General features: G+C 42.6%; 1 protein-coding gene across 1 annotated transcript in view; it reads left to right on the forward strand.

Moving 5' to 3' along the window:
- LOC125510181 (histone-binding protein MSI1-like) overlaps positions 1 to 377 on the forward strand; it is a 6,236-nt gene extending 5,859 nt beyond the window's left edge. The window contains exon 5 of the mRNA XM_048675282.1: positions 1 to 377. This exon is cut by the window's left edge and continues 93 nt beyond it. Within this exon, the coding sequence (XP_048531239.1) occupies positions 1 to 136 (136 nt within the window). The 3' untranslated portion in view covers positions 137 to 377.
- Positions 378 to 72,089: the final 71,712 nt, after the last annotated feature.

Genomic DNA, 72,089 nt, shown 5'->3' on the forward strand with positions numbered 1-72,089 from the left:
GTCGTGGAACCCCAGCGAGAAGTGGGTGGTGGCCAGCGTGGCGGAGGACAACGTGCTGCAGATCTGGGAGGTGGCAGAGAGCATCTACAGCGACGACACCAGCAACAGCAACAACGCCTCGTTCCTGTCCACATAAGAAGACGCCACCAACCCAACTGCTTCCCTGATATGTGGACGATGGGGACATGGATCGTAGTCTTTGCGTGAGTGGATGCGTCGCGTGCCGTTTACTTGTAGTGCCTCGTACGGTTTCGTCGCTTAATTAGCAGCTGCTGCTATCGTTTGGCCCCTAGATCCTCGAGACATGGATGGATCGAGTATCTTGGAGAAGTGACTCTGGAAACATTTGTGCGTCCATGCTGAAGCCTGTTATGTTACCTGGTGCGTGTGTGTGCCTGTTGTGAGGCAGAAGTTTTCAGGCCTTGGTGCTGAATTGTCACTCGGTGTGGTCGCACGGTCCACATCATCCTCTGCTGAAACTCTGCTTATGTGGTCGCACACGCGACGCCTTGTCACTCACTTTCCACGGCGCAATCATTCGCTCGCTGCCTGGTGTGGCGCTCCGACGCGACGTGGGGGAGCGACTTCGAGGCGTGGCCGTCCCATCTCGCCGGACGTGACGCGTCCGCCGCTCGCCGGGTCGCATGCCCACGGCACGCCATGTCATGCCTGCCACTGCCAGTATGCAATGCAAGCTCGTTTCCGATCGCCAATCGTTTTACCAAAAGCAGAGCCCTGCTGCTCTGCTCTGCCGCGCCCACGCCCATGCACGCACGGCATCGACGTGCCCCTGACGACGGCGACGACGTCTTTGACTCATCTGGCAGCCCTGGCTTGCACTTTGCAGCCTCGGTTGGTCAACACCAGACGCGTGCGCAAATTGTTTTTTACGTACAGTATCTTGTGGTTGGTCTCTCTGCGCTGGAGTATGCCTGCCGGGGCAATGAGCCCGGCACGGCGGGCCAACGAGGCCGGGGTCCCCCGCAGGCCGCAGACCACGCCCCGTCCGATGGGCATCCACCTCGCGCGCCGTCCCAGGGAGGAAATAAGGAAAAGAAATGCCACGACACGAGAAAAGAGTCGGCTCCCTCCCTGCCTGTGCCATGTGGACGTACAGGCGCAGGCGTACTTGCTCGCGCCCCGCCCCGGGCGATCCGCCGCAGCGTCTGGTCACGCTCGCCGTTGCCTTTCAGTCCTCGGTCGCCCACTGCACCTAGCAAGCTGCCATTTCTCCCTCTTTTCCAGCGGGTGCCAATGCCAACGCCACGGCCACGCTGTGCTGGGTTCTCTTTCGTTTCGGGAGACGCGGAGGCTACCGGCTGCGTAGCATCGTGGTAGGAGTGTAGGAGGAGTACTGGTGCTGCTACTTCTTTTTTGAGATGACTAGTGCTGTACCTGTGTAGCCGGGGCGAGGTGGAGTGCGATGTGCCGCGCTTTAATTGGTACTTGGGCCAGGAGAGCCACAAAGGAAGAAGGCAGAAATCACATATTTGACCTTAGAGCGAAATCAAATCACAAACTGACTTGTTCTTGAAATTTTTTCACAATGATGACCCTTTCTCGTGGCGCCCGACAGCTAGGCGCCGCACACTACTGTGCAGCGCCTTGGACTGAGGCGTCACACCTCCTACCAGCGTGGCATCCCTGGTCCATTTGCGGCCCCACAGACAGCACTGCAGCTGCTAAGGCTTGGGCGCCACACTGTGTAAAGTGTAGCGCCTATCACTTGGGCGCCGCACATTGACTTAAGCCGCATCGGGCCAGCCCCTCCCAGGCAGTTCTTCCCTCTATGAGGAAGTTGCTCTCTGTACAGAGAGCGGCGGCGGCGCCCCCTTCGGATCCCCCTCCACACACCTCTCAGATCTGAAGTTTTGAGGCCCGGATTTGATCTCCAATCCCTCCTACTAGGTAAACTCCTTCGTTCCCTTTCTTTTCCTCCGTAAATTCGTTGCAATTTTAGGGATTTGCCCAAGATTAGGTGAAACCTTTGACACCCCCCCCCCCACACACACTATATGATTCTTGTTAGTGAAACCTAGATTGTATATTTTTTTAGATATATATAAGATGCCTAGTTTTGTAGATAATTATGAGATGTTGAGTTTTGTAGCTATATGTTGAGTTTATTAAATGTTGAGTTTATTTGAAATATGAGATGTTGATTTACTTGAACACATATGACATACTAGATATATATGAGAATTTACAATCATTTATTCATTGTGTGAGAAGGAGATGTTGAGATTCTTGTAGATGAATACATATGAGATGTTTAGATGAACACATATGAAATGTTGAGTGTTTACCGATATTTGAGATGAACTCATATATGTTTATTGTTTGAAATTTGTAAGGATGGTTTGGCTTCTCGACGATGTCTACGACACGAAACACCGGGCCTACATGATGCGCGAGAAGGATATGGTAATAACGAGTAATCTAAATATTTTGCAAATTTGCCTTAAAATGAAATTTACATGCCCTAAGATTTGTCATTACTTGTTTTTTGCAGAAGCTTGAACTCCGAAGATTCGGTATCACGGGGTCTCTGGTCCTTCCATGCCCTACAACGCCTAAGAGACGGGCGATGTACATTACAAGTGTGGCGCCTAGGCCTTAGGCGCTGCAGTGCTGTCTGTGGGGCCGCAACTGGACCAGGGATGCCACGCTGGCAGGAGGTGCGACGCCTAAGGCCGAGGCGCTGCACAGTAGTGTGCGGCGCCTAACTGTCGGGCGCCACACGAAAGGGTCATCATTGTGAAATTTTTTCGAGAGCAGGTCAGTTTGTGATTTGATTTCGCCCTCAGGTCAAATATGTGATTTCTGCCACAAAGGAACCACCTCCACCTCCACCACCTCCTCCAACAGTTAGAGCAGCTCCAACCGGCCGACCCACTTCGTCCGTGTATGTCCATTTAGGTCGAAGCAGACAAAAACGATGGCCCAATGCACCGACCCAAATCTAAAAAGCGTCCGCTAGATGTCCGTGACGACGTATTTCAGGCCCAAATTTGGGCCTGGTTTGCGTCAGCGTGGACACAAAATAGGCGCGCCACACGTCCCCTTGGCGTCTGCCGCGGCCGCACATGTTGGCTGGCCAACCACCGCCCGCGGTCATATTTATGGCGGCAACCTAGCGCGGGCCCACACATCAGTGAGTGGAAGCTATGGGAGGCCGTCCTTTTTAATCCACGCGTGGGCGAGGGGGGGAGGGTGCTCATCCACTTCCACTTCCGTCCACATCTAGCCTTGCGTGCTCCTTTGCAGCCGACAAGCAAAGCCTAGCGCCATGGACTTCTTCAGCGATAGCTGCAAGAGCAAGGGGAAGCTCACCCCTGGCGCCAGCTCGTCCCGCGCCTCCTCCGTCGCCACCGCCGGCGCCTGCATGCCCCGTGAGGGAGTAGCTAAATATACTGGCGCACCAGGCACAGTGGCACTGGCAGTACTGGCAGCAGCTGCCGTACCCATATGTGAACCTCCCACATGGTTGGCATTTGGATCCATAGCGCATCCCAGTGCCGACGGAGCATGTGGACCAATGGGAGTGGGCTGCGTGAGTGGGTTAGCGCCCCCTCCCCGGTCTGGCTCGACACCACGCTTGCGTAGAGCGCGGCGTACCTTGAGCAGTGGAAGGCCCGCGCATTCTCGGCAGAGCAGGCAGAAGGTGAGCGCCTGATGCAGATTGAGCATGAGGTGGAGTGATGTCGCTTGAAACTGCGTCGGTATTTCCCCAAAAAGGAAGGGATGATGCAGCACTACTACGGTAGGTATTTCCCTCAGTTATGAAAACAAGGTATCAATCCAGTAGGAGGACCAAGCAAGCCTATGTAAACGATACTTGCACACAAAGAACAAATAATTACAACCCGACGCGTAAGAGGGGTTGGCAATCCCTCCTCAGTAAAAAAGATAAATTGTTTTGTGGTAGATTGGATAAATAGATCTCGATAGAACGTGAAATAAAATAAATAAGAAAAAATGCAGCAAGGTATTTTCTTTGGTTTTTAGAAATATAGATCTAAAAATAAAAGTGGCAAATAATAGATCGAAAAGCAAATATGATAAGGAATAGACCCGTGGGCCGTAGATTTCACAAGTGGATTGTCTCGAGAAATAGCACACGGTGGGTAAACAAATTACTGTTGGGCAATTGATACAAGATCAAATAATTATGACGATATCCGAGGCAATGATAAATATATAGGCATCACGTCCAAGATTAGTAGACCGACTCCTGCTTGCATTTACTACTATTACTCCACACATCAACCGTTATCCAGCATGCATCGAGTGTATTAAGTTCATGGAGAAACAGAGTAATGCAATAAGAACGATGACATGATGTAGACAAGATCTATTCATGTAGGAATAGACCCCATCTCGTTATCCTTAATAGCAACGATACATGTGTGTCTTGCTGCCCCCTTTGTCACTGGAAAAGAACACCGCAAGATCAAACCCATCAAAAAGCACCTCTTCCCATGGCAAGAAAAATCGATCTAGTTGGCCTAACTAAACCAAAGATTCAAAGAAGAAATATGATGGTATAAATAATCATGCATATAAGAGATGAAAGAAGACTCAAATAATATTCATGGATAAAAGATCTGATCATAAACTCAAACTTCATCGGATCCCAACAAACACACCGCAAAAAGTCATTACATCAAATAGATCTCCAAGAGATCATTGTATTGAGAATCAAAAGAGAGAGAGAGAGAGTGGAAGCCATCTAGCTACTGCCTATGTACCCGTAGGTCTATGGTGGAGTACTCACACATCATCGGAGAAGCATCAATGAGGAAGATGAACCCCTCTGTGATGGTGTTAGATTGGATCTCATGGTTCTGGAACTTGCGGAGGCTGGAATTGTGCTTCGTCGACTCCCCTAGGGTTTCTGCAATATTTTGGAATTTATAGGGTGAAGAGGTGGTGCAAGAGGCCTTCGTGGGCCCACAACCCCCTGGGCGCGCCCTGGTGGGTTGTGCTCCCCACGGGCCTCCCGCCAGGTGCTTTCTTGATCCCACAAGGTGTCTTCTGGTACAAAAAAAATATCCAAGTTTCGCTGCGTTTGGACTCCATTTGGTACTGATATTATGCGAAGTAAAAATAAGCAAAAAACAGCAACTAACACTGGGCACTATGTCAATAGGTTAGTCCCACAAGATTATATAAAGTTGCTATAAAATGATTGTACAACATCCAAGATTGATAATATAACATCACGGAACAATACAAAATTATAGATACGTTGGAGACGTATCAACATTCCCAAGCTTAATTCCTACTCATCCTTGAGTACATAAATGATAAAAACGGAATTTTTGAAGTGGAATGCTGCCTAACATGTTCATCATATATTGTTTTCTTTTGGTAGCATGGACATTTGGACTTTTATATGGTTCAAAGAAATAGTCTAGTTTTGACGTGAAGATTTCAATACTCAAGCATATCAACAAGAAACCATGTCTTTCAAAATATCAACACTAAATAAAGTTATCCCTAGCCCATCATGCTCAATCATTGATCCATTCACGAAACACACTCGCATATTAGCTACATCCAATGCTCAAGTACGATCATAGTGCTCCCTAGTTGGTGCTTTATAAGAGAAGATGGAGACTCAAATAAAAAATAAAATTGCATAAAGTAAATATATAGGCCCTTCGCAGAGGGAAGCAAAGATTTATAGAGGTGCCAGAGGTCAAAGCTTAAATTGAGAGATAATTTTTTTGAGAGGCATACTTTTCCCGTCAACGAAAATGGCCGAGTAATTCCCAACACTTTCCATGCTAGATATATAAAAGGCGGTTCTCAAACATAAAATAAAGTTTATTCCTTTTTCCACCATACGTTAGCCGGCGGTTGACCGACTTTAATGTTTAATTTTGCTAAATTTGAACGTGTTTGTTGTGTTCATTTAGTCTGCGCGCAAAAAATGCGTCGAACTAGCGTTGGGTGCATGCACCAACCCAAATTAAAAAACAGACACTAACGTCCGCGTCGCTGACCCGAAAGGACAAAGAGCGGACAAAATGTGTGTTCGTTTGGGTCAGTGTGTTGGAGTTGCTCTTAGAGCATCTACAACCGGGGGCTCCATATGTTGGGTTTCGTAGTAATTTCAAAAATTTTCCTACGCACACGCAAGATCATGTGATGCACAGCAACGAGAGGGGAGAGTATTGTCTATGTACCAACGCAGACCGACTGCGGAAGCGTTGACGCAACATAGAGGAAGTAGTCGTACGTCTTCACGATCCAACCGATCAAGCACCGAAACTACGGCACCTCCGAGTTCGAGCACACGTTCAGCTCGATGACGATCCCCGGACTTCGATCCAGCAAAGTGTCGGGGAAGAGTTCCGTCAGCACGACGGCGTGGTGACGATCTTGATGTACTACAGCAGCAGGGCTTCGCCTAAACTCCGCTACAGTATTATCGAGGACTATGGTGGCTGGGGGCACCGCACACGGCTAAGGAATAGATCACGTGGATCAACTTGTGTGTTTCTGGGGTGCCTCTGCCTCAGTATATAAAGGAGCCAAGGGGGAGGGGGGCGCCGGCCAGGAGGAGGGCACAGGAGGAGTCCTACTCCTTCCGGGAGTAGGACTCTCCCCCCAATCCTAGTTGGACTAGGATTCCCCGAGGGGGAAAGAGGGAGAGGGGGGCCGACCACCTTCTCCTAGTCCTAATAGGACTAGGGGAGGGGGGAGGTGCGCAGCCACCTTGGGCTGCCCCTTTCTCCTTTCCACTAAAGCCCATTAAGGCCCATATGGCTCCCGGGGGGTTCCGGTAACCTCCCGGTACTCCGGTAAAATCCCGATTTCACCCGGAACACTTCCAATATCCAAACATAGGCTTCCAATATATCAATCTTTACGTCTCGACCATTTCGAGACTCCTCGTCATGTCCGTGATCACATCCGGGACTCCGAACAACCTTCGGTACATCAAAATGCATAAACTCATAATATAACTGTCATCGTAACCTTAAGCGTGCGGACCCTACGGGTTCGAGAACAATGTAGACATGACCGAGACACGTCTCCGGTCAATAACCAATAGCGGGACCTGGATGCCCATATTGGCTCCTACATATTCTACGAAGATCTTTATCGGTCAGACCGCATAACAACATACATTGTTCCCTTTGTCATCGGTATGTTACTTGCCCGAGATTCGATCGTCGGTATCCAATACCTAGTTCAATCTCGTTACTGGCAAGTCTCTTTACTCGTTCTGTAATACATCATCTCACAACTAACATATTAGTTGTCATGCTTGCAGGGCTTATGTCATGTGCATTACCGAGAGGGCCCAGAGATACCTCTCCGACAATCGGAGTGACAAATCCTAATCTCGAAATACGCCAACCCAACATGTACCTTTGGAGACACCTGTAGTACTCCTTTATAATCACCCAGTTACGTTGTGACATTTGGTAGTACCCAAAGTGTTCCTCCGGTAAACGGGAGTTGCATAATCTCATAGTCATAGGAACATGTATAAGTCATGAAGAAAGCAATAGCAACATACTAAACGATGGGTGCTAAGCTAATGGAATGGGTCATGTCAATCAGATCATTCAACTAATGATGTGACCTCGTTAATCAAATAACAACTCATTGTTCATGGTTAGGAAACATAACCATCTTTGATTAACGAGCTAGTCAAGTAGAGGCATACTAGTGACACTTTGTTTGTCTATGTATTCACACATGTATTATGTTTCCGGTTAATACAATTCTAGCATGAATAATAAACATTTATCATGATTATAAGGAAATAAATAATAACTTTATTATTGCCTCTAGGGCATATTTCCTTCAGTCTCCCACTTGCACTAGAGTCAATAATCTAGATTACACTGTAATGATTCTAACACCCATGGAGCCTTGGTGCTGATCATGTTTTGCTCGTGGAAGAGGCTTAGTCAACGGGTCTGCAACATTCAGATCCGTATGTATCTTGCAAATCTCTATGTCTCCCACCTGGACTAGATCCCGGATGGAGTTGAAGCGTCTCTTGATGTGCTTGGTCCTTTTGTGAAATCTGGATTCCTTTGCCAAGGCAATTGCACCAGTATTGTCACAAAAGATTTTCATTGGATCCGATGCACTAGGTATGACATCTAGATCGGATATGAACTCCTTCATCTAGACTCCTTCGTTCGCTGCTTCTGAAGCAGCTATGTACTCCGCTTCACATGTAGATCCTGCTACGACGCTTTGTTTAGAACTGCACCAACTGACAGCTCCACCGTTTAATGTAAACACATATCCGGTTTGCGATTTAGAATCATCCGGATCAGTGTCAAAGCTTGCATCAACGTAACCTTTTACGGTGAGCTCTTTGTCACCTCCATATACGAGAAACATATCCTTAGTCCTTTTCAGGTATTTCAGGATGTTCTTGACCGCTGTCCAGTGATCCACTCCTGGATTACTTTGGTACCTCCCTGCTAAACTTATAGCAAGGCACACATCAGGTCTAGTACACAGCATTGCATACATGATAGAGCCTATGGCTGAAGCATAGGGAACATCTTTCATTTTCTCTCTATCTTCTGCAGTGGTCGGGCATTGAGTCTTACTCAACTTCACACCTTGTAACACAGGCAAGAACCCTTTCTTTGCTTGATCCATTTTGAACTTTTTCAAAAATTTGTCATGGTATGTGCTTTGTGAAAGTCCAATTAAGCATCTTGATCTATCTCTATAGATCTTAATGCCTAATATGTAAGCAGCTTCACCGAGGTCTTTCATTGAAAAACTCTTATTCAAGTATCCCTTTATGCTATCCAGAAATTCTATATCATTTCCAATTAGCAATATGTCATCCACATATAATATCAGAAATGCTACAGAGCTCCCACTCACTTTCTTGTAAATACAAGCTTCTCCGAAAGTCTGTATAAAACCAAATGCTTTGATCACACTATCAAAGCGTTTATTCCAACTCCGAGAGGCTTGCACCAGTCCATAAATGGATCGCTGGAGCTTGCACACTTTGTTAGCTCCCTTTGGATCGACAAAACCTTCCGGTTGCATCATATACAACTCTTCTTCCAGAAATCCATTCAGGAATGCAGTTTTGACATCCATCTGCCAAATTTCATAATCATAAAATGCGGCAATTGCTAACATGATTCGGACAGACTTAAGCATCGCTACGGGTGAGAAGGTCTCATCGTAATCAACCCCTTGAACTTGTCGAAAACCTTTCGCGACAAGTCGAGCTTTGTAGACAGTAACATTACCATCAGCGTCAGTCTTCTTCTTGAAGATCCATTTATTCTCAATTGCTTGCCGATCATCGGGCAAGTCAACCAAAGTCCATACTTTGTTCTCATACATGGATCCCATCTCAGATTTCATGGCTTCAAGCCACTTTGCGGAATCTGGGCTCACCATCGCTTCTTCATAGTTCGTAGGTTCATCATGATCTAGTAGCATGACTTCCAGAACAGGATTACCGTACCACTCTGGCGCGGATCTTACTCTGGTTGATCTACGAGGTTCAGCAGTATCTTGATCTGAAGTTTCATGATCATTATCATTAGCTTCCTCACTAATTGGTGTAGGTGTCACAGAAACAGTTTTCTGTGATGTACTACTTTCCAGTAAGGGAGCAGGTACAGTTACCTCGTCAAGTTCTACTTTCCTCCCACTCACTTCTTTCGAGAGAAACTCCTTCTCTAGAAAGGATCCATTCTTAGCAACGAATGTCTTGCCTTCGGATCTGTGATAGAAGGTGTACCCAACAGTCTCCTTTGGGTATCCTATGAAGACACATTTCTCCGATTTGGGTTCGAGCTTATCAGGTTGAAGCTTTTTCACATAAGCATCGCAGCCCCAAACTTTAAGAAACGACAACTTTGGTTTCTTGCCAAACCATAGTTCATAAGGCGTCGTCTCAACGGATTTTGATGGTGCCCTATTTAACGTGAATGCGGCCGTCTCTAAAGCATAACCCCAAAACGATAGCAGTAAATCTGTAAGAGACATGATAGATCGCACCATATCTAGTAAAGTACGATTACGACATTCGGACACACCATTACGCTGTGGTGTTCCGGGTGGCGTGAGTTGCGAAACTATTCCACAGTTTTTTCAAATGTACACCAAACTCGTAACTCAAATATTCTCCTCCACGATCAGATCGTAGAAACTTTATTTTCTTGTTACGATGATTTTCAACTTCACTCTGAAATTCTTTGAACTTTTCAAATGTTTCAGACTTATGTTTCATTAAGTAGATATACCCATATCTGCTTAAATCATCTGTGAAGGTGAGAAAATAACGATATCCGCCACGAGCCTCAATATTCATTGGACCACATACATCGGTATGTATGATTTCCAACAAATCTATTGCTCTCTCCATAGTACCGGAGAACGGTGTTTTAGTCATCTTGCCCATGAGGCACGGTTCGCAAGTACCAAGTGATTCATAATCAAGTGGTTCCAAAAGTCCATCAGTATGGAGTTTCTTCATGCGCTTTACACCGATATGACCTAAACGACAGTGCCACAAATAAGTTGCACTTTCATTATCAACTCTGCATCTTTTGGCTTCAACATTATGAATATGTGTATCACTACTATCGAGATTCAATAAAAATAGACCACTCTTCAAGGGTGCATGACCATAAAAGATATTACTCATATAAATAGAACAACCATTATTCTCTGATTTAAATGAATAACCGTCTCGCATTAAACAAGATCCAGATATAATGTTCATGCTCAACGCTGGCACCAAATAACAATTATTTAGGTCTAATATTAATCCCGAAGGTAGATGTAGAGGTAGCGTGCCGACCGCGATCACATCGACTTTGGAACCGTTTCCCACGCGCATCGTCACCTCGTCCTTTGCCAGTGCCCGCTTATTCCGTAGTCCCTGTTTCGAGTTGCAGATATTAGCAACAGAACCAGTATCAAATACCCAGGTGCTACTGCGAGCTCTAGTAAGGTACACATCAATAACATGTATATCACATATACCTTTGTTCACCTTGCCATCCTTCTTATCCGCCAAATACTTGGGGCAGTTCCGCTTCCAGTGACCAGTCTGCTTGCAGTAGAAGCACTCAGTTTCAGGCTTAGGTCCAGACTTGGGTTTCTTCTCTGAGCAGCAACTTGCTTGCCGTTCTTCTTGAAGTTCCCCTTCTTCTTCCCTTTGCCCTTTTTCTTGAAACTAGTGGTCTTGTTAACCATCAACACTTGATGCTCCTTCTTGATTTCTACCTCCGCAGCTTTCAGCATTCGCGAAGAGCTCGGGAATAGTCTTGTTCATCCCTTGCATATTATAGTTCATCACGAAGCTCTTGTAGCTTGGTGGCAGTGATTGGAGAATTCTGTCAATGACGCAATCATCTGGAAGATTAACTCCCATCTGAATCAAGTGATTATTATACCCAGACATTTTGAGTATATGCTCACTGACAGAACTGTTCTCCTCCATCTTGCAGCTATAGAACTTATTGGAGACTTCATATCTCTCAATCCGGGCATTTGCTTGAAATATTAACTTCAACTCCTGGAACATCTCATATGCTCCATGACGTTCAAAACGTTGAAGTCCCGATTCTAAGCCGTAAAGCATGGCACACTGAACTATCGAGTAGTCATCAGCTTTGCTCTGCCAGACGTTCATAACATCTGGTGTTGCTCCAGCAGCAGGCCTGGCACCCAGCGGTGCTTTCAGGACGTAATTCTTCTGTGCAGCAATGAGGATAATCCTCAAGTTACGGACCCAGTCCGTGTAATTGCTACCATCATCTTTCAACTTTGCTTTCTCAAGGAACGCATTAAAATTCAACGGAACAACAGCACGAGCCATCTATCTACAATCAACATAAACAAGCAAGATACTATCAGGTACTAAGTTCATGATAAGTTTAAGTTCAATTAATCAAATTACTTAAGAACTCCCACTTAGATAGACATCCCTCTAATCCTCTAAGTGATCACGTGATCCAAATCAACTAAACCATAACCGATCATCACGTGAGATGGAGTAGTTTTCAATGGTGAACATCGTTATGTTGATCATATCTACTATATGATTCACGCTCGACCTTTCGGTCTCCGTGTTCCGAGGCCATATCTACATATGCTAGGCTCGTCAAGTTTAACCTGAGTATTCTGCGTGTGCAAAACTGGCTTGCACCCGTTGTAGATGGACGTAGAGCTTATCACACCCGATCATCACGTGGTGTCTGGGCACGACGAACTTTGGCAACGGTGCATACTCAGGGAGAACACATCTTGAATAATTTAGTGAGAGATCATCTTATAATGCTACCGTCAATCAAAGCAAGATAAGATGCATAAAAGATAAACATCACATGCAATCAATATAAGTGATATGATATGGCCATCATCATCTTGTGCTTGTGATCTCCATCTCCGAAGCACCGTCATGATCACCATCGTCACCGGCGCGACACCTTGATCTCCATCGTAGCATCGTTGTCGTCTCGCCAATCTTATGCTTCCACGACTATCGCTACCGCTTAGTGATAAAGTAAAGCATTACATCGCGATATTGCATTGCATACAATAAAGCGACAACCATATGGCTCCTGCCAGTTGCCGATAACTCGGTTACAAAACATGATCATCTCATACAATAAAATTAGCATCATGTCTTGACCATATCACATCACAACATGCCCTGCAAAAACAAGTTAGACGTCCTCTACTTTGTTGTTGCAAGTTTTACGTGGCTGCTACGGGCTAGTAAGAACCAATCTCACCTACGCATCAAAACCACAACGATAGTTTGTCAAATAGACTCGTTTTAACCTTCGCAAGGACCGGGCGTAGCCACTCGGTTCAACTAAAGTTGGAGAGACAGTCGCCCGCAAGCCACCTGTGTGCAAAGCACGTCGGGGAACCGGTCTCGCGTAAGCGTACGCGTAATGTTGGTCCGGGTCGTCTCGTCCAACAATACCGCCGAACCAAAGTATGACATGCTGGTAGGCAGTATGACTTATATCGCCCACAACTCACTTGTGTTCTACTCGTGCATATAACATCAACATAAATAACCTAGGCTCGGATGCCACTGTTGGGTTTCATAGTAATTTCAAAAATTCCTACGCACACGCAAGATCATGTGATGCACAAGAGGGGAGAGTGTTGTCTACGTACCCACGCAGACCGACTGCGGAAGCGTTGCAACGTAGAGGAAGTAGTCGTACGTCTTCACGATCCAACCGATCAAGCACCGAAACTACGGCACCTCCGAGTTCGAGCACATGTTCAGCTCGATGACGATCCCCGGACTCCGATCCAGCAAAGTGTCGGGGAAGAGTTCCGTCAGCACGACGGCGTGGTGACGATCTTGATGTACTACAGCAGCAGGGCTTCGCCTAAACTCCGCTACAGTATTATCGAGGACTATGGTGGCTGGGGGCACCGCACACGGCTAAGGAATAGATCACGTGGATCAACTTGTGTGTTTCTGGGGTGCCTTGCCTCAGTATATAAAGGAGCCAAGGGGGAGGGGGGCGCCGGCCAGGAGGAGGGCGCAGGAGGAGTCCTCCTTCGGGAGTAGGACTCCCCCCCAATCCTAGTTGGACTAGGATTCCCCGAGGGGGAAAGAGGGAGAGGGGGGCCGGCCACCTCTCTAGTCCTAATAGGACTAGGGGAGGGGGGAGGCACCTTGGGCTGCCCCTTTCTCCTTTCCACTAAAGCCCATTAAGGCCCATATGGCTCCCGGGGGGTTCCGGTAACCCGTACTCCGGTAAAATCACTTTCCCGGAACACTTCGATATCCAAAATAGGCTTCCAATATATCAATCTTCATGTCTCGACCATTTCGAGACTCCTCGTCATGTCCGTGATCACATCCGGGACTCCGAACAACCTTCGGTACATCAAAATGCATAAACTCATAAAACTGTCATCGTAACGTTAAGCGTGCGGACCCTACGGTTCGAGAACAATGTAGACATGACCGAGACACGTCTCCGGTCAATAACCAATAGCGGGACCTGGATGCCCATATTGGCTCCTACATATTCTACGAAGATCTTTATCGGTCAGACCGCATAACAACATACGTTTTTCCCTTTGTCATCGGTATGTTACTTGCCCGAGATTCGATCGTCGGTATCTCAATACCTAGTTCAATCTCGTTACCGCAAGTCTCTTTACTCGTTCCGTAATACATCATCCCGCAACTAACTCATTAGTTGCAATGCTTGCAAGGCTTAAGTGATGTGCATTACCGAGAGGGCCCAGAGATACCTCTCCGACAATCGGAGTGACAAACCTAATCTCGAAATACGCCAACCCAACATGTACCTTTGGAGACACCTGTAGTACTCCTTTATAATCACCCAGTTACGTTGTGACGTTTGGTAGTACCCAAAGTGTTCCTCCGTAAACGGGAGTTGCATAATCTCATAGTTTAGGAACATGTATAAGTCATGAAGAAAGCAATAGCAACATACTAAACGATCGGGTGCTAAGCTAATGGAATGGGTCATGTCAATCAGATCATTCATACTAATGATGTGATCCCTTTAATCAAATAACAACTCTTTGTTCATGGTTAGGAAACATAACCATCTTTGATTAATGAGCTAGTCAAGTAGAGGCATACTAGTGACACTCTGTTTGTCTATGTATTCACACATGTATTATGTTTCCGGTTAATACAATTCTAGCATGAATACTAAACATTTATCATGATATAAGGAAATAAATAATAACTTTATTATTGCCTCTAGGGCATATTTCCTTCACCATACCCCCCAATGCCCGGACGAACAGTTCAGTCATTGATCGGTCAAAAAATTCTGTACCTCAAGCGGGCCTCAAACACCCGGACTAGCCGGCACCCCTCATATCCAACCCAAATATGGGGCGGATATGGCGAGGCCCGGGTGCGACCAGGCATGTTGATATCTTCTTTTTATTGATCAGGTATTGGAACTAAAAAGAGTATCCCGCACCTATTTCCCGAGAGGTGACTCTGGGTTATCGAACCCACTAGAGGAAGATTCCCTTGAAGCGATGGTCTCTAGCAAGCTTTTGCCAAATTGTCTAATCCAGATTTTGGCCGGATCAGCAAGCAAAAAGCAATTCAAGCACTTACAATAAAAAGAGGTATGAGAATGTTATCTTATGCTTACATCCTTGTATTTGCGATGGGATCAAATATAATATTAGTCTCTACACTGAAAGTTACCCGTTGAGATGTTCTTGTTACATATCGAAGTGGGGCATGTGTCCAAATAACATATTGACCGACAGGAGTCCTGCATCAAGAATCAATTATCGTACCACAGGCCCTATCCGTCGCGCGGGGTTACCTTGATAATTAAGATAATGAAATCAATAAGAGTTTTGGACCTACTAAACCTTACTGTCACCAATGTTCGGTATAACACTTCACGGTCTCCTTGCTCCTAGCCTCAGCGGTGCCCGATCTCCGTGATCCTGGGTACCTGCAGGGATGAAATCGTGGACAAGACTAGATAACATCTCCCCATAACAATTTTATTTACACATACGGGACGTTATATCAAAGTCTTTCATTGATCCCCTCAAAAAATACCATGGGATGCAAGGATTATGGCTCAACCCATACCTTACCGAACTACTCACACATGGAGATCGGATCGCGGGAAGAAAACATTGAAAACATCTTGAGATTGATAGATTGCAATATGTTTTACATTGGATGCCTTGTGCGATGCACGATTACAAGTATGAATGGGATGGATAAGCACTATGGTGGTGGTGGAGATGGCTACGGAGATGGCGGTGACTAGAGTTTGTGGATGATGATGTTGATTGATGTCTACTACACAACCTTCGTCTTGTAGACGTTGTTGGGCCTCCAAGTGCAGAGGTTTGTAGGACAGTAGCAAATTTCCCTCAAGTGGATGACCTAAGGTTTATCAATCCGTAGGAGGCGTAGGATGAAGATGGTCTCTCTCAAGCAACCCTGCAACCAAATAACAAAAGGTCTCTTGTGTCCCCAACACACCCAATACAATGGTAAATTGTATAGGTGCACTAGTTCGGCGAAGAGATGGTGATACAAGTGGTATATGGATGGTAGATATAGGTTTTTGTAATCTGAAAATATAAAAACAGCAAGGTAACTAATGATAAAAGTGAGCACAAACGGTATTGCAATGCGTTGAAACAAGGCCTAGGGTTCATACTTTCACTAGTGCAAGTTCTCTCAACAATAATAAGATAATTGGATCATATAACTATCCCTAAACATGCAACAAAGAGTCACTCCAAAGTCACTAATAGCGGAGAACAAACGAAGAGATTATGGTAGGGTATGAAACCACCTCAAAGTTATCCTTTATGATCGATCTATTCAAGAGTCCGTAGTAAAATAACATGAAGCTATTCTTTCCATTCAATCTATCATAGAGTTTGTACTAGAATAACACCTTAAGACACAAATCAACCAAAACACTAATGTCACCTAGATACTCCAATGTCACCTCAAGTATCCGTGGGTATGATTATACGATATGCATCACACAATCTCAGATTCATCTATTCAACCAACACAAAGTACTTCAAAGAGTGCCCCAAAGTTTCTACCGGAGAGTCAAGACGAAAACGTATGCCAACCCCTATGCATAGGTTCAGGGCGGAACCCGCAAGTTGATCACCAAAACATACATCAAGTGAATCAATAGAATAACCCATTGTCACCACGGTTATCGCACGCAAGACATACATCAAGTGTTCTCAAATCCTTAAAGACTCAATCTGATAAGATAACTTCAAAGGGAAAACTCAATCCATTACAAGAGAGTAGAGGGGAGAAACATCATAAGATCCAACTATAATAGCAAAGCTCTCGATACATCAAGATCGTATCACCTCAAGAACACGAGAGAGAGAGAGAGATCAAACACATAGCTACTGGTACATACCCTCAGCCCCGAGGGTGAACTACTCCCTCCTCGTCATGGAGAGCGCCGGGATGATGAAGATGGCCACCGGTGAGGGATTCCCCGTCCGGCAGGGTGCTGGAACAGGGTCCCGATTGGTTTTCGGTGGCTACAGAGGCTTGCGGCGGCGGAACTCCCGATCTATTATGCTCCCCAAAGTTTTTAGGGTATATGGGTATATATGGGAGGAAGAAGTACGTCGGTGGACCTCCGGGCTGTCCACGAGGCAGGGGGCACGCCCGGGGGGGTGGGCGCGCCCCCACCCTCGTGGGTAGCCCGGGACTCTCCTGGTCTAACTCTGATACTCCGTGGGCTTCTTCTGGTCCAAAAATAAGTTCCGTGAAGTTTCAGGTCAATCGGACTCCGTTTGATTTTCCTTTTCTGGGATACTCTAAAACAAGGAAAAAACAGAAACTGGCACTGGGCTCTAGGTTAATAGGTTAGTCCCAAAAATCATATAAAATAGCATATAAATGCATATAAAACATCCAAGGTTGATAATATAATAGCATGGAACAATAAAAAAATTATAAATACGTTGGAGACGTATCATTGATGAAGAGGTTCTGCCTTATGTGCTCCATGTTCGTCTCTCTGTTCACATTTCGATGGGTTCCCTTTAATGAAGTTGTTGGGCTGGATGTCCTGCCTCGGAATCCATGCCATATGGGCGCTCACACGGATGCTTGCGCCCGTATGGAACACCGTCTTTTGTCTTGTTTCTTCGTAGATGTCTCTAGATGATTCCCTCTCCTCCATTTTTCCTCCATTCCATTTCCACACGTGATTTCTTCCCTTTTTAGCCCATTTCCTGTGGAAATACATCAAAGAGATGATTTGTGGAATCATTTGCATTCATTAGTCATTACTACCAATATCGGAGCGAATATCTCTTTTTAATTGAAATTTCACAACTTAAACAAAGGTGAAATGAGTGTAAAAATATCACTCATCACGTGTCTGCCATGTCGGACTGACGATGGGGTCCCACTGGAAAACATCCGAAAACTCGACGGGCATCTCATTTGGTGGGGTGTGAACGTCGCATGGCGCCGCTTCGGCTCGTCGCCCAAGGGCGAAAGTCCGGCCACTTTAGCCGGATGACGTTACCCATCCCTAGTCACTACCACTTCCTTCCTCTCTGCGCCGCCAGCTCGAGCCCATCCACCTCTCTCCCGCTCCGCCTCACTCTTCCCACATTGTCCAATTTCTTCATGGACCAGAAAAAGAAAACGACATATGCTATGCTCACATCACATCGCCCGTTCCAGATTGAGGAGGAGATTCGGACGAGGCACGCCACCCACATCATAGCCGACCTGCCTCCGGACTCATCAAAGCTAGAGGAGGAGGAGCAACCGATTCCTATGGAGGAGTATGAGACGGGGCAGTCGGTGAAGGAGCTGGTGTCGGGCTTCATCATGGAATATGCCATGGTAGAGTTCGCGGTTGCACAATCGGTGAAGATGGCGGAGCAGCAGGCCATCCTGGAGCCCTAAGACGTCTCCAACGTATCTATAATTTTTTATTGTTTCATGCTATTATAGTATCAATCTTGGATGTTTTATATACAACTATATATCATTTTTTGGGACTAACCTATTAACCTAGTGCCCAGTGCGAGTTGCTATTTTTGCTTGTTTTCAGCTTTTCAGGAAATCAATATCAAACATAGTCCAAACGGAGAAAAAACTTTGGATTAATTTTTCCTGGACCAAAAGAGACCCTAGAAGGTTTGGGAGAAGACCTAACGATCCATAAGGGAGCGGCAATCTCAGGAGGCGCGCCCCCAGGCTTGTGGGCCCCTCGTGGCACCTCTTGACGTAATTCCGCCTCTATAAATTCTCAAATATTCCCCTGACATCAGAGAGCCACACGAAATACTTTTTCGCCACCGCAAGTTTGTGTCCCATGAGATCCCATCCGGAGGCCTTCTCCGGTACTCCGCCGGAGGGGGAATCGATTACGGAGGGGCTCTACATCAACCTCGCCACCCTTCCGATGATGTGTGAGTAGTTCACCAAAGACCAACGGGTCCATAGCTATTAGCTAGATGGCTTCTTCTCTCTCTTTGATCTTTAATACAATGTTCTCCTCGATGTTCTTGGATATCTATTCGGTGTAATGACTTTTTGCGGTGTGTTTGTTGGAATCTGATGAATTGTGAGTTTATGATCAGATTATCCATGAATATTATTTTAGCTGTCTTTGAACTCTTTTATGCATGATTGTTACAACATTGTATTTCTCTCTGATATATTGATTTGGTTTGGCCAACTAGATTGATTTTTCTTGCAATGGGAGAGGTGCTTTGTGATGGGCTCAATCTTGCGGTGCTCAATACCAGTGGAAGAAAGGGACATGACACATATTTGTATCGTTGCCATTAAGGATAAAAAGATGGGTGATACGTCTCCAACATATCTATAATTTTTTATTGTTCCATGCTCTTATATTATCTGTTTTGGATGTTTTATATGCATTAATATGCTATTTTATATTATTTTTGGGACTAACCTATTAACCTAGAGCCCAGTGCTACTTTCTGTTTTTCCTTGTTTTTGAGTTTCACGGAAAAGGTATACCAAACGGAATAAAACCTTCGCGATCATTTCTCTTGAACCAGAAGACAACTATTGGACTTGGACTCCAAGTCACAAGAGCTTGGAGTAGACGACAAGCCACATGGGCGCGCCATAAGGGGGGCCTGCCTTGTGGCCTACTCCAACACCCCCTGACCTAATTCTTCGTCCTATATATTCACATATATTCGCAAACCTCTAGAGGCATCCATGAAAACACTTTTCCACCACCGGAACCTTCTTTACCCATGATATCCCATCCAGGGACCTTTTCTGGCACCCTGGAATTCGATCACGAAGGGCTTCTAAATCAACTCTATCGCCCTTCTGATGAAGCATGAGTAGTTTACCTCAGATCTACGGGTCCATAGCTAGTAGCTAGATGGCTTCTTCTCTCTTTGATTATCAATACCATGTTCTCCTTGATGTTCTTGGAGATCTATCCGATGTAATATTCTTTTGAGGTATGTTTGTCGAGATCTGATGAATTGTGGATTTATGATCAGCTTATCTATGAATATTATTTGAATCTTCTCTGAATTCTTATATGCATGATTTGATATCTTTGTAATTCTCTTCGAACTATCTGTTTAGTTTGGCTAACTAGATTGGTTTTTCTTGCAATGGGAGAAGTGCTTAGCTTTGGGTTCAATCTTGCAGTCTCCTTTCCTAGTGATAGTAGGGGCAGCAAGGCACGTATTTTATTGTTTCCATTGAAGATAACAAGATGGGGTTTTCATCATATTGCTTGAATTAACTCCTCTACATCATGTCATCAATGCGTTACTCTGTTCTTCATGAACTTAATACTCTAGATGCAGGCAGGAGTCGGTTGATGTGTGGAGTAATAGTAGTAGATGCAGAATTGTTTCGGTCTACTTGACACGGACGTGATGCCTATATTTCATAATCATTGCCTTAGAAATCATCATAACTTTGCACTTTTCTACCAATTGCTCGCCAATAATTTGTTCACCCACAGTATTATTTGCTATCATGAGAGAAGCCTCTAGTGAAACCTATGGCCCCTGGGTCTATTTTCCATCATATAAGTTTCTGATCTACAATATTAGTTTCCAATCTACTATTTTTCAATCTTTTACTTTCCGATCTATAAACCAAAAATACCAAAAATATTTACTTTACCGTTTATCTATCTCTATCAGATCTCACTTTTTCAAGTGACCGTGAAGGGATTGAAAACCCCTTTATCGCGTTGGGTGTAAGTTTGTTTGATTGTTTGTGCAGGTATTAGGTGATTTGTGCGTTGTGTCCTACTGGATTGATACCTTGGTTCTTAAACTGAGGAAATACTTATCTCTACTTTGCTGCATCACCCTTTCCTCTTCAAGAGAAAAACCAACGCAAGCTCAAGAAGTAGCAGGAAGAATTTCTGTCACCGTTGCCGGGGAGATCTATGCCAAGTCAAGACACACCAAGTACCTATCATAAACTATCATATCTTGAATTACATTGTTCTCCATTTGCCTCTCGTTTTCCTCTCCTTCACTTCTAAAACGGTTTTCGAAAAGATTTGCCTTTTCTTCGCCCATCTTCTGTTCGTCTTATTCCTTTGCTTTGTGTGTGCTTGTGTGTCAGCCTGCCTTCATGGATCAGCCAAATAACATTGATCCTCACTTTAGGAGGTTGGAAGAAATTGAAAATAATGTTAGGAGCTTCATGTCTTTACAATTTGAGCATAATAGTTTCTTTAGAAACGGGCTTAAGGAGCAGAAAAGTTTGATGGAGTACATGAATAAAGAGCTCGATGATATGTCTAAGGAATTTTATGATTTGAAATCTTAGTTTGCTCATCTTGAAAATTTAGTAGGCCAAATTTCTGATAAACAAGCTACCTTAGTAAATAAGATGGCTGCTAAACCGAAGTCTTTAAATAATGATGAATATCTTAAAGTGATTGATGTGACTGATAACCCACAAGTATAGGGGATCACAATAGTTTTCGATAAGTAAGAGTGTCGAACCCAACGAGGAGCTAAAGGTAGAAAATATTCCCTCAAGTTCTATCGACCACCGATACAACTCTACGCACGCTTGACGTTCGCTTTACCTAGAACAAGTATGAAACTAGAAGTACTTTGTAGGTGTTATTGGATAGGTTTGCAAGATAATAAAGAGTGCGTAAATAAAAAGTAGGGGCTGTTTAGATAAAGAAACAATAAATTAAATAGAGCAAGTGTGGAAAAGTGGTGGTAGGAGTTGCGAAATTTCCCCTAAGCAATTGACTACTTTACTAGACCAATAGCAAGTATTATGTGGGAGAGGCCACTGCTAGCATGTCATCCCTGACTCGGAATTCTATGCACTTATGATTGGAACTATTAGCAAGCGTCCGCAACTACTAACGCTCATTAAGGTAAAACCCAACCATAGCATTAAGATGTATTGGTCCCCCTTCAATCCCGTATGCATCAATTTCTATGCTAGGTTGAAGCTTCTATCACTCTTGCCCTCCAATACACAGTCCTATCAACATACAACTAACCCTAGGGTGTGATCCACGCGCGCAATCATATGATGGACACCAAAGGACAGCAACATAACCACAAGCAAATTAAATCAATCATAGCAATTCATCAACCACCGATAGGACAACGAAAATCTACTCAGACATCATAGGATGGCAACACATCATTGGATAATAATATGAAGCATAAAGCACCATGTTCAAGTAGAGGGTACAGCGGGTTGCGGGAGAGTGGACCGCTGTAGATAGAGGGGGAAGGTGATGGAGATGTTGGTGAAGACGGCGGAGGTGTTGGTGTAGATCACGGTGATGATGATGATGGCCACGGCAGCGTTCCGGCACCACCGGAAGAGAAGGGGAGAGGGGGCCCCTTTGTCTTCTTCTTCCTTGACCTCCTCCCTAGATGGGAGAAGGGTTTCCCCTCTGGTCCTTGGCATCCATGGCATGGGAGGGGCGAGAGCCCCTCCGAGATTGGATCTGTCTCTCTGTCTCTCTCTGTTTCTGCGTTCTCAGATTCTACCCTTTCACCGTTTCTTATATTCCCGGAGATCCGTAACTCTGATTGGGCTGAAATTTTTACATGATATCTATCCGGAAATTAGCTTTCTTGCGGCGAAAGAAGGGCACCAACCGCCTTACGGGTGGCCCACGAGGGTCAGGGGCGCGCCCAAGGGGGCAGGCGTGCCCCCTGCCTCGTGGCCACCTCGGGCACCGTCTCGCGTGGATTTTTCTTCCCAAAAATCATATATATTCCAAAAAAAATCTCCGTCAGTTTTTATCCAGTTTGGACTCCGTTTGATATGGATATTTTGTGAAACAAAAAACATGCAACAAACAGGAACTGCACTGGGCACTGGATCAATATGTTAGTCCCAAAAATAGTATAAAAAGTTGCCAAAAGTATATGAAAGTTGAATAATATCGGCATGGAACAATAAAAAAATTATAGATACAATGGAGACATATCGGCATCCCCAAGCTTAATTCCTACTCGTCCTCGAGTAGGTAAATGATAAAAAAGATAATTTTTGATGTGGAATGCTACCTAGCATAATCTTGATCATATGTCTAATCATGGCATGAATATTAAGACACGAGTGATTCAAAGCAATAGTCTATCATTTGACATAAAAACAATAATACTTCAAGCCTACTAATAAAGCAATCATGTCTTTTCAAAATAACAAGGCCAAAGAAAGTTATCCCTAGAAAATCATATAGTCTGGCTATGCTCCATCTTCACCACACAAAATACTCACATCATGCACAACCCCGATGACAAGCCAAACAATTGTTTCATACTTTTGACGTTCTCAAACCTTTTCAACTTTCACGCAATACATGAGCGTGAGCCATGGACATAGCACTATATGTGGAATAGAATGGTGGTTGTGGAGAAGACAAAAAGGAGAAGATAGTCTCACATCAACTAGGCATATCAACGGGCTATGGAGATGCCCATCAATAGATATCAATGTGAGTGAGTAGGGATTGCCATGCAACGGATGCACTAGAGCTATAAGTATATGAAAGCTCAAACTAAAACTAAGTGGTTGTGCATCCAACTTGCTTGCTCATGAAGACCTAGGGCATTTGAGGAAGCCCATCGTTAGAATATACAAGCCAAGTTCTATAATGAAAATTCCCACTAGTATATGAAAGTGATAACTCAAGAGACTCTCTATATGAAGAACATGGTGCTACTTTGAAGCACAAGTGTGGTAAAAGGATAGTAACATTGCCCCTTCTCTCTTTTTCTCTCATTTTTTTCATTTTTTTATTTTTTTTGTAGGCTTCTTTGGCCTTTCTCTCTCTTTTATTTTTTGGGGCTTCTTTGGCCACTTTTATTTTGATAACCTCACATGGGACAATGTTCTAATAATGATGATCATCACACTTTTATTTACTCACAACTCAATATTACAACTCGATATCTAGAACAAAAATATGACTCTATATGAATGCCTCCGGCGGTGTACCGGGATGTGCAATGATCTAGCGTAGCAATGACATAAAAAAACGGACAAGCCATGAAAACATCATGCTAGCTATCTTACGATCATGCAAAGCAATATGACAATGAATGCTCAAGTCATGTATATGATGATGATGAAAGTTGCATGGCAATATATCTCGGAATGGCTATGGAAATGCCATGATAGGTAGGTATGGTGGATGTTTTGAGGAAGGTATATGGTGGGTTTATGGTACCGGCGAAAGTTGCGCGGTACTAGAGAGGCTAGCAATGATGGAAGGGTGAGAGTGCGTATAATCCATGGATTCAACATTAGTCATAAAGAACTCACATACTTATTGCAGAAATCTATTAGTCATCGAAACAAAGTACTACACGCATGCTCCTAGGGGGATAGATTGGTCGGAAAAGACCATCGCTCGTCCCCGACCGCCACTCATAAGGAAGCCAATCAATAAATACCTCATGCTCCAACTTCGTTACATAGCGGTTCACCATACGTGCATGCTACGGGAATCACAAACCTCAACACAAGTATTTCTACAATCCACAACCACCCACTAGCATGGCTCTAATATCACCATATTTATATCACAAAACTATTGCAAGGAATCAAACATATCATATTCAGTGATCTACAAGTTTTATGTAGGATTTTATGACTAACCATGTGAATGACCAATTCCTGTCATCTCTCTAAATAGATATAAGTGAAGCAAGAGAGTTTAATTCTTTCTACAAAAGATATGCCCATGCTCTAACAAATATAAGTGAAGGAAAAGAGCATTCTACAAATGGCGGTTGTCTATGTAAAGAAAAATAGGCAATCCAAACTTCAAATGATATAAGTGAAGCACATGAAGCATTCTATAAAGCCATACTCAAAAGATATAAGTGAAGTGCAAAGAGAATTCTATAAATAAACCAAGGATTATCTCATACCAGCATGGTGCATAAAAAAATGAAAGCTAAATGCAAAAGACGCTCCAAGATTGCACATATCGTATGAACGAAACGAATCCGAAAACATACCGATACTTGTTGAAGAAAGAGGGGATGCCTTCCGGGGCATCCCCAAGCTTAGACGCTTGAGTCTCCTTGAATATTTACTTGGGGTGCCTCGGGCATCCCCAAGCTTGAGCTCTTGCCTCTCTTGCTTCTTCTCACATCAAGACCTTCTCGATCATCGAACACTTCATCAACACAAAACTTCAACAAAAAACTCGGTAAGATCCGTTAGTATAATAAAGCAAATCACTACTCTAAGTACTGTTGCAAACCAATTCATATTTTGTTTTTGCATTGTGTCTACTGTAATTTAACTTTTTCATGGCTTAATCCACTGATATAAATCGATAGTTTCATCAAAACAAGCAAACTATGCATCAAAAACAGATTCTGTCTAAAACAGAACAGTCTGTAATAATCTGAACATTCACCATACTTCTGATACTTGAAAAATTCTACGAAAATTAGTAAAAATAAACAATTTGTATAGGAAGACAGTGCAAAAAGAATCAGAACCATTTGATGTCCAGCTAAAAATGTAAAATTGCGCACTACAGCCAAAGTTTCTGTCCTGCACCGTACAAACCATCAAGCAAATGTAAACATCCTAAAGGCAAACCTTGGCACATTATTTTTATTTCGAAACTTTATAAAAGCACACAACAGAAATTATTGACTCTCTAAAACTTCCAGGTTGTCTCCCTGGCAGCGCTTTCTTTAAAGCCATTAAGCTAGGCATATAGTGCTCAAGTAATAGATCCACCCGGATCCCAATGTATATCAAAGCCAATTTTAATTAACAATGATTTGTAATTTAGTGGTGAGCACAAAGTAACATATATCATATAACAATGAAGTCTAACTCTCTTCCTATGCATCGGCATGTCATAAAAGAACAATTCATGCACACAAAGTAAAGGCCAATGCATAGTATAAACAGTTTCTTGCAATTCTATCATATTGGAAACATAGAGAGGTGGAGATATAGTTCCTCTCTCATAATAATTGCAAGTAGGAGCAGCAAGCACATGCATATTATATTCATCAAAATCATCATGTGCAATGGTAAAAGGCAACCCATCAATATATTCCTTAATAAGAGCAAACTTCTCCGATATAGTGTAGTTTGGAGAATTCAAAAAGATAATAGGACTATCATGTGTGGGTGCAATAGCAACAATTTCATGTTTAACATAAGGAACTATAGCAAGTTCATCTCCATAAGCATAATTCATATTGGCATCTTGGCCACAAGCATAGAAAGCATCATCAAAAAGGGATATTTCAAAAGAATCAACGGGATCATAACAATCATCATAGCAATCATCCTTCGGTAAGCACGAAGGGAAATTAAACAATGTATGAGTTGAAGAGTTACTCTCATTAGAAGGTGGGCATGAGTAGCTAATCCGCTCTTCCTCCTTTTGTTCTTCTCTCTCCTCATCATCTTTTTCATCCAATGAGCTCACAGTTTCATCAATTTCTTCTTCCATAGGCTCCTGCAAAATATTAATCTCTTCTTGGACAGTGGAGTAGTCCTCAATATATAGTTCAACATAGGCATTAGAAGCATAATTATCATAGAAATATTTAAATATGGCAAAATTTTCAGATTTGTAAAGAGTAGCATCATACTTTTCAATCAAAGAAGCAATTTCGTAAGCACCCTTAAAAGCAACAAATCCTTCAATTTGTTGAACATCATAGTAACTATAAACTCCCTTAGCATAAGAGGATACGATTCCATTATAACTAAACAAACATTGGTAGGGAAGGTGTTTCTTAGGGTCTTCAGAACAACAAGTATAATCATATATTTCACATAAATTCCAAGCATAGCATTGCAAACGATGAATTTGATCCAGTAAAGTTTTCCCTTTTTCAGATATTCGGTGTCGCACATAACAAGCATGCTCATCTAAATATTTGCCCTCAACTAAGCTAGTTGGGGTTTCAGCACGAGCACATAGGGATCGAAGATGATCCAAGTAATAAGCTTCAGCAGTGTGATAGATTTTGAGTGGTTCTTCAACCATTGGTTCAGTAGGTACAACTAATTTCTTTGGTATTTTACATTTCCTACCCATAGATAAAGATAGAAAACAACTAAGAACAGCAAATAAAAATTACTTAGTGCTAAAGAAAACAAGCACACACGAGAATATTCACCCCACGCTATTGCTCCCCGGCAACGGCGCCAGAAAAAGGTCTTCATAACCCACAAGTATAGGGGATCGCAACCGTTTTCGATAAGTAAGAGTGTCGAACCCAACGAGGAGCTAAAGGTAGAACAAATATTCCCTCAAGTTCTATCGACCACCGATACAACTCTACACATGCTTGACGTTCGCTTTACCTAGAACAAGTATGAAACTAGAAGTACTTTGTAGGTGTTATTGGATAGGTTTGCAAGATAATAAAGAGTGCGTAAATAAAAAGTAGGGGCTGTTTAGATAAAGAAACAATAAAGTAAATATAGCGAGTGTGGAAAAGTGGTGGTAGGAGTTGCGAAATTGCCCCTAAGCAATTGACTACTTTACTAGACCGATAACAAGTATTATGTGGGAGAGGCCACTGCTAGCATGTCATCCCTGACTTGGAATTCTATGCACTTATGATTGGAACTATTAGCAAGCGTCCGCAACTACTAACTTTCATTAAGGTAAAACCCAGCCATAGCATTAAGATGTATTGGTCGCCCTTCAATCCCGTATGCATCAATTTCTATGCTAGGTTGAAGCTTCTGTCACTCTTGCCCTCCAATACATAGTCCTATCAACATACAACTAACCCTAGGGTGTGATCCACGCGCGCAATCATATGATGGGCACCAAAGGACAGCAACATAACCACAAGCAAATTAAATCAATCATAGCAATTCATCAACCACCGATAGGACAACGAAAATCTACTCAGACATCATAGGATGGCAAGACATCATTGGATAATAATATGAAGCATAAAGCACCATGTTCAAGTAGAGGGTAAAGAGGGTTGCGGGAGAGTGGACCGCTGTAGATAGAGGGGGGAAGGTGATGGAGATGTTGGTGAAGACGGCGGAGGTGTTGGTGTAGATCGCGATGATGATGATGATGGCCACGGCAGCGTTCCGTCGCCACCGAAAGAGAAGGGGAGAGGGGGCCCCTTCGTCTTCTTCTTCCTTGACCTCCTCCCTAGATGGGAGAAGGGTTTCCCCTCTGGTCCTTGGCCTCCATGGCATGGAAGGGGCGAGAGCCCCTCCGAGATTGGATCTGTCTCTCTGTCTCTCTCTGTTTCTGCGTTCTCAGATTCTACCCTTTCACCATTTCTTATATTCCTGGAGATCCGTAACTCCGATTGATCCGGAAATTAGCTTTCTTGCGGCGAAAGAAGGGCACCAACCGCCTTATGGGTGGACCACGAGGGTCAGGGGCGCGCCCAGGGGGGGGGCAGGCATGCCCCCTGCCTCGTGGCCACCTCGGGCACCGTCTCGCGTGGATTTTTCTTCCCCAAAATCATATATATTCCAAAAAAATCTCCGTCAGTTTTTATCCCATTTGGACTCTGTTTGATATGGATATTCTACGAAACAAAAAACATGCAACAAACAGGAACTGGCACTGGGCACTGGATCAATATGTTAGTCCCAAAAATAGTATAAAAAGTTGCCAAAAGTATATGAAAGTTGAATAATATTGGCATGGAACAATAAAAAATTATAGATACGAAGGAGACGTATCAGTGACTCCATTGAATCTTCGTTTTCCAATATAAATCTTGATAAATATGGGAGTGGAGATGAGTCAACTTTAGTTAAAAGGCGTCCCAATGATTCGGAGTTTTTATATCTTGATGCAAAAATTAATAAAAGTGGGATTGGAGAGGTCAAAACTTTAAGTAGCAATGAACCCACTCTTTGGATTTCAAGGAATTTAATTATGATAATTGTTCTTTAATAGATTGTATTTCCTTGTTGCAATCCATGTTGAATTCTCCTCATGCTTATAATCAAAACAAAGCTTTTACTAAACATATCATTGATGCTATGATGCAATCTTTTGAAGAAAAGCTTGAATTGGAAGTTTCTATCCCTAGAAAACTTTATGATGAGTGGGAACCTACTATTAATATTAAGATTAAAGATTATGAGTGTCATGCTTGGTTTGATTTGTGTGCTAGCGTTTCCACGATTTCGAAACCTTTATGTGATGTGCCAGGTTTCCGTGAATTTGATGATTGTTCTTTAAATTTGCGTCTTGCAGATTCCACTATTAAGAAACCTATGAGAAGAATTAATGATGTTCTTATTGTTGCAAATAGGAATTATGTGCCCATAGATTTCATTGTTCTTGATATAGATTGCAATCCTACATGTCCTATTATTCTTGGTAGACCTTTCCTTAGAACGATTGGTGTAATTATTGATATGAAAGAAGGAAACATTAGATTTCAATTTCCATTAAGGAAGGGAATGGAAACTAGAAAGAAATTTAAATTTCCATATGATTATATTATGAGAGCTACTTATGGATTGCATACCAAATATGACAATACCTAGATATGTTTGTGTTTTTATGCCTAGCTATGGGCGTTAAACAATAGAGCTTGTTGGGAGGCAACCCAATTTTATTTTTGTTCTTTGCTTTTTTGCTTCTGTTTTTCAATAAATAATTCATCTAGCCTCTGGTTAGATGTGGTTTCGTGTTTTAATTAGTTTTTGTGCCAAGTAAAACCTTTAGGATAGCTTACGGTAATAGTTGATTTGATCTTGCTGCAAAAACTTTTGCGCTCAGGAAAACAATTCTCATTTTTTTACATAAGAGTGACAAAATACTGATTCTTTTTGCAGAAGATTAATAAAAAAATTTCCAAGGTTGTCCTAAGTTTTTAGAATTTTGGAGTTACAGAAGTATTCGAGAGTTACAAATTACTATAGACTGTTCTGTTTTTGACAGATTCTGTTTTCTATGTGTTGTTTGCTTATTTTGATGAATCTATGGCTAGTATCGGGGGGGGGGGGTATGAACCATGGAAAAGTTGGAATACAGTAGATATTACACAATATAAATAAAATATGAGTTCACAACAGTACCAAAAGTGGTGATTTATTTTCTTATACTAATGGAGCTTATGAGATTTTCTGTTGAGTTTTGTGTTGTGAAGTTTTCAAGTTTTGGGTAAGGATTTGATTGATTATGGAATAAGGAGTGGCAAGAGCCTAATCTTGGGGATGCCCAAGGCACCCCAAGGTAATATTCATGGACAACCAAGAGCCTAAGATTGGGGATGCCCCGGAAGGCATCCCCTCTTTCGTCTTCGTCTATTGGTAACTTTACTTGAGGCTTTATTTTTATTCACCACATGATATGTGTTTTGCTTGGAGCGTCTTATATGATATGAGTGTTTGCTTTTTATTTTTCCACAATCATCCTTGATGTACACACCTTTTGAGAGGGACACGCATGAATCGTGATTTATTAGAATACTCTATGTGCTTCACTTATATCTTTTGAGCTAGGCAATTTTTGCTCTAGTGCTTCACTTATATCTTTTTAGAGCACGGTGGTGGAAATTATTGAAACTCTCATGCTTCACTTATATTATTTTGAGAGTATTTAGACAACATGGTAATTTTCTTTGGTTATAAATTTAGTCCTAATATGATAGGCATCCAAGAGGGATATAATAAAACTTTCATATAAAGTGCATTGAATACTATGAGAAGTTTGATTCCTTATGGTTGTTTTGAGATATAGCGATGGTGATATTAGAGTCATGCTAGTGAGTAATTGTGAATTTGAGAAACACTTGTGTTAAGGTTTGTGAGTCTCGTAGCATGCACGTATGGTGAACCATTATGTAATGAAGTTGGAGCATGAGATATTTTTTGATTGTCTTCCTTATGAGTGGCGGTCGGGGACGAGCGATGGTATTTTCCTACCAATCTACCCCCCTAGGAGCATGCGGGTAGTACTTTGTTTCGATGACTAATAGATTTTTGCAATAAGTATGCGATTTCTTTAAGACTAATGTTGAGTTCATGGATTATACGCACTCTCACCCTTCCACCATTTCTAGCCTCTCTAGTATCGCGCAACTTTCACTGGTACCATACACCCACCATATACCTTCCTCAAAACAGCCACTATACCTACCTATTATGGCATTTCCATAGCCATTCCGAGATATATTGCCATGCAACTTTCCACTATTCTGTTTATTATGACATGATCCATCATTGTCATTTGCTTTGCATGATCATGTAGTTGACATCATATTTGTGGCAAAGCCACATTTCATCGTTTTTTATACATGTCGCTCTTGAGTCATTGCACATCCCGGTACACCGCCGGAGGCATTCATATAGAGTCATATTTTGTTCTAGTATCGAGTTGTAAGTAAATAAAAGTGTGATGATCTTAATTTTTAGAGCATTGTCCCATCTGGGGAAAAAAATAAGAAGTGGCCAAAGAAGCCAACAAAAAAAAGAGGCCAAAGAAGCCTAACAAAAAAAATGAGAGAAAAATAGAGAAGGGGCAATGTTACTATTCTTTTTCCACACTTGTGCTTCAAAGTAGCACCATGATCTTCGTGATAGAGAGTCTTCTATGTTGTCACTTTCATATACTAGTGGGAATTTTTCATTATAAAACTTGGCTTGTAAATTCCAATGATGGTCTTCCTCAAATTGCCCTAGGTCTTCATGAGCAAGCAAGTTGGATGCCAACCCACTTAGTTTTCTTTTTGATCTTTCATACACTTATATCTCTAGTGCATCTGTTGCATGGCAATCCCTACTCACTCACATTGATATCTATTGATGGGCATCTCCATAGCCCGTTGATACGCCTGGTTGATGTGAGACTATCTCCTTCTTTTTGCCTTCTCCACAACCACCATATTCTATTCCACCACAGTGCTATGTCCATGGCTCACGCTCATGTATTGCGTGAAAGTTGAAAAAGTTTGAGAACACCAAAATTATGAAACAATTTCCTGGCTTGTCATCAGGGTTGTGCATGATTTGAATATTTTGTGTGATGAAGATGGAGCATAGCCAAACTATATGATTTTGTAGGGATAAGCTTCCTTTGGCCATGTTATTTTTTGAAGACATAATTGCCTTGTCAGTATGCTTGAAGTATTATTGTTTTTATGTCAGTATTTTTTTCAATCTTCTGGATCTTAACATTCATGCCACAATAAAGAAACTTACATGGATAAATATGTTAGGTAGCATTCCACATCAAAAATTTTGTTTTTATCATTTACCTACTTGAGGATGAGCATGAATTAAGCTTGGGGATGCTTGATATGTCTCCAACGTATCTGTAATTTTTGATTGTTCCATGCTATTATATTATCTTTTTTGGATGTTTTATATGCATTAATATGCAATTTTATATTATTTTTGGGACTAACCTATTAACCTAGAGCCTAGTGCCAGTTTCTATTTTCTCCTTGTTTTCGAGCTTCGCAGAAAAGGAATACCAAACGGAGTCCAAACAGAATAAAACCTTCGCGATGATTTTTCTTGGACCGGAAGACACCTATTGGACTTGGACTCCAAGTCAAAAGAGCTTGGAGTAGACGACAAGCCACATGGGGCGCTCCCTGCCTTGTGGCCTACTCCAACACCCCCTGACCTAATTCTACTTCCTATATATTCATATATATTCCCAAACATCCAAAGGCATCCGCAAAAATAATTTTCCACCGCAGCAACCTTCTGAACTCGTGAGATCCCATCTAGGGACCTTTTCTGGCACCCTACCGGAGGGGGATTCGATCATGGAGGGCTTCTACATCAACTCTATTGCCCTTCCGATGAAGCGTGAGTTGTTTACCTCAGACCTACGGGTCCATAGCTAGTATCTAGATGGATTCTTCTTCTTCTTCTTCTTCTTCTTCTCTCTCTCTCTGATTCTCAATACCATGTTCTCCTCGATGTTCTTGGAGATCTATCCGATGTAATATTCTTTTGTGGTGTGTTTGTCGAGATCCGATGAATTGTGGATTTATGATCAACTTATCTATGAATATTATTTGAATCTTCTCTGAATTCTTATATGCATGATTTGATATCTTTGTAATTCTCTTAGAACTATTGGTTTAGTTTGGCCAACTATATTATTTTTTCTTGCAATGGGAGAAGTGCTTAGCTTTGGGTTCGATCTTGTGGTGTCCTTTCCCAGTGACAGTAGGGGCAGCAAGGCAAATATTGTATTGTTGCTATCGAGGATAACAAGATAGGGTTTACATCCTATTGCTTGAGTTAATTCCTCTACATCATGTCATCTTACTTAATGCATTACTCTGTTCTTCTTGAACTTAATACTCTAGATGCAGGCAGGAGTCGATCGATGTGTGGAGTAATAGTAGTAGATGCAGAATTGTTTTGGTCTACCTGACACTGACGTGATGCCTATATTTCATAATCACCGCCTTAGATATTTTCATAACTCTGCGCTTTTCTATCAATTGCTATACAGTAATTTGTTCACCCACCGTATTATTTGCTATCATGAGAGAAGCCTCTAGTGAAACCTATGCCCCCAGGTCTATTTTCCATCATATAAGTTTCCGATCTACAATATTAGTTTCTGATCTACTATTTTGCAATCTTTTACTTTCCAATCTATAAACCAAAAATACCAAAAATATTTACTTTACCGTTTATCTATCTCTATCAGATCTCACTTTTGCAAGTTTTTTTTGACATAAAGATTGTATGGGAACCCCCTACAGTATAATTGGTGCAACAAACCCAAATTGCAAGTACCATGCCTTGGACTTGGGTGGGTGGGAAGGCATCAACCCCTTCCCACCACTAGGCTATGCTGACCGTGAATGGATTGACAACCCCTTTATCGCGTTGGGTGCAAGTTTGTTTGATTGTTTGTGCAAGTATTAGGTGATTTGTGCGTTGTCTCCTACTGGATTAATACCTTGGTTCTCAAATTGAGGGAAATACTTATCTCTACTTTGCTGCATGACCCTTTCCTCTTCAAGGGAAAAACCAACACAAGCTCAAGAAGTAGCAATGGTGTTTATTCATGCGCGAGTTCAATTTGTCTACATCATCTCATCTTGCTTAAGGCGTTACTCCATTTTTTATGAACTTAATACTCTAGATGCATGCTGGATAGCGGTCGATGTGTGGAGTAATAGTAGTAGATGCAGGCAGGAATCAGTCTACTTGTCTCGGACGTGATGCCTATATACATGATCATTGCCTTGGATATCGTCATGATTATTTGCTTTTCTATCAATTGCCCAACAGTAATTGGTTTACCCACCGTAAGCTATTTTCAACAAAGAATCTTTAGTGAAAACTATGGCCCCCGGGTCTACTTTTTATCATATATTAAAATCAAAATTATCTTGCTGCAATTTTTTTGTATTTCAATTATCTATCTATCACCACGAGATTTGATCCTTGCAATTAACCGCTACGGGATTGATAACCCCTTGTCCGCGTTGGGTGCAAGTATTTGTTATTTTGTGTGTAGGTACTGCTAACAAGGTGTTGCGTGGTTCTCCTACTGAATTGATAACCTTGGTTCTTAACTAAGCGAAATACTTATCTCTACTGTAATGCATCATCCTCTCTTCTTCGAGGAAATCCCAATGCAGCTCACAAGTAGCAAGCCCATCTAGGATGAGGCCTATGTCGAGGCCAGCTGGAGTTCATCCGGCAGGAACAGGCGGAGATAGACGCGCTTTTCATAGAAATTGACGCGGAGATGGAGGCGAAGGGCAACGCAAAGCAGCCGCAGGAGCCAGAGTTACGGATGCCACCCATGTACCCAGAGCCGGGCATAGAGATACTGGACATCTCCGATGAGGATTAGGGTAGTATATGTCATTTGATCTACGTAGTACATGGATTTCCTCGTTTGCATGCTTTGTATGGATTCAAGGTTTCAAGTATGAGGTATCCGGATGCAGAGGAGCAAATTTGAGGTGTGACTGGTCACTACCCACGGACATGCCCGGGTGTGTCCTCAGGAGTTTGAGGGCCCGGATTTTCTGTCCACGACAGTAGATGCTCTTAGGGAAAATACACACCGATACATCAAATCTGGTTCATCAAACGTCCGCAGACAGTGATCGCTCATATCTCAGATTTTTGTTTTCACAACCGGATGCCTCAATTATGAATCCTCAAGTCCATATAATTACATGCAACATAAAACCTAATTTAAATATTTGGCGGCCCTTGTTTGGCACCATGGTCGTGTCCATGTCAGACGTCTGGCTAAGCCCCTCGAAGTGAAGGTGCGGTTGCCAGCGAGGTAGAGTGGGACATAAGAAACAGACTGGCTCATGGGACTCGAGGCGCCGCCGTCTCCCATGCCCTACTCTTCCTCGTCGGAGCCCATGGCCTGCTCTTCATCGATGGATGTGAGGTCCATGATAGATCTATAGTGGTTAGAGCCTGACACGTCCACTGCGATGCGATTGCGCTAGTTGTTGCCGGTCACACACAGCGGCGTGTGACTCCGCCTTGCCGGCATCTCTTGCGAGGGCTGTTGCACCCTCTCCCTCGCACGGTGGGCATGCCGCTATTGGAAATATGCCCTAGAGGCAATAATAAAATGGTTATTATCATATTTCCTGTTCATGATAAATGTTTATTATTCATGCTAGAATTGTATTGACCGGAAACTTTAAATACATGTGTGGATACATAAACAACACTGTGTTCCTAGTGAGCCTGTACTAGACTAGCTCGTTGATCAAAGATGGTTATGGTTTCCTGACTATAGACATGAGTTGCCATTTGATAACGGGATCACATCATTAGGAGAATGATTTGATGGACAAACCTAACCGTAAGCTTAGAATCAGATCATTTAGTTATTTGCTACAACTTTGTTCATGTCAAGTATTTGTTCCTTCGACCATGAGATCATGCTACTCCTGGATACCGGAGCAATGTCTTGTGTGCTATCAAACGTCACTTCGTAACTGGGTGAGCATAAGGGTGCTCTACAGGTATCTCTGAAGGAGGTGTCTGTTGGGTTGCATGGATCGAGACTGAGATTTGTCACTCTGTGTGACGGAGAGATATCTCTGGGCCCTCTCGTAATACAACATCATAAGAAGCTTCATGTGCCTAATGAGTTTAGTCATGGGATCTTGTATTATGGAACGAGTAAAGAGACTTGTGTGTAATGAGATTTAACTAGGTATGGAGATACCGACGATCGAATCCCACGCAAGTAACATATCGCTGGACAAAGGGAATTGCATACGGGATTGACTGAATCCTTGACATCGTGGTTCAGCCGATAAAGATCTTCGTTGAATATGTAGTAATCAATATGGGCATCCAGGTCCCGCTATTGGTTATTGACCGAAGAGGACTCTCGGTCATGTCTGCATGATTCTCGAACCCGTAGGGTCGCACGCTTAACGTTCGGTAGCGCTAGGGTAGTATTGGGATATTAATAGTGGAAAGTATGAAGATTGTTCAGAGGCCCGGATGGGATCCGGGACATCATGAGGAGTTTCGGAATGGTCCGGAGATAAAGATTTATATATGGAAAGTTGTTGTCGGGGTTCCGAGAAAAAGTCTGATTTTTTTGATATTGTACCGGGAAGCCACTGGAAGGTTCCAGAGGCTTCCGGAGGGGTTCGGAAGTCCTTGGAGGGTCCCACCACGTCACATACAGTAGCATGGGCTGTAGGGGGCGCCCTGGCCTTAATGGGCCAGGGGCACTAATGACCCACAAGTATAGGAGGTCAACCGTAGTCCTTTTGGTAAGTAAGAGTGTGGAACCCAACAAGGATCAGAAGGAAATGCCAAGTGGTTTTTAGCAAGGTAATTTATGCAAGCACTAAAGTTGTCGGTAACAGGTAGTTTGATAGTAAGATAATTTGTAATGAGCAAGTAACGGTAACGGTAAATAAAGTGCAGCAATGTAGTCCAATCCTTTTGTGGCAAAGGACATGCCAAAACAGTCTCTTATAATAAGCAAACCGTTCTTGAGTGTACACGGGAATTTCATCTAGCCACTTTTATCATGTTGGTTTGATTTATGTTCACTACTTTGATAATTTCATATGTGGGTGGACAGGTGCTTGTGTTCTGTTCTTACTTGAACAAACCTCCCACTTATTATTAACCCCGTCACAAGCATCCTCAACTATGAGAAAAGTATTAAGATAAAATCTAACCATAGCATTAAACATTTGGATCCAAATAGGTTCCTTACAAAGTAGCGCATAAACTAGGGTTTAAGCTTCTGTCACTCTAGCAACCCATCATCTAATAACTACTCCATAATGCATTCCCTTAGGCCCAAATATGGTGAAGTGTCGTGTAGTCGACGTTCACATGTTACCACTAAGGGAATCACAACATACATATCATTCGAATCTCGAACACATATCAAGTTCACATGATTACTTGCAACAAGATTTCTCCCGTAACCTCAAGAACAAAAGTAACTACTCACAAATGATAATCGCTCAAGATCAGAGGGGTATTGAATAGCATAATGGATCTAAACATATAATATTCCACCAAATAAACCATATAGTAATCAACTACAAGATGTAATCAACACTACTAGTCACCCACAGGTACCAATCTGAGGTTCCAGTATAAGGATTGAACATAAGAGATGAACTAGGGTTTGAGAGGAGATGGTGCTATTGAAGATGTTGATGGAGATTGGCCTCCCAAAGATGAGAGGGTTGTTGGTGATGACGATGGCTTTGATTTCCCACTCTGGGAGGGAAGTTCCCCCGGCGGAATCGCTCTACCAGAGGGAAAAAGTGCTCATGCCCAAGTTCCAGCTCGAGACGATGGCGCTCTGTCCCGAAAGTCCTCTCCTGATTTTTTTCTAGCTCAAAATGACCTATATACCAGAAAGTGGGCACCAGAGGTGGGCTGGGCTGAGCACAACCCACCAGGGCACACCCTGGTGTCTTGTGCTCACCAGGTGGCCCCCTCCGGTAGTTATTTTCTCCAGTATTTTTTATATATTCCAAAAGAATTCTCCATAAAGTTTTAGCTCATTTGGATATGTGCAGAATAGGTAAGTCTGACGTAGCTATTCCAGGTCCAGAATTCCAGCTGTCGACATTCTCCCCCTTTGTGTAACCTTGCGTATTATGAGAGAAAAGGCATTAGAATTACTCCATAAAGTATTATTATGCATAAAAACACTATAAATAATAGTAGGATAACATGATGCAAAATGGACGTATCAACTCCCGCAAGCTTAGACCTCGCTTGTCCTCAAGCGAAAAACCGAAATTGAAAATCATGCCCACATGCTTAGAGAGAGAGAGAGGTGTCGATAGAAACAAAATACATACGTAGAAGCATCATGCTAATTACTATAACAACAACAAACTCTATCATAGAACTTTATCATATAACTTCTCATGAACAAGTAACAATTCATCACAATATCGAAGTAAAAGCGTAAACTCTACTGAAAACCAACAAACTGTGTTCTCAATCAACTTTGCAACTAAAATTCTTCATATTTTTAGGAAGGGTTTCGTATCAGAGCCTTTTGGCAAGTCCACACACTCAACCATCATATAATCTTCTATGATTGCTAACACTCACCGCATACACATGAGCAAAAAGTTTCAACCTGACACATAGAAAGATAGGGGCTCATAGTTTCGCTTCCCAACGTATCCACCTCAAGGCTGATGTCAACAATAGTAACTCGTGCCCACTCATATCCAACTGAGTATATGTGCCTAGATCTTTCCTCACCACATGATGCTTGCAAAAAAGAAAATAAAAAGGAATGGGGAAGAATACTTTCACTCTTGCATAAAAGTAAATACATAAAATTAAAAGACAGGCCCTTCGCAGAGGGAAGCACATGTTGTCATGTGCTTCTTGGTTTGTATTCTCAATCTTTTAGTGCAAAAGAATGTCATGTTATATTGCCCCTTATGATAGCAACCTTTATTATGTAGTCTGTCGCCTTTATTACTTTGCCATCACAGGTTCGTACAACGCTCAATTTTTTCTTACACTAAATGATCCAACACATTTCGAAACAATTTTTATTGCCTTATTGCACCGACAACAACTTACTTGAAGGATCTTACTCAATCCATAGGTAGGTATGGTGGACTCTCAAAATAAGATTTTGGGTTGAAGGGTTTTTGGATGCACAAGTAGTATCTCTACTTAGTGCGAATTTTTGGCTAGCAAAGATATTGAGCAAGCACCACATGTTAAAGGATCTATGACAATATATCTTCTATGTGAATACGAACAAAGTCTTCCTTGTCCAACGTCAACGATTTTGGCATATAATATTTTGATGGGGGCTCACAGTCATAAATGATGTGCAAGATAGTGTATTTGCATGTGAATCCTTCCTTCCCTTATAAATTCTTTCATGAATTGCATCATTGACCAATGCTATTTTTGTCAACTTCCAACAAATTTTACCACTTGTACTTTTGTTTATGTGATGTCATTACTTAACATAAGATTAGCATATGATCTTTTTCATTATTTTCTTTTATTTTGATTGAAACATAAGAGTAAAGAAAGCAAAACTCAAACTACTCTTTATTATATATCTCGTAGACGATTACATAGATAGAAAGATCACTAAGCAAACACTCGAAAGAGATTGAACTAAACTTTTATTGAACTAATTCTTAGAATAACTGAAGATTGAACTAAGATAAATAAAGGAAAAGAAGGTGGTGGTGATACGATACCGGTGCACCTCCCAAGCTTGGCACAAGCCAAGGGGAGTGCCCATACCATGTACTCAAGTCTCATTTGGTGGTGAAGAAGGTGATGGTGGTGGTGATGAGGTAGTGTCCTTTTTCCTCAACTTACGCTTGAGGGTAGAATTTTCCTCCCTCAGGTCATCGATCTCTTGCTCGAGCCTTAATAGCTTTTTGCATAATTCTTTCTTGTTTTCCTGTAGAAGACCAACATGGATAAACTTGATTTTAGGTTTCTTTACTTTATTAGGGAGACTGGACGTCTTGAATTCCACGTGCAAGTCCCCATGTTGAGGTAAAGGGATTTCATCTTCATTTGAGCTTGTCTCTTCTTTTCCCTTCGAATCATAATCTTCTTCTTCCTCCGTGGTCCAACTGTAATGCTCCACATCCCCATAAACTTTTGGGTTTGTGATATAGTCTGCAACATAGCTCTCTCCACCCGAATCTTCAGATGACATATTTTCAGATCTGTCAGGAAAACAACACGAAACAAGAACAGAGGATTTCTCCGTGATACGGTGGTCAACACGTTTGGGGGGTATATAAAGATTTTTTATCTTGGGAAACAAGCAAAATGGAAGGAAAACGATGTCGGGAAGGTTCCCGAGGTGGGCACAACCCACCTGGGCGTGCCAGGCAAGGCAGGCACGCCCTGGTGTCTTGCACCCTCCTGGTTATTTCTTAATTTCCTAATTTTTCCTAATATTCCAAAACTGACAGAAAATATTTTTCTGGATTTTTGGGAGTCCCTTTACTTACGGTATCACGTACCTCCTCTTTTTCAGGGTTCTGGAGTGTTCCGGAAGGTTTCTTTTAGGTGTTCCTCTAGTGTCATGGTTTGAATAATGTTGCTTTCAACATTAATAGGCGTACCTGAAATATAGTGTTTAATTCTTTGCCCATTGACCACCTTCGGGTTAGTTCCTTCGACATTATTAATTATGATATCTCCAGAGCAATAAACCTCTTCGATAATATATGGTCCTTCCCATTTGTAAAGAAGTTTTCCTACAAAGAATCTAAAATGGGAGTTGTACAAAAGAACATATTCCCCAACTTTGAATTCTCGCTTTTGGATTCTTTTATCGTGCCATCTTTTAACCTTTTCTTTGAATAGTTTGGCATTTTCATAAGCTAGGGTTCTCCATTCATCTAGTGAGCTAATATCAAATAACCTCTTTTCACGGCAAGTTTGAACTCATAGTTAAGTTCTTTAATTCCCACTATGCTTTATGTTCTAAATCAAGAGGCAAATGACAAGCTTTTCCATATACCCTTTTATAAGGAGACATATCCATAGGATTTTTATATGATGTTCTGTAGGCCCAAAGTGCATCATCCAATTTCTTAGACCAATTCTTTCGGGGCCTATTGCTAGCCTTTTGTAATATTAGTTTTTCTCTCTATTGCTAAGTTCAACTTGACCACTAGTTTGCGGATGATAGGGTGATGCAATTCTATGGTTAACATCATATTTAGCTAGCATTTTACGGAAATCACCATGAATAAAGTGTGGACCACCATCAGTCATTAAATATCTAGGGACTCCAAACCTTGGGAAAATAACTTCTTTAAGCATTCTAATGGAAGTGTTATGATCAACACTACTAGTTGGAATAGCTTCTACCCACTTAGTAACATAATCAACAACAACCAAAATATGAGTATACCCATTAGAGGAAGGAAAAGGTCCCATATAATCAAAACCCCAAACATCAAATGGTTCAACAACAAGTGAATAATTTGTAGACATTTCGTGACGCTTACCGACATTACCAGTTCTTTGATATTCATCACAAGATAAAACAAACTTACGGGCATCCTTGAAGAGAGTAGGCCAATAAAAACCAGATTGCAATACCTTATGAGCAGTTCTATCTCCCGCATGATGTCCTCCATAAGCTTCGGAATGGCACTTCTGTAGGATTTATTCCCTTTCACGCTTAGGTACACAACGTCTAATAATACCATCTACTCCTTCTTTATAAAGATGTGGGTCATCCCAGAAGTAATGTCTTAAACATAGAAGAGTTTTTTCTTTTGTTGGTATGTCAAACTAGGTGGTATATATTCAGCAACAATGTAATTAGCATAGTCAGCATGCCAAGGAGTGTTATGAGAAACATTTATTGCAGCTAGTTGTTCATCAGGAAAACAATCATCAATAGGTAGTGGGTCATCAAGAATATTTTCTAACCTAGACAAGTTATCAGCTACAAGGTTCTCAGCTCCTTTCCTATTAGTGATATGTAAATAAAATTCTTGTAGCAAGAGAACCCACCTAATGAGTCTAGGTTTAGCATCTTTCTTTTCCATAAGATATTTTATAGGAGCATGATTAGTGTGAACAATTAGTTTGGAATCAACAATGTAAGATCTAAATTTGTCACAAGCAAACTTAACTGCAAAATATTCTTTCTTAGTAGTAGCATAATTTCGTTGAGCACTGTCTAGAGTTTTACTAGCATAATGAATGACATTTAATTTCTTATAAACTCTCTGTCCCAGAATAGCCCCAACATCATAATCACTAGCATCACACATAATTTCAAAAGGCAAGTTCCAATCAGGTGGTTGAACAATAGGTGCAGAAGTTAAGGCTTTATTAATTATTTCAAAGGCTTCTACACAATCATCATAAAAAACAAATGGAATATCCTTTTGTAAAAGATTTGTAAGAGTCCTAGAAATTTTAGAGAAGTCTTTAATAAACCTCCTATAGAAACCAACATGACCGAGGAAACTACGAATACCTTTATCATCTTTAGGACATAGCATTTTCTCAATTGCATCAACTTTAGCTTTATCCACCTCAATACCTCGTTCAGAAATTTTATGCCCCAAGACAATACCTTCAATTAACCATAAAGTGGCAGTTCTCCCAATATAGGACGAGATTAGTTTTCTCACATCTCTGCAAAACTCGATCAAAGTTGCTTAAGCAATCATCAAAAGAAGTTCTGTAAATGGAGAAATCATCCATGAAAACCTCAACAATCTTTTCACAAAAATCAGGGAATAAGCAGTCATACATCTTTGAAAGGTAGCAGGTGCATTGCATAAACCAAAAGGCATATGTCTATAAGTATAATTCCAAAAGGACAAGTAAAGGTAGTTTTCTCTTGATCAGGTTGTGAATAGGTATTTGAGAAAACCAGAATATCCATCAAGAAAACAGAAGTGTGTGTGCTTAGATATTCTTTCTAGCATTTGATCAATAAAAGGCAGAGGGTAATGCTCTTTTCTAGTTGCTTTATTTAATTTTTTGAAATCAATTACCATTCTATAGCCAGTAACAATTCTTTGTGGAATAAGTTCATTTTTATCATTAGGAACAACAGTAATACCTCCCTTCTTAGGGACACAATGAATGGGACTTACCCATCTACTATCAGCTATAAGATAGATTATACCTGCTTCCAAAAGCTTTAGTATTTCTATTCTTACCACTTCTTTCATCTTAGGATTCAAACGTCGTTGGTGATCAACAACGGGTTTAGCATTAGGTTCCATATTAATCTTGTGTTGACAGAGAGTGAGACTAATGCCCTTAAGATCATCAAGAGTATATCCAATAGCAGCTCGGTGCTTGCTCAGAATTTTCAATAATCTTTCTTCTTCATGTTCTGAAAGGTTTGCACTAATAATAACATGATATATCTTGTTCTCATCAAGATAAGCATATTTCAAAGTGTCATGCAGTTGTTTTAATTCAAACACATGTCGCCTTTAGGTGGAGGAGGACCTCCTAGAGTTTCAATAGGCAAATTGTGTTTAAGCAGAGGTAGTTGTTCAAAGAATATTTTATCTATTTCATTTCTTTCACGCAAGTGCATACCATTTTCATGGTCGAGCAAATATTGTTCTAGTGGATCAGCATGTGGCATGGCATTAGAAGCAAGACCAATTATTTCATTCTTACTAGGTAATTCTTTAGCACGAGGTTGTCTACTAAACTTAGAGAAATTAAATTCATGGGACTCATCACCAAAGCCAACACTGGCAGTTTGTTTATGACAATCTATAGTAGCATTGACATTGTTCAAGAAGGGTCTACCAAATATAATGGGACAAAAGTCATCTTGTGGGGAACCAAGAACTAGAAAAGCAGTAGGATATTTTATTTTCCCACATAGGACTTCAACATCTCTAACAATCCCAAGTGGTGTGGTGGTGTCTCTATTAGCAAGTTTAATAGTAACATCTATATCTTTTATTTCAGCGGGTTCCATATCATTCATAATTTCTTGGTATAAGGTAAAAGGAATAGCACTCACGCTAGCACCTAAATCACATAGGCCATGATAACAATGATCTCCTATTTTAACTGAGACAATAGGCATGCCAACAACAGGTCTGCATTTATCTTTTTCATTGGGTTTGGCAATCCTAGCAGCCTTGTCGCAAAAAATAAATAACATGCCCATCAATATTTTCTACCAAGAGATCTTTAGCCATAGCAACACCAGGTTCTACTTCGATTTGTTCTGAGGGTCTAGGTGCTTTAATATTACTTTTTGCGAATCACAGTTGAAACCTTAGCATGTTCCTTTATCCTAACATCGGAAGGTGATCTTCAATATAAACAGTAGGCACCACTGGATCAACATTGTAAATGATAGTTTCATATTTAGCTATTACTAGTTCTTTAATTTCTTCTTTAATAGGGGTGATAAATGTAACGCCCTCGATGCGGCTATAGCTCCCACGTGTCGAGGCACGACTTAGAGGCATAACCGCATTGAAAGCAATGTCGCAAGTTAGGCAATCATTACAACATCCCATGTAATACATAATAAAAGGGGGAGGTAACATAGTTGGCTTACACTCGCCACGTCACATCAGAGTACATAAATAGCATCCATCAAACAAACACTCATGGCCCGTCTACGGCGCCAAAATAGAAAAGAACCCAACATGCGACAAGGCCCTGAATCAAACCCCAACTAGGCACCACTACTGATCATCGGGAAAGGAAACATAATAACGCTGAGAGTCCTCGTCGAACTCCCACTTGAGCTCGTACTCGTCACCTGGAGCGGAATCACCTGGACCTGCATCTGGAATTATAGTATCTGTGAGCCACAGGGACTCAGCAATCTCGCACCCTCGCGATCAAAACTATTTAAGCTTATAGGAAGGATAAGGCAAGTATATGTGGAGCTGCAGCAAGCGACTAGCATATGTGGTGGCTAACTTATCCGCAAAAGAGAGCGAGAAGAGGAGGCAAGGCGCGAGCGAGAATCTAGAGGAATAACCTGCGCAAGCATAACTCCAACACCGTGTCCACTCCCCGAACTCCGCCGAGAAGAGGCCATCACGGCAACACACGCAGTTGATTCGTTTTAATTAATTAAGGTTTAAGTTATCTACAACCGGACATTAACAAATTCCCATCTGCCCATAACCGCGGGCACGGCTTTCGAAAGTTCAATCCCTGCAGGGGAGTCCCAACTTAGCCCATGACAAGCTCTCACGGTCAACGAAGGAATAGACCTCCACGCGAGACACACCGATCAGACTCGGTAACCCGGCACAACAAGACAATTCGACAGGTTAAAACAAGACCAGCAACACCGCCCGAATGTGCCGACAAATCCCGATAGGAGCTGCACATATCTCTTTCTCAGGGCACACTCAGATGAGCGCTCCATACAACTAAAACCAAACCTCGAGTTTCCCCGAGGGGGCGCTGCACAGGACTCTAGTTTGGACCAACACTCAGAGGAGCACTGGCCCGGGGGGGTTAAAATAAGATGACCCTTGAGTCTGCAGAACCCAAGGGAAAGGAAAAGGCTAGGTGGAAAACGGTAAGACCAATGTTGGGCATTGCTGGAAAAGCTTTCAACAAGGCGAACTATCAAGGGGTTCCCATTATAACCCAACCGCGTAAGGAACGCAAATCCGGGAACATAACACCGATATGACGGAAACTAGGGCGGCAAGAGTGGAACAAAACACTAGGCGAGAGGCCGAGCCTTCCACCCTTTACCAAGTATATAGATGCATTAAGATAACATGGCAATATAATGATATCCTAACAAGTAAATAAATGTTCCAACAAGGAACGGCTCCAATCTTCACCTGCAACTAACAACGCTATAAGAAGGGCTGAGCAAAGCGGTAACATAGCCAATCAACGGTTTGCTAGGACAATGGTAGGTTAGAGGTTCAATAATGCAATTGGGAGGCTAACAAGCAAGTGGTAGGCATCGTAGCAGTGGCAAAGCAAAAGAGCGAGCAAACTAGCATAGCAAAGATAGTAGTGATTTCGAGGGTATGATCATCTTGCCTGCACAGTTGTCAAAGTTGACTGGATCCTCACAAGCAAACTCAACGGGCTCCTCGGTAGCGAACTCGTCTACCGGCTCTACCCAACAAGACAAACCAGCAACAAGGATACAATCAACCACGTGCAAGACCAAGCAATATGATGAAATGATGACATGCTATGCGGGATGCGATGCGGGATGCAAAATGCAAGATATGACAGGAAATGCATGAACCTGGCCTCAACTTGGAATTCCAAGGGTGCCACTGGATAGAGGGGATGAAATCTCTTGAAAACGATATAAAGATCATTGGAATCGGAGTTACGGTTTGGAAATGGCAAGCGTTTTAAGATATGACACCGGTCTGCGATTTACAGCAAGTAGGCATCTAAACGCAACGAAATGAACATGCTACAGCCACCAAACATGACAACAAAATACATGGCAGGGATTCCCACAAGATGCTTAACAAAAGACTAGCACTGAGCCACGGCCAATTCGTCCATTAAGAGGTTCAAACAAGCATGGCAAAAACGCAAATGCAAAACAGATTCCAGACTTAGTGAAATTAACACTAGTCTGTAATTTCAGATCACGATGCTCTCTTCGGAGCAGCAAAACAACATGGTACATGACCTGAACATGACAAGTAAGAACATGGCATGGAGCTACTAAACAAGCTTAACAAAATTCCCAAAGTGACCTGGGGCCAAAAAGGATCACAAAATATATTAACGGGCACGCGAACATAGCTAAAACACAATCAGTTTTCAGACTTAGTGAAAACTGAGACATGCTGAAATATAACTCACGGAGGCATGTAAACGAGCTCGATGCACTCACCATGGTGCAAGTCACAGCAAGGAAAGCATACATCCATTAAGAAGGCACAAAATATAATCTAGACATGGCAAGAAAAATGGCATAGCATGCACGGATCAACTACAACAACGCCGGCAAAATCGCAAACGAGTTGACGATCTGCCCAGATTCACCACGAAGCAAAAGTAGAGCTCGATTGACTCAAGCTATGGTGCTCCATAATTGCAATAAAAGACATGGATGGATAGAGCATAACATGAATAACAAAAGTCCTTACTGATCATCCTCAAAAGAGGCACGGATCATTAGGAAACAAGCTGAACATATGGCATCATGAACTCAAATATCCCAGACTTAGCGAAAACAAGTAAGTCCCTGAAATCAGCAATCTCAGGTACCTCTCTTCGCAAGCATGCACAAGACAACACAAACATCCTAAAAATGCATGGGTGGCACCTCTGGAAATAAGACAAAATGCTTAACAATTCATCCCAAAGGGGCACAGGCATATCATGCACGGATTAAACATGGCAAAAATGACAAAAGTGCATGATGAACTAACGGATCTGCAATTTAACTCACGAAGCCTCCTTCTAACAGCATTTTGGGCAACAAGATGACCTCAAATGCAAATGATGCAATGGAATTAAATTATGTACATGTCGAGAAGAAGATTTTGATATATTATATGTCCAAATCGGAGTTACGGATGCGGAGATACGAGCAGTCAAAGATAGCACAAAAATCAGGGGGGAGAGGGAAGAAAGTCAACCGGATCTAGGGTTTGTCCGGTTACTGTAGCTCCGGATCGGGCACTGTAGCAGCCCGAGCTCGGGATCACCGGGAATGGCGCGCCGGCGACCGTCCGGGAAGAGGAGGGCGGCGAGGAGAGGACCGGGCGACGGGGCGGCGGCGCCGGCTCGTGGGGACGGCGGCGGTGCCGACCGAAGCGAGGCGGCGGCCGGGCGTGGAGGCGAGGTCCCGCTCGGGCGGCGGCGTGGCCCGCGGCGGCGCGGCGGCGTCCCGCGGCGGCGCCGGCCACCGGCGACGGAGAGGGCGGCGGCGGACGAGACGAAAGGCGGCGGAGGCGCGCGGGCTCTCGGGGGCCGGCTGCGGGCCTCGGGCCCGGCGGCGGGGTAGGAGGCGGCGGTGACACGTGGCAAGGCGTGAGTGGCTGGCGGGGCGCGGCGGACGTGTCCGTCTAGGGTCCGGACATGTCCGTCGGCGGCGGATCTGACGGGGGATGTTTTTTTAAAACTAGGGTTTCGAGGTGGAAGACGAGATCCGAAATGGAGGGGGGTATAAATAGACATAAGTGGAGCTAGGAGAGTCCAAATGAGGTGCGGTTTTCGCCCACGCGATCGTGATCGAACGCTCTAGGACATGGAGCAGAGTTTGGTGGGTTTTGGGCCAAATTGGAGGGGTGTTGGGCTGCAACACACACGAGGCCTTTTCGGTCCCTCGGTTAACCGTTGGAGTATCAAACGAAGTCCAAATGATACGAAACTTGACAGGCGGTCTACCGGTAGTAAACCAAGGCCGCATGGCAAGTTTCGGTCCAATCCGGAAATGTTTGAACCCCACACACGAAAGAAAGCTAGAAATGGACACCGGAGGAGAGCGAAGCGCCGGAATGCAAAACGGACAACGGGGAAAATGCTCGGATGCATGAGACGAACATGTATGCAAATGCAATGCGCGAGATGACATGATAAGAGATGCACGAAAAAGAAAAACAACACACGGAGACAAAGACCCGAACCCGAGAAATAAATATAACTTAGCGCCGGAGACGGCAAGAGTTGGATACAAATATGGAAAGTATATCTGGGGCGTTACATAAATAAACCACTTCTCTTTAGGGAGATCAACATGAGTAGCAAATGATTCACAAAAGAGGCTACGATCTCAGAGTCAAGTCCATATTTAGTGCTAAACTTGTGAAAAGCATCGGTATTCATAAAAGATTTAACACAATCAAACTCAAGCTTAATACCCGACTCTTTACCTTCGTCGAGTTCCCAATCTTTAGAGTTGTTTTTAATTCTTTCTAAAAGATCCCACCTGAATTCAATAGTCTTCTTCATAAAAGAGCCAATACAAGAAGTATCGAGCATGGATTGATCATCACGAGAAAGCCGAGCATAAAAATTCTAAATATAAACCCCTCGTAAGCATCCGCAACTACGAGAAAAGCATTAAGATAAAATATAAGCATAGAATTAAACATTTGGATCCAAATCAGTCCCTTACGAAGTAGCGTATAAACTAGGGTTTAAGCTTCTGTCACTCTAGCAACCCATCATCTAATAACTACTCCACAATGCATTCCCTTAGGCCCAAATATGGTGAAGTGCCATGTAGTTGACGTTCACATGACGCCACTAAGGGAATCACAACATACATATCATCATAATATCGAACACATATAAAGTTCACATGATTACTTGCAACAACATTTCTCTCGTGACCTCAAGAACAAAAGTAACTAATTACAAATGATAATCATGCTCAAGATCAGAGGGGTATTGAATAGCATAATGGGTCTGATCATATCATATTACACCAAATAAACCATATAGTAATCAACTACAAGATGTAATCAACACTACTAGTCACCCACAGGTACCAATCTAAGGTTCCAGTACAAAGATTGAACACAAGAGATGAACTAGGGTTTGAGAGGAGATGGTTCTGTTGAAGATGTTGATGGAGACTGGCCTCCCAAAGATGAGAGGGTTGTTGGTCATGACGATGGCTTCGATTTCCCCCTCCGGGACGGAAGTTCCCCCGGCGGAATCGCTCCGCGGAGGGCAAAACTGCTCCTGCCCAAGTTCCGCCTCGAGACGGCGGTGCTTCATCCCGAAAGTCCTCGCCTGATTTTTTTATAGGTCAAAATGACCTATATTCCAGACAATGGGCACTGGAGGTGGGCTGGGCTGAGCACAACCCCCCAGGGCGCGCTTGGGGGCCTGGCGCGCCCTGGTGTCATGTGCTCACTTGGTGGCCCGACCCCTCCGGTAGTTATTTTCTCTAGTATTTTTTTATATATCCAAAACCATTAATCGTAAATTTTCAGCTCATTTGGAGATATGCGGAATAGGTAACTCTGACGTAGCTTTTTCAGGTCCAGAATTCTAGCTGCTGGCATTCTCCCTCTTTGTGTAAATCTTGCATATTATGAGAGAAAAGGCATTAGAATTACTCCATAAAGTATTATTATGCATAAAACACTATAAATAACAGTAGGATAACATGATGCAAAATGGATGTATCAAGCACTAGCCCCTACAAGGCCCATGCGCATGGGGAAGGGGAAACCCTAAGGGGGAGGGCCTCCACTTGGCTTGCAGGGCACTGCTCCCCCTTGGCTGCTGCCCCTGCCTTGGGACGGGGACTAGGGCTGCCAAGCCCTCCCTCACCCCTATATATAGTGGGGAGGCGCAGGGGGCAGCCAACCTTTCCGTGCTTGCCTCGCATCTCTCCCATTACTCCTCCTCCGCGTTTGGTCAACGCTTCGTGAAGCCCTATCGGAGTTCCACTGCCACCACCACCACACCATCGTGTTGGTTCATATCTCATCTACCTCCTCTCCCTCACTTGCTGGATCAAGAAGGAGAGGACGCCACCGAGCCATACATGTGCTAAACTCGGAGGTACCGCACTTGCAGTACTTGGATCGGATTGGATCGCGACGTGAGTACGATTACGCCAACCATGATCTCTAGATCATTAATGCTTTTGGTCTACAAGGGTATGTAGACACCAATCCCATCTCGTTGCTATACATCTCCTAGATTAGATCTTGGGTGTTCGTAGGAATTTTTTTGATTTTCATGCATCGTTCCACATCAGTGGCATCATGAGCTAGGTCTATGCGTAGATGTATTTGCACGAGTAGAACACAAAGAAGTTGTGGGCGTTGATATTCAAATTGCTTACTTCCTTTGTATTATTTGGATTCGGTGGTATTGTGGGATGAAGCGGATCGGACCAACCTTAATTGTCCACACACAAGAGACCGGATCCACTGACTGACATGAAACTTGTATTGCATAAAAGTGGCTCTGCGGGTGTGTGTCTCTCCCACCTTAGTTGAATCTGATTTGACAACGATAGTCCTTATAGAAGGTTAAAAGGCAACTTGTATATCAATGTTGTGGCTTTGTGTAGATAAGAATGGTTCTTATAGTTTTCCCTAGCAGCCTCATAAAAATTGCAAGAATAGAGTAGAGGGCATCTAACTTGTTTTTGCAGGGCATGTTGTGATGTGATATGGCCAAAATATGATGTGATATATGTTGATGTATGAGATGATCATGTTTTGTAATAGGTTCACGACTTGCATGTCGATGAGTATGATACGTATCCAACGTATCTATAATTTTTTTATTGTTCCATGTTGTTATATTATCATTCTTGGATGTTTTACAATCATTTTATAGCAACTTTATATCATTTTTGGGACTAAACTATTGACACGGTGCCCAGTGCCAGTTGCTATTTTTTGCTTCTTTTTTACATCATAGAAAATCAAGACCAAACGGAGTCCAAACGCAGCGAAACTTTTCGGAGAATTTATCTGGACCAGAAGACACCTGATGGGCCAAAGAAGTACCAGAGGGGGGCTCCGACGGGAGCACAACCCACAAGGGCACACCCAAGTCGGTTGTGCCCACCTCGGTCGCCTCCCGCACCGCCTCTTTGCCTTATAAATCCCCAAATATTCGAGAAACCCTAGGGGAGTCGAAAAATCACAATTCCAGCCGCCGCAAGTTCCAGCACCATGAGATCCAATCTAAACACCATCACGGAGGGGTTCATCATCCTCATTGGTGCCTCTCCGATGATGCGTGAGTAGTTTATCATAGACCTACGGGTCCGTAGGCAGTATCTAGATGGCTTCCTCCCTCTCTCTCTTGATTCTCAATACAATGGTCTCTTGGAGATCTATTTGATGTAACTCTTTTTGTGGTGTGTTCTTGGGATCCAATGTACTTTGAGTTTATGATCAGATCTACATCCATGAATATCATTTGAGTCTTCTTTTGATCTCTTACATGCATGATTATTTATAGACTCGTATTTCTTCTTTGAATCTTTGGTTTAGTTAGGCCAACTAGATCGATTTTTCTTGCCATGGGAAGAGGTTCTTTGTGATGGGTTCGATCATGCGGTGTTCTGTCGCAGTGACATAAGGGGCAGCAAGACACACATGTATTATTGCTATTAAGGATAGCAAGATGGGGGCTATTCCTACATGAATAGATCTCATCTACATCATGTCATCGTTCTTATTGCATTGTTGTGTTTCTCCATGAACTTAATACACTAGATGCATGTTGGATAACAGACGATGTGTGGAGTAATAGTAGTAGAGGCATGCAGGAGTCGGTCTACTAATCTTGGACATGATGCCTATATATTGATCATCGCTTGGATATCATCATAACTATTTGATTTTCTATCAATTGCCTAACATTAATTTGTTTACCCACCATATGCTATTTCTTGAGAGAAGCCAGTAGTGAAATCTACGGCCCCCGGGTCTATTCTTCATCATATTTGCATTCCGATCTATTATTTGCCTCTGAGATCTATTTTTATTTGCATTTTCAGATCTATTATTCTAAAAATCCAAAGAATACTTTCCTACACTTTTTATTTGCATCTTTTATTTTGCGCTTATTTGAGATCTATTTATCCAATCTATCCCAAATTTTATCCCGTCAACTTGACAATTTCTGGCGCCATTACGCGAAAGAGGGATTGACAACCCCTCATACGCGTCGGGTTGCAAGTATTTGTTCTTTGTGTGCAGGTATTGTTTACATAGTGTTGCCGGGTTCTCCTACTGGATTGATACCTTGGTTTCATAACTAAGGGAAATACCTACCACAGATGTGCCGCATCATCCCTTCCACTTTAGGTAAATACCGACGTAGTTCAAGCGACATCAAAAGGAATTTCCGGCGCCGTTGCCGGGGAGACATCATCAACATATATCAGGTTCCTAATCACAAATCCCATCTCCTTGAAATTTACATTATTTGCCATTTCCTCTCATTTTCATCTCCCCCACTTCACAAAAGTTTGTCGTTTTGTTCACCCCGTTTTTCGTTCGCCGTTTTCTCGTAAGATCTCTTATTTGCTTGAACTTGTCATCATGAGTGATTTTGGTATGGAAGAAATAGATGATGGCCTAACTCCAAAAATTCGATGATCTGGCAATCTGGATGCTAAAACTTTTGTTTTGGGGCAAGGGGATGTTGTGGGAAAAGAACATATCCAAGAATTTTCAATTGTGTTGGAAATTTAACTCATGATGATGCTCCTATACTTAAAAGAACTAAATCTTATGCGAAAGCTATTTTAGCACTAGTTCTGAAACTTGAAAATAGATTTATCAGTACCCATCCTACTTTGCAAAGATTGTTTTATGAGCAACCCGTTCTTTAGGATCCTAAAGCTAAAAAGTTAGTTACCCTTGTTCTTATGAATGAATTTGATTACATAATACGGGAAGCTAGGGATTTTTTTTATTTTTATGGTATGAGCCATGAAAAATGGTGATAAATGAGATCCTTTATAATAGTGATTATATGCTTAGACATTTTCTTGGAAATAATCAAATTTTTTATGAGAACCTTAAAAAAGAAATCCCCATTTTAGATATAATCCAACAAGTTTTTAATGATGTTAATCAACAATATTCTTGGATTGTGGCTGGAAATCAAAGGGGATACATAGATGGGCAAGTTGATAATGCTAATTTTCTATGGATAATGAGTTTCAAGTTATTTCTGCAAAACCTCCTCATAAGAACACATCTATGGAAAATAAGAAGAAAGATGACAATACTTGAATCTATGTATTATGCCTAGCTAGGGGCATAAAACGACAACGCTTGTTGGGAGGCAACCAATGAATAAATTCTATTTTTTTCCTTTTTATTTTTGTTGTTGTGTGCTTGCACAATTAATCTACTGTTATGACTATGTTATTATGTTTTAATAGTGTTTGTGCCAAGTAAAGCCTTTGGGATTATGTTTGGTGATAGTTGATTTGATCTTGTTGGAAAACAGAAACTTATGCGTCCAATAAAATAATTTTCATAAACCACAGGAGTGATGAAAGTTTCTGAATTTTTTACACAAGATTTATATTCAAATTTTCTAAATCTTCCTAATTTTTCAGAATTTTTGGAGTGGCAGAAGTATACAAAGTCTTCAGATTGCTACAGACTGTTATGTTTTTGACAGATTCTGTTTTCTTTGCATTGTGTGCTTATTTTGATGAATCTATGGATTGTATTTCGGGGTATAAGCCATGGTAAAGTTAGAATAAAGTAGATATAATGCAAAATTAAAATATGAATGGGTTTTGATAAGTTTTGTGTGATTGAAGTTTTCAAGTTTTGGGTGAGATCATGATGGATGAAGGAATAAGGAGTGAAAAAAGCCTAAGCTTGGGGATGCCCCATGGAACCCCAAGTTATTATTCAAAGAGAACCAAGCAACTAAGTTTGGGGATGCCTCGGAAGGCATCCCCACTTTCTTCTAACGACCATTGGTATTTTACTTGGAGATATATTTTTATTCGTCAGATATCACGAGTTTTGCTTGGAGCGTCTTGTATTATATGAGTCTGATAACCCACAAGTATAGGGGATCAAAATATTTTTCGAGGGAGAGTATTCAACGCAAATTTATAGATTCGACACAAGGGGAGCCAAAGAATATTTGAAGGTATTAGCAGCTGACTTGTTAATTCAACCACACTTGGAGATTAATTATCTGCAGCAAAGTGATCAGTAGCAAAGTAGTTTGATAGTTTTGATAGTAGTGACAGCAGCAATAGTAACAATAACAGTGATAGCAGTAACTTTGTAGCAAGTGTAACAGTGATGATAGCAGTAGTAACTTGGCAGAAACTATATAGGATAAATTCATAGGCATTGGATCGGTGACTTGTTGGATGATATTTATCATGTGACAGTTATAACCTAGGGCGATACGGCACTAGCTCCAGTTCTTCGATATAATGTAGGCATGTATTCCGTAAATAGTCATACATGCTTTATTAAAAGAACTTGCATGACATCTTTTGTCCTACCCTCCCATGGCAGCGGGGTCCATATTGGAAACTAAGGGATATTAAGGCCTCCTTTTGATAGAGAACTGGAACAAAGCATTAACACATAGTGAATCCATGAACTCCTCAAACTACGGTCATCACCGGGAGTGAGCCCGGTTGTTGTCACTTCGGGGTTGCCGGATCATAACACGTAGTAGGTGACTATAACTTGCAAGATCGGATCTAAAACATGGATATAATGATGATAACATAAACGGTTCAGATCTGAAATCATGGCACCCGGGCCCAAAGTGACAAGCATTAAGCATGGCAAAGTCATAGCAACATCAATCTAAGAACATAGTGGATACTAGGGATCAAGCCCTAACAAAACTAACTCGATTACATGATGAATCTCATCCAACTCCTCACCGACCAGCGAGCCTACGAAGGAATTACTCACTCCCGGTGGGGAGCATCATGGAATTGGCGATGGAGAAGGGTTGGTGATGACAAAGAACAGAGATCCCCCTCTCCGGAGCCCCAAACGGACTCCAGATTTGCCCTCGTGAGGAAGAACAGGGCTTGGCGGCGGCTCCGTCTCGTGGATCACGATAATTCTTTCTCCCTGATATTTTTCTCTGAAAATAGGAATTTATAGTGTCAGGGTTGAGGTCTGCGGGGCCACCAGGTGGGTACACCCACCTGGACACGCTAGGAGAGGGGGGCGCGCCCTGGTGGGTTGTGCCCACCAGGGGCCCCTATCCGGTAGGTCTTGGCTCCAGAAATTCTTATATATTATATAAAAAATCCTCATCAAGTTTCGGTCCATTATAAGAACTTTTATTTCTGCACAAAAACAACACGATGGTAGTTCTTCTGAAAACAGCGTCAGTCTGGGGTTGGTTTCATTCAAATCATGCAAATTAGAGTCCAAAACAAGAGGAAAAGCGTGAGAAAAAGTAGATACGTTGGAGACGTATCAACTCCCCCAAGCTTAAACATTTGCTTGTCCTCAAGCAATTTAGTTGATAAACTGAAAGTGAGAAAGAAAAACTTTTATGAACTCTTTTGCTCTTGTTTGCATAAATAAGCTTAAAAAACACCCAGGTTTTCAGCCAACATTATAACTAACCATGTCGACAATAACTCTTAAAGATTATAATGACTCATATCAATGACATAATCAACTAGCCAGCAATAATAAGATATCTCAAACGGCAACACGTTGTCAAAACAACCATGATATAATATGACAATAGTGGTATCTCGCTAGCCCTTTCTGAGACCGCAAAACATAAATGCAGAGCACCTCCAAAGTTCAAGCAGTGACTAAACATTGTAGTTCATGGTAGAAAAGATCCAGTCATGATGCACCCAACATTAGCTACACACAATGCATAAATCATGACAACTGTGCTCTACTCAGTTTCTGGCGCTTGTTTTAGAAAGTGATGACACAATATAAAAGTAAATAGATAGTCCCTTCGCAGAGGGAAGCAGTGATTTGCAAAGGTGCCAGAGCTCAATTTTTAAAACAGGGATAAATGATATTTTGAGACATGCACCCATCTCATTTACTTCATGACCATCAATTATCAATATCTCCCATGCTAAACAGGCTAGTGGCGATTCCCAAGCAGTAAAAGTAAAGGTTTTGACTCCATTGGGAGTTTTTGTTTGATTATTCGAGTGATTAACCCTTTTTGTATTTCGCAGTTTGGAACTGGGCATCCCTAATACCGCCATTTTCTCGTGCGATGGCATGTGAATAAACACTCGACCTGAGAATAACCCGCTTAGCATGGAATATACCCACCATGTAGCGACCAGACCTCAGACGGTCCAATCTCTGTGCTCCAGTGTCATCCCTGGATCAGTAATGCTGACACCGCACAGTACTTGAAGGATTTATAACAGAATAGCATTCACACACTTATTACAATGAGTGTCTCAAAAGAGAACTTATTACAATTAATATGGCTTAAGGCCATCTAATAACGATAGCAACGGAAGGCTTGGAAGATAAGTGAGTCCATCAAATCCAACGGCATAACTGAGTATAGAACCACGACCTAAAAGGCTCCTTACTCGTCGTCTGAAAAGTCTGCAACATGAACGTTGCAGCCCGAAATGGGTCAGCACATGGAATATGCTGGCAAAATAACACATAGAGAGAAATGAAAGAATAAGGCTATACTACATGCATATTTGGCTGGTGGAAAGCTCTATGATTACAGTTTTGCATAAAGCCAATTTTTCCCTACTACAAAGGAATACATTTTATTTAACTATCATGGTAGTTGTTAAACATTGAGAGTGTAGACACCCTCTCAATCCCAATTAAGCATCATCATTAAAACCCAAAAAATTAATTAGAGTAACATGATGAGATTCACATGATAATCCAAGTACTAGATACTCAAATTTTCCATAACCGGGGACACGACTAACCATGACTAGTTTATACTCTGTAGAGGTTTGCGCACTTTTCCCCACAAGACTCGATCTCCTCCGTTGGGATTCTCGCACTACATGGTGTTTGAGAAACGGATGACCGAGACATAGTCTTTCAGAATCGCTTGCACCTTACGAACGGGTAGACCGTACCAACATACATCCCCTACATCTGCTAGTCTACCACTGTAAGAGTTCGCACGACTTAGTCAATTATGCTAGAGCCCATAGTAGCTTGTGGCTGCACATGGAAGTTTCTAGTATGAATAATCTCATGATCCCTTTGAGCCTGAGTGGCGGTCCAAAAGAAAAACAGGCAATCGCTGGAATACCCAGGTGCCTCAATCCACCCAGATGTGTGTTTAAGTTGCCACCTTAGATAAACCATTAATTTAACAATCTCACATCTGTCATGAATACACTCACCCAATCCACGTCTACTAGCATAGAATGGCAATAAGAAAACGTAGAAATAACTCCCAAAGGTTTGAGGATTGATCTAATGCAATAAAAACTGGGTAGTAGGACGTATGATCAAAGTGTTACTTGCCTTGCTGATGATCCGCAAAACCTAGTGACTCGAAGTAGCAAGCGGCGCACTCCGGGTACTCTATCGCAAACAAACAAGCATACAATAAGTACTCATCGAATGCATGGGTAAAACTCAAATAAGAGATCTAACCAGAAAGTTCAACTTAAGAACTCCGGTTTGCAAAAAGAATCAAATCGAACGAAGCAACGAAAAACAAGCGGCAAAAGAAACAAGCTTCGTTTACTAATCTGGATCTAGGTCAAATTTTACAGAGGAAAAAACTTGTTTGAGTTGGTTAAATGGAAAGAGGGTTTCGAGACGAAACTCCAGGCGCTTGAATCGCTTGATTCCGACAAATGAGCGAAAAGTTATACTAGAACGAAAATCGGATCAGAAATCGCGATCAGAAAAATCGCGGAAAAAATCCGAGAAAAAGAAAAACGACGAACAGATTAACGAACGAACGTTCATTATTTGGATCTAAACGATGAACGCGCTCGTTAAAACGAACGAACGAGCGAACGATCGCTTGTTAACCTAAACCGAAAAAACCGATATAATAAAAAACGGATCTAAAAAATCCGACAAAAAACCGGCGGAAAAACCGAATGGTTTTTCTAAAAAAACCAGTGGCGGGTCAATCTCGGCGGGCAGGTCTGGCATCGGCGGCGGCGGCTCCGGCGGCTGCGGCGCGGGGCGGGGGCGGCGGCTTGGGGCCCGGCTAGGGTTTCCTGGGGCGGTGGCTTGGGCTAAAGCGGCCCGGGGTGGTTCTTTATTTTTAATAATTACGCGCAGAAAAACAAACAAAAGAAATACTAAATGTACTCCAAAAATGCCGAAATAAAATTTCCCCGTCTTCTAAAATCAAGCCGCACAGGATGAACATTTATTTGGGGCCTAAATGCAATTTTGAAAAATGCACATTTTTCCTAAATTCAAATAAAATAGCAAATAAAACCAAAATAAAATCTTATTTGATTTTATTATTAAATCCTCAATATTTCTTTATTTTTGGGAAAGTCATTTTATTCCCTCTCTCATATTTTTATGATAGAAATAAATGAAGATAAAATATATAAAATCAAATGATCCTATTTTCAAAATTTGAGAAAACTCAAATATGAAAATAACGAAATCCCCAACTCTCTTCGAGGGTCCTTGAGTTGCGTAGAATTTCTAGGATCAACCAAAATGCAATAAAATATGATATGCAATGATGATCTAATGTATAACATTCCAAATTGAAAATTTGGGATGTTACACACCACCTCCTGTCGTTCCATGAACGATCCAGGCACATAAAAGGAATAATTTTTAGAAGTTTTTAGAGGTGGCACATGCAAATTTACTTAGGACGGCAGGGTAATAGCGTATATAGGTAGGTATGGTGGGCTCATCTGGAAATAACTTTGGGTTCAAGGTTTTTGATGTACAAGCAGAATCCCCACTTAGTACAGGCGAATGCTAGCAATTTTGATTGAGAAGCGGCCAGCTAGAGAGCAACAACAGTCATAACCATGCATTATGCATAAGTAACATTGGACACTAGCATGAGTAGGATATGAACACCATGAACATAAATATCACAGAGGCTATGTTGGTTTTGATTCAACTACATGCATGAACATGTACCAAGTCAAGCCACTTGAACATTCGAAGGAGGATACCATATCATCATACTACCTCACAATCATTTTAATGCTATGTTGATATCCAAGATAAATCATTATCAACTCCCGGCTACTTATGCATGGCATGAGAAACTATAATCTCTAATTGTCTTTGCAAACATGTTTAATCATAATGGGTTGAATCATGGATGCTAGGTTAAACATATTTACACAAACATAACAAGTTGAGTTCATACCAGTTTCTCTCTGCCACGGCCAGTTCATCAAATGTCGTCATTATTGCCTTTCACTTGCACGACCGAATGATATGAAAATAATAATAGTGTAAGAGTGCCATGGACTAAGCTGGAATCTGCAAACATTTTATTCAACAGGAGAAGACAAGCTAAAATGTGCTCTTTATTAGTTCAACAATTATTCATATGAGAGCCACTCAACATTTTCATCGTGGTCTTCTCCTCGGTACAAATCAAATAAAAGAAAAGAAATTCAGAGGAACACACTGAAATATTTTTGGAGTTTTTGGTTTTCTTTAGCAAGCAAATAAAGCAAAAACAAGAAAAACTATGTACACAGGAAAGCTCCCAACAAGCAAAAAGAAGAACAAGGAAATCTTTTTGGGTTTTCTCTTTTTAATACTACAACAAGCATGCAATAGAAAGTAAATTACTGAAACTATTTTTTTGTTTTTCTGAAGTTTTTTTTTCAAACACAAAAGAAGAAAGCAAGATAATAAATCTAAGCATGGATGATACAATGAAAAAGTGTGAACACCGACAAATAGAATAAGTGGACATGAATGTAAAGTCGGTGGAAACACGTACTCCCCCAAGCTTAGGCTTTTGGCCTAACTTGGTAGTCGATCAGTAGCATGGAGGGTAGTAGTCGGCATGTTAGCTCACAAAGGCTCTCGGTGCGGATGCCTCAGCACGTCGTGCCGCCACCACTCCTGCGTTATGAGCTCGGGCCTCGCTCTCAAGAAAAAAGATCTTCCCTTGTTGTCATAGTCAAAAAGAGCAGGCACAGGCAAATATGTGTCCACAACAGATGTTTGGTTAAACAAAAGATTATAGGTGAAGTAATCAACCTTTCCCTTGAGAATCTTATGCTCCTTTAAGGTGTCAAAATCTAAATACTGCGTGGGTAGAATAGGATCAAAGGGCAGAGGTGAAGCACCCAGCCCTCGTGCTAAACGCATGGCATAAATTCCACCATAGAACCAGCCGCTGTTAGCATTGTGTTGAAGTCTACGTGCAACTATGGCTGCAAGGTTATAATCCCTTTCACCAGTGAGAGCAGTGTGAATGAGGCTCAAGTCTGTCGCACAAAGTATGCTACAGTCTTTCTTGCCTACTATGCATTTCCCGTTAAATAATGCAAAATAATGAATTGCGGGAAAGTGAATGCTCTTTATTCTTCCTTGTCTTACTCCCCTATTTTCACCGTAACAAAGGCTAGTCAAGAAAGACTCAAATTCAGTCGTTGATGGCTCATCAAGCGAACCCCAAAATGGAAGTTTGCAATGGTAAGAAAAATTCTAAAGTGGAATAGTAAATGGATTATCATAATGCACAAATGACACCCTAGACTCACGTGGAAAATATTTAAATCCTTTGACAAATGATTCAGTGAGAAGTTGGTGCTGTTCACACTTATCTGAGAGGTAGGGACCAAGATCGGCATTGTGAACATACTGCTCAAGTTCCTCCTTAATGCCCACTCGCATCATATACTCATCGCAAGGCCATAAGCATGTTTTGGTAGCAGCACTTTGTGTGGAACTTTCACTTGGTTCAACATAAGAACGGCGAGCAAAACTATCACTAGAAGATGCCCCCGAGGATCATCTCCTCGAAGAACTCCTTCCAAATAGGTTCATCATGTCCGCTTACAATTTTATGAAAATAAAAAATTTTGGGGTGACAAAAATTTATCAACAAAAATTATAAGATTGATAGCAACTACTCATAGAGATACATAGTAGCCATAGCAAGCATTCAAACTACATAGAACACTAAGAATTCAACATGCAAGCACATCTATAGCAGCACCAAGAGTAGCTAATTATTCAAAGTATAAACCACTAAAACAAAAACTAATTGGACAAACAGTGGAGTCACATACCAAGCAACAATCCCCCGAAACAGTTTCGGAAATGGAGCTTCGAGCAAAGAGATCGAAATCTGCGGGTTTGGGCTCAAGAACACGGGAGATAGAGCAATGGAGATTTTTTTTCTGGAGGTAAGTGATGATGTGGGATGAAGAGGTAAGTGAGGGGGCCCACGTGGGGACCACAACCCACCAGGGCGTGCTTGGGGGTCTTGGAGCGCCCAGGTGGGTTGTGCCTAGCTGGTGTACCTCTCTCTGATGTTATTTGCACCAAAAATTCTTAAATATTCAGAAAAAAATCGTGTAATATTTTTAGGGCATTCTGAGAACTTTTATTTTTGGGTCTTTTTTACTGCACGGGAAATTCAGAAAAGAGACAAAACATGGCATTTTATTTCATTTAACAAATAAAAACAGAGGATAAAAAGTAGGGACAAAAAGTAGTGCTTACTAAATTCATCAACTTCATACCGTTCAAAAATGATCCATTAATAAGGTAGATCAAGTCTTATTAACAACCACTTTCGATTAGCATGAAACCGAAGAACTTCGTAAATCACTAACTTACCTCAATGGCGTTATGCATTTCCCCAATAATAAGCATTTCATATTTCTTTTTGACAGTAGGTAGAGGTATTTGAAAAATTCCAATAGTGATTGTCAGAGATTTTTCAATAACATTAATACCATTCAGTTGGAATTGTTTCTTCGAAAAGTGCACCATATGCTCATTACCATTGATATGAAAAGTGACCTTGCTTTTATTGCAATCAATAACAGCCCCTGCAGTATTCAAGAAGGGTCTACCAAGGATAATTGACATATTGTCGTCCTCGGGAATCTCAAGTATAACAAAGTCAGTCAAAATAGTAACATTAGCAACAACAACAGGGATATCCTCACAGATATCGATGGGTATGGCAGTTGATTTGTCAGCCATTTGCAAAGATATTTCAGTGGGTGTGAGTTTATTCAAGTCAAGTCTTTTATATAAAGAGACAGGCATAACACTAACACCAGCTCCTAAATCACACAAAGCAGTTTTCACATAATTCTTTTTGATAGAGCAAGGTATAGTTGGTATTCCCGGATCTCCAAGTTTTTTAGGTACTCCATCTTTAAAAGTGTAATTAGCAAGCATAGTGGAGATTTCATCTTCTACTATTTTTCTCTTATTTGTGATGATGTCTTTCATATACTTTGCATCTGGAGGCATTTTCAAGATATCAGTCAAGCGAGTACGCAAATAGACTGGCCTTAGCATTTCAGCAAAGCGTTCAAATTCTTCAACATCATTCTTTTTAGTTGACTTGGGTGGAAAAGGCATAGATTTTTGAACCCACGGTTCTCTTTCTTTACCGTATTTTCTAGCAACAAAGTCTCTTTTGTCGTATCTTTTATTTTCAGTTTGTGGGTTATCAAGATCAAGAGGTGGTTCTATCTCAACATCATTGTCTGGTTCTTTATCATTGGTTGGTTGAGAGTCTTCATGAACCTCATCATTATCTTTTTATTATCACTAGGTGAGTGTTCATTATCATAATGGGTTTGAGCATCTGAGACAGAAGTTTCATTATCATTATCAGGAGGTTTCTCTATTTCAGGTTCACTAGGAGCATGCATAGTCCTATCATTTTTCTTTTTCTTTTTCTTTCTACAAGGACTAGGAGCACTAGTGTTAGCTCTTTGTGAATCTTTTTCAATTCTTTTTGGGTGTCCCTCAGGATAAAGTGGTTTCTGAGTCATTTTACCTCCTCTAGTTGAACTCTAACAACAAAGTCATGCATATTATTATTCATTTCATCAAGCAATTCTGTTTGAGATTTAGCAACTTGTTCCAATTGAGTTTGAAGCATAGAAGTATGCTTTCCAACACCTCTAACATCATTTGATATTCTAAATAACAAGTCACTCAAGCGAGCAATGATATCAGAATTGTATTTCAATTGTTTCATAACACTTGCATTGAAGTGATCTTGTTTTCTAATATAGTTTTCACACTCATAAAGGCATTGACTATGATGCAAATTGTGAGGATTATCATTATCATTGAACTTCATAAGAGAATTTACCTGTACTACCTTAAGCAGTGGTGGTGTATTAAGCCCATGTATTTCTTCAATAGGAGGTAAATTTTTAACATCCTCGGCTTTAATACCTTTTTCCTTCATAGATTTCTTTGCCTCTTGCATATCTTCAGGACTGAGATATAATATACCCCTCTTCTTCGGAGTGGGTTTTGGCGGTGGTTCGGGAATAGTCCAATCATCAAATAACTGGCAAAGACTCCCCAAATCTTGTGGGAGACTCTCTTCTTTAGTCTGCACAAAGTTAAATATTTCCTGTAAGGCAGCTTGTTTCTTATGAGCAAGAAAATATTTTTCAGAGAAGTAGTAAATCATATTCTGGGGACTACGCACACAACCAGGAGCAAGAGTATTGTACCAAGCTTTAGCATCACCCTTTAATGAGAAAGGAAATAATTTGAGAATAAACTAGTGGCGAGTTTTCTCATCATGAGTAAAAAGGGTGCCTATGTCATTCAACTTAATTAGTAAGATGTGCAACAACAGTTTCAGTTTCATAACCATGGAAAGGATCAGATTCAACCAAAGTAATCAACTCTGGGTCGACAGAGAATTCACAATCCTTATCATCAATAAAGATAGGTGAAGTAGCAAACTTAGGATCACCACTTCATTCTAGCATTCAAAGATTTTTCCTTATACTTGTGTAGTAATTTCTCTAGATCATCTCTATCATTATAAGAAAGAATATCTCTAGTTGCTTCTTCACTCATAACATAACCTTCCGGTGCCTTAGGCAATTGATATCTAGGAAGGCTAGTTCTAGCAAGTGTTTCAGGAGATTCAGTTTCAAGCTCATCATCAGATTCAACAACATCATGTTGTATTACTCTAGCAATTTGTTCATCAAGAAATTCACCAAGTGGCACATCATCATTATCAAGCAAGGTACTAGCATCATCATAAGCATCATTCATAGTAGAATTAGCATCATCAATAACTTGCGACATATTAGAATTAATAGCATGTGGTGGTGTTGCAAGTTTATTCATAACAGAAAGTGAATCTAAAGCAGAACTGGATGGTAGTTCATTACCTCCCCTCATCCTTGAGGTAAATATCTTAGTCTTAGGATCCTTCAGATTCTTCATAGTGACAATATGATAATAATCCCAAGTGACTCAACAAATATAGCTATGCTCCCCGGCAACGACACTAGAAAAAGTCTTGATAACCCACAAGTATAGGGGATCGCAATAGTTTTTGAGGGTAGAGTATTCAACCCAAATTTATAGATTCGACACAAGGGGAGCCGAAGAATATTTGAAGGTATTAGCAGCTGAGTTGGAAATTCAACCACACTTGGAGATTAATTATTTGCAGCAAAGTGATCAGTAGCAAAGTAGTTTGATAGTTTTGATAGTAATGACAGCAGCAATAGTAACAGTAACAGTGATAGCAGTAACTTTGTAGCAAGTGTAACAGTGATGATAGCAGTAGTAATTTGGCAGAAACTATATAGGATAAATTCGTAGGCATTGGATCAGTGACTTGTTGGATGATATTTATCATGTGACAGTTATAACCTAGGGCGATACGACACTAGCTCCAGTTCATTGATATAATGTAGGCATGTATTCCGTAAATAGTCATACATGCTTTATTAAAACAACTTGCATGACATCTTTTGTCCTACCCTCCCGTGGCAGCGGGGTCCATATTGGAAACTAAGGGATATTAAGGCCTCCTTTTGATAGAGAACCGGAACAAAGCTTTAACACATAGTGAATCCATGAACTCCTCAAACTACGGTCATCACCGGGAGTGAGCCCGGTTGTTGTCACTTCGGGGTTGCCGGATCATAACACGTAGTAGGTGACTATAACTTGCAAGATCGGATCTAATACATGGATATAATGATGATAACATAAACGGTTCAGATCTGAAATCATGGCACCTGGGCCCAAAGTGACAAGCATTAAGCATGGCAAAGTCATAGCAACATCAATCTAAGAACATAGTGGATACTAGGGATCAAGCCCTAACAAAACTAACTCGATTACATGATGAATCTCATCCAACTCCTCACTTGGAGATTAATTAGTTAGTGAATCCATGAACTCCTCAAACTACGGTCATCACCGGGAGTGGCCCTGGTTGTTGTCACTCCGGGGTTGCCGGATCATAACACGTAGTAGGTGACTATAACTTGCAAGATCAGATCTAAAACATGGATATAATGATGATAACATAAATGGTTCAGATCCGAAATCATGGCACCTGGGCCCAAAGTGACAAGTGAGGGAGTCCTGGATTAGGGGGTCTCCGGACAGCCGGACTATATCCTTTGACCGGACTGTTGGACTATGAAGATACAAGATTGAAGACTTCGTCTCATGTCCGGATGGGACTCTACTTGGCGTGGAAGGCAAGCTAGGAAGTACGGATATGGATATCTCCTCCTTTATAACCGACCTTGTGTAACCCTTACCCCTTCCGGTGTCTATATAAACCGGAGGGTTTTAGTCCGTAGGACAAGATACAATCATACCATAGGCTAGCTTCTAGGGTTTAGCCTCTCCGATCTCGTGGTAGATCAACTCTTGTAATACTCATATCATCAAGAATAAATCAAGCAGGACGTAGGGTTTTACCTCCATCAAGAGGGCCCGAACCTGGATAAAACATCGTGTCCCCTGCATCCTGTTACCATCCGCCTTAGACGCACAGTTCGGGACACCCTACCCGAGATCCAACGGTTTTGAAACCGACATTGGTGCTTTCATTGAGAGTTCCTCTGTGTCGTCGCCGTTAGGCTTGATGGCTCCTACTATCATCGATAGCGATGCAGTCGAGGGTGAGACTTTTCTCCCCGGATAGATCTTTGTGTTCGGCGGCTTCGCACTGCGGGCCAACTCGCTTGGCCATCTGGAGCAGATCGAAAGCTACGCCCCTGGCCACCAGGTCAGGTTTGGAAGCTTAAACTACACGGCCGATATCCGCAGAGACTTGATCTTCGACGGATTCGAGCCCCTGCCTGGTGCGCCAAGCGGTCACGATGAGTGCGATTTAACTCTACCATCGGACAGTGTTGAAGAAATCGCACCGGCAGCCGCTCCGACCCTCAATTCAGAGCCAGTTGCGCCATCCATGGATGGATGGATAGAACCCGCCACGGAGGCCGTCCCCTTTGTGGCGATCGAGCCGAATATCGACCTTACCCTTTACGAGAGCTGTCGGTGTCAAAACTGGCGGATCTCGGGTAGGGGGTCCAGAACTCTGCGTCTAAGGCGGATGGTAATAGGAGGCAGGGGACATGATGTTTTACCCAGGTTCGGGCCCTCTTGATGGAGGTAAAACCCTACGTCCTTCTTGATTTATTCTTGATAATATGAGTATTACAAGAGTTGATCTACCACAAGATCGGAGAGGCTAAACCCTAGAAGCTAGCCTATGGTATGATTGTATGTTGTCCTACGGACTAAAACCCTCCGGTTTATATAGACACCGGAGGGGGCTAGGGTTACACAAGGTCGGTTACAAAGGAGGAGATATACATATCCGTATTGCCTAGCTTGCCTGCCACGCCAAGTAGAGTCCCATCCGGACACGAGACGAAGTCTTCAATCCTGTATCTTCATAGTCCAATAATCTGGCCAAAGGATATAATCCGTCTGTCCAGATACCCCCTAATCTAGGACTCCCTCAGTAGCCCTGAACCAGGCTTCAATGAAGATGAATCCGGCGCGCAGTGTTGTCTTCGGCATTGCAAGGCGGGTTCTTCTCCTTCTTCCAAACGTTTGTAAAGTAGTGTCCGGTCCCATAAATGTTTGGACCTCTTGGCTTCTATGCCCAATAAGGGCTATCTCCCATGCGTCGAATGAATACGAGGCGCCAGGGCAATTTTACATTCACCCCCCAGCCAGATAAATAAATTGTCTATTAAAGGGTTGGGGATCCTTAGATCCAATCCATACCATCCTCCCCCCGCCCCCGTAGCCCTAAGCCCGACGATTGGGAGAGGTGTTCAGTCCCTCGCAGTCGATTAGTCGAACTGCAGACTAAGGGATTTCTCCCTCCGGCGTATATGGTGCCCGTTCGAGCCGGTCTTGCCACCTACAATGGCGGGGAGAAGGCGGAGAGCTTTCCCTGTCCCTCTATGGGGGAACGGGTCTACCTTGTTCCCTATTTATTAAGGGGACTCAGATTTCCAATTCATCCATTCCTCCGCGGGCTCCTGGAGTTCTACGGCCTCCAATTACACAATTTCACCCCTGCCTCCATCCTCATATCGCCGGCTATGTTGCTCTCTGGGAGTTGTTCCTGGGCTGCAAGGCTCACTTCGAACTGTGGAGAAGGCTATTTTGCCTCGTCCCTCGCACATAGAGGGGGTCACTTTATCAAGTGGGCGGAGCCGAAATATGGCGCATCGCCGATACCGGATACCTGTCCGGTACCCCAAAGAAGTCATCCGAAGAGTGGCCTTCAGAATGGTTTTATATGGAGGACGTTCCCCTTCCGGACCCTGTTCGGCGGGGTCTTCCTGAGTTCAACAATGCTCCTCTGAAGAAACGCCGAAGTTGGCACCCACGGAGCCGCTAGGCGGAAGACAATGGAGAAGTCCTCTATCTGATGAACCGGATTAAAGCACTGGCTCGATCAGGATTGATAGTAACCGAAGTTATGTCGATTTGCATAATGTGGGGAGTGCAACCACTTCAATATCGTGGGCACCCCTTGTGGTGTTTTAACGGGGCGGATGACGCCACCCGCTGCGGGCGTAAGGGTCCGGACAATGCTGCTGCTTTAGCGAAAATTCTGTCCAAATTGTTCAAGGGTGAGGAAGAGGAGTTCACCCGCATCAAGCCACGGGATGGATTCTCCTTGTACAATCCTCCAAGCTGGGTAAGCTATATCTCCCTACTCCCATTTTCCCGCATTATTTGTCGTAAGTATTCACCTTGCCACTTTGCGGCAGGAACTGCGAAAAGCCATAAAGGAGGTCAGCAGCCCTTCTCCACAACCAGAGGACCCTGACTGGGCCCTCGACTCCGGACTTGAAGAACATTCGGTTATATTCGTGGAGCTGGTAGACCGGCAGTTCTATCAGTTAAGCTGCGATGATGCCATGGTGGCCATTACGCCCGACTATCCCGGACTGCTCCCTGCATCGCACGTAAGAAAAACCAAAAATCCCAACTCCAAAAACTAGGATCCCTTTTTAGACACTTCACCCACCATATACACATGGTATTTTTACAGGGAAGGCATTCGGGACGCCCTGCCAAACCCGCAGCAATGCGCCAACAAGAGGAACCGAGGCCGGGTAGGCCAAAAAGGAAGGCGGTCAGGACAGACACGCCGGCGCAAAGGTATGACAAAAACCCTGCTCCGTGGTTGTCGTCTTTCTCGAAATACAATGACGCCCGTGTTTTTTTAACAGAAAAAACGCTCGCCGGAATATGTCCAGCGATGTTACTACTCACGCTTCCACCAGTCGGGCGCCAGGACCGGTCATAGAGGCGGAAGCCGATATGGGGCGGGCGCCGGATAATCCCCCTACAGAGGATGCAGATAGATTATCCGCTACAAACTCAGAAGTGGAAAGCACCATGAATCATAGGCGCCGCCAGGCCATACTCCGTGATGCTTGTTTCTCACCAGAGGCATTTGATGCCTTCAATTCTGGAGAGGCGTATCTCCGAGCTGCTCAAGATGGTCTAGCCAGAGCCACGGATCAGTATGTAAAGGATGTACGGGTAAGTAAATCTGACGATTTATATGCATCAGTAGCCCCTGAGACTTGAAACAGTTAGCAGAACTGATTTAAGGATCATCTTTATTTTGCAGGTTCTTACAGAGAAGAATACTAGGCTGTCACAGGAGCTAGAGGAATGCAAGACCCAACTGCGGGCCGCTGTTGCCGCATTGCAGGAACCGAAAAAGTCACCCGCTGGTAACATTTACATGGTTGCCATATAGTGTGCGGCGTGGCTGCAGATCTAACAATAGATGTTGCAGATGAATCCGGAGAAAATCCGGAGGACCAGCATGTTATGCGACAGCTAGAGGCTGGCAAACGCGTGCTGACTGAGGTTAGGCGGGAGAAAAACAATCGCCAAGACACCAATATCAAGCTGAGCGTGGAACTAAAAGACGTTCGAGCCCAGCTTGCAGACTCCGAGAAGGAGAATAAGCGGCTTCAGCGCGGCATTTTCAGTAAGTGCTTGAACGAATCCTTTTAAAGGAGTTCGGCGAAGAAGCCGACTAACAACGTCATGTCTAAAGGTATGTTGACGGGTCGTCCCGCGGATGAAATGCCCGGGTCTGTGGGTGATGCAAGGTGTTGCCTAGGCCTTGTGGCCGTCCGTCTCCCTGCCATAGGGCATTGCAGAGCTTGCGGAGAAGCTCAAGGGAGCATGGTGGCGCTTCCAATTATGGAAGATATCGGCCTGCCGACAGGGTGCCAGAGAAGCCTGGGCCATGGTGAAGACGCGGTACACCAAGGCAGACCCAAATCACATGGTCAAGGTCGGGCCTGTGGGGCCAGACGGAAAAGAGATCCCCGTTAGCTTAGTTTATGGGCAAGTAGAATTAGCCACAAAGTATTCCCAACAGGATTGTAAGCTAGACTACCTGTTGGATGGTATAGAAGAGGAATTTAGTCAGTCTGCATGACTATGTAATGAAAGTGACATGTATAATGCCTTCTAGCCGGATTGTAGATCATTTGTCTTGGCGGACCTTTTCGCTTCAACCTCGGGACCTGATAGTCCGGAGTGTATCCAAATACCCGCTCAGTTATATAAGAACCGGAGTATGCGTGGAGACCAGGCGTAGAGGTCATTAGTGCTTGAACAGACAAGTGCCCAACTAGTTATGTTATATTGCATGGGTAGTAAGAAACATCTTCCAGGGAGAATAGTTCCGTTAAGGGCTCCTTTCCCTAGGTAAGCATGCCCTAAAGTGCATGTCTGGACTGCGATATGAAACGCAGGAAAAACATCTGGGGGCAGATATGGACAATAAATAAAAATCATCTTTTGTTCACCGAACGAATATTCCCTTAAGAACGCTAGCTTTCGGCTTCACCTAGTCTGAGGTACACATCCGGCTGACCCGGCAGTAACAATCACAGAGGTGCTCCCCTTATGCCCTAGCCGAATTAACGGGAACGTAGGGCATAAATACAAGAGCCAGGCAACCCAACTTGGCCAAAACTTAAGTCACATCGATGCATATATTGGCGAAAAAGGTACATGCAGAAGCATGACACATGTGCGGGCCCTGAGGCCCAGATAAGTAATTAAGCTTCTGTGAAAGAAGCCCCCACGTATGATGAGCGTGGCTAGCGCATCTATAATGTGCAAGCGAGGCACAAGTTGGCCCTTGAAGGCCTAGAGAAAGAATAAAAGAAAGGAAGAAAGAAAAAAAAGACAGATAATGTAAAAAATGGACAAAGGGAGGGGACGAACATAGAGTCCGGCGCTAGGCATAGAATCTTCGGAGCCTGGCCGCGTTCCATGGGTTCGGCTCGAGTCGACTAGTCGATGCATCCCGCAGTCGGTACGCTCCACCGGTCAGAACTTGGTCAATAATGAAGGGACCTTCCCATTTGGGCTCGAGCTTGTTCTTTTTCTTATCCAACAGGCGTAGAACTAGTTCGCCAACATTATAAGTTTTGGCCCGTACTTCTCTGTTTTGGTATCCGCGGGCCTGTTGCTGATAAAATGCGGAACGGGCTTTGGCTACGTCGCGCTCCTCCTCCAGGGTGTCCAGACTGTCCTGCTCATCGAGCTCGGCTTCTCTTTCTTCGTACATGCGCACTCGAGCGAGTCATGAATTATGTCACAGGGAAAGACTGCCTTTGCGCCGTATACCAGAAAGAACGGTGTGTATCCGGTACTACGATTCAGCATGGTCCGCAGCCCCCAGAGTACGGAGTCGAGCTCCTCTACCCAGTGCGTGTTAGACTCCGTTAAGGAACACACTAATCTGGGTTTAATGCCGCTCATTATAAGACCGTTTGCTCACTCGACTTGGCCGTTGGTTTGTGGGTGATAGACTGAAGCATAATCGAGCTTGATGCCCATGTTGCTGCACTAGAGTTTGACCTCATTGGTTGTGAAGTTTGTGACGTTGTCAGTGATGATGCTATGGGGGACGCCATAACGGTGTACGACCCCAGATATGAAGTCTATCACTGGTCCGGAGTCGGCTGTTTTAACAGGTTTGGCCTCTATCCATTTGGTGAATTTATCCACCATGACCAGTAGGTATTTTTTCTTGTGGGTTCCCCCTTTAAGGGGTCCAACCATGTTAAGCCCCCAGACCGCGAAGGGCGACATAATGGGGATTGTTTGGAGGGCGGTAGGTGGCATGTGGCTTTGATTTGCAAAGAGCTGGCAACCGGCGCAACGTTGGACCAAGTCATGTGCATCTG

Source organism: Triticum urartu, chromosome 5, assembly GCF_003073215.2.
Source record: "Triticum urartu cultivar G1812 chromosome 5, Tu2.1, whole genome shotgun sequence".
Classification (NCBI taxonomy): Eukaryota; Viridiplantae; Streptophyta; class Magnoliopsida; order Poales; family Poaceae; genus Triticum; species Triticum urartu.